General features: G+C 45.0%; 2 protein-coding genes across 2 annotated transcripts; both read left to right on the top strand.

Moving 5' to 3' along the window:
• Nucleotides 1–12,534: 12,534 nt before the first annotated feature.
• On the top strand, nucleotides 12,535–15,927 carry LOC128707891 (uncharacterized). The gene is made up of 5 exons (XM_053802848.1): nucleotides 12,535–13,439; nucleotides 13,512–13,807; nucleotides 13,879–14,707; nucleotides 14,903–15,020; nucleotides 15,658–15,927. Exons 1-5 carry the CDS (start codon nucleotides 12,535–12,537, stop codon nucleotides 15,925–15,927), a joined length of 2,418 nt encoding a protein of 805 aa, XP_053658823.1.
• Nucleotides 15,928–20,876: 4,949 nt separating this feature from the next.
• LOC128708121 (mitochondrial pyruvate carrier 1) lies at nucleotides 20,877–21,312 on the top strand. Its single transcript, XM_053803080.1, has 2 exons — nucleotides 20,877–21,045; nucleotides 21,125–21,312. Exons 1-2 carry the CDS (start codon nucleotides 20,877–20,879, stop codon nucleotides 21,310–21,312), a joined length of 357 nt encoding a protein of 118 aa, XP_053659055.1.
• The last annotated feature ends 39,636 nt before the right edge of the window (nucleotides 21,313–60,948 follow it).

Below are 60,948 nucleotides of genomic sequence, written 5' to 3'. Positions count from 1 at the left end.
TTCTACAAGGCAATCCAGCTTATAGTTTATGCTTATGAAGGAAATAAATAACGATCTCCGTTTATAATGTGAAGCAACATAGACATAAAGTAGTTCAGTCCTCCTTTCTCTAGGTCTAGGCAGGGAGGTGTATCCCTGCCATTTTTTGGACTGATTTTACCTGTAGCTCGATATTCACTTCTGCGTACGGAGGATTATTCCGGATGGGGTTTTGAACCGGTTCTGTTGTGTTAAGACCAGTGCTGCTATCGAAATACACCACCGAACCGTCCCAGAATAGACCGGCGCGGGTTCAGTAGGTGACGGAATACCTCAGACTCGTAAAACATATTTCAATTTGTATTCTCATAATTCCCGCCCTCATAATAAATATCTGTTGTATGATCGCAAGAGAAAAATGTCTGAAAGGATGCTGGATCTGGCACAGTTATTACACATAGCTTAATTTTATAGAGATCTGTATAAGATCAGAACTGTATGCAAGCTTTATTCTCCACCTCGATTTTTTTCCCGAAACAATGACGATAACTACTGCTATCTTGGTTGACATAACCTCCAAAAGCGTTAGATATGAAAGAAGTGAGAGAATGAAACAATGTTTAATAATAGAAAGGAAAGATTGTTTGCATCGTTATATTGTTTTCCATTATTCTTGCAAGCTATTCTTGCTGTAGTTCATGATATTCTTCTTCTGTTGATGTATTTTATAAAAAAGTTCTTACGTACCATATAATTTAAAATTAATATTTGAAAATTTTAAATTAATTAATCACAATTTCTAAGAATTATTTTCCAAAAAAAGCAATCCTTATTGAACATTTGCAACAAAAATATTGAATAACGTGACTTTTCACTATTTGGAGAAGGAAAAGTCTTCAAACGAATGTGAATTGTACCTTAGATTAAGTTAGTTAACTAACTAAATAAGCAATACGGCCTGGCCGTTCTTCTTGAGTATAAAAAAAAAATAATTAATTCCTGAACATCAGTCGACTTTATGAAATTATGCAAAAGGATGTAAAATTTTCCCAAAGTGATGGAAATTAATAAAAACAATTAACCTTGCAAAGCAAACAGCATTCACGGCCCATTAAAATTAAACGCCATCCGCAGAATCTAATACAAGCCCAAAAGCAACACACAAATCAAACAAACAGCAAGCAAATCAAAGAACAAGAACCAGGAAAGTAAGTAGTAAAATGCGCTTTACATCGCCATGCTCGCCACCATTCATTGAAGGCGAATCCTTTCAAAATCGTACCGATTTTCCGTACTTTGCCACAACAGTTGGGGCACAGTGTCGGAGCCTGCGTTGGGCCGTATGTCCAGCCCGTGGGATTCATAACCGCAACGCCAGTGTGCGCTGTAATGTTCGCCCGTTTTTTTGTTGTTGTCGTTGCTTCTATCGCTCCCTTCGTTCGCTTGCCGTATTCGTCGGTGCAAACTGCATCTGCTGTGATTATGCACTTTGTTCGGCGCTGTTACAGGGTTGGGTCGGTTTGATCGTTGAACGTGTGCAGTTGATGGTCGTTGTTGTTTTACCGCGTCTGCCTCCGCGTCCATCCCGCACGGGCGTGTCTTTGTCGTTAGATGCAGTTGTTTTACTTGAGCACTGCTTTTGTTGCTGGCCTGCTCGCAAATTTTGGGGTATTATTTTTCCATGCGTTTTGGTATAATTTTTTTGGCCCTTTGCTGGCACGGTTGAACGCCAACTACTGGGCCGGCGACCTCACCGGTGGGAAAAGAAAGCATTTGTGCAAGATTTTCGTACTCACGGCTTCGGGTGTCCCCTGACCGGCTGTCGACTGTGCGTGGTGGCCGTGTACCTGGGGAGAATGCGCTCCCTGGTTCTGCGTACGCGCAGCGAGGCACACAGGCGAAACGCAATGGGCCCGTCCCGCGAGCGGGCATACTAAGTCTGCTTCCACTTCACCCGAGCCGGCACCGAGTTCGACACCGACCGACTGCATGTGTGCGTATGTATGTGCCCATCGTGCGGTTGCTTTTATTTATGCGTACGTTAAGATATTTCACCCTTCCATCTCGGGAGCTTTGGTTGTGGAGTTGCACAGCACAAACGCAACGCTAGGCAAAAAAAAAAAAAGGAGCGCTTGCAACGGCCAATGCACAGGATGCGCTCCCTGTGGGGAGTGCGTGTGTGTGTGCGTGTGTGTGTGTGTGCCTGGCTGTTATAAAAGGAGGGTGAAAATTAAGGCTTCAACTCCGGCATTCCACCGATCGCCGAACGCCGTTTCAATTGCACTGAATCTTTTCTATCGCATCCCTGCATTTTGCATTCATCCTTTTGCATCCTCCTGCGTTCGCCATTGCCCGGTTGTGTGTGTGTGTGTGTGTGTACTTTTTTTTTGTTGCTTAGCGGACAGCGGACAAAACAGGAAGTCATCAGTCGCGCAAACAGGCCGTCGATTGGTCGCCGGCCGGTAGTTGCAATTGCAATTGCATTTGAATAATAAACATCTTGGCCCTGGGTCGTTGTTTATTGCATCAGGATGTACACGCATTACAATTCGTTGCTGTGCATGTATCTTCGGTGTGTGTTCGAAATGATGGAACCAGGAGGAATCTTGCAGTGGGGAAGGACAAGAACGGATAAATCCAAAACCGGACACTACGACCGTTAAGTTGAGCTTGACAGGATAGCTTGCTAGTGTGGTGTGTCCTGTTTGTGCGTTCTTTCTGTATGGTTTTTTTTTCATCCCTACTGCTCCCTGGCCCGGGATATGTTTCCTGGGACCATTTTCTAACACCTCGCCGATGCAGCTGCACTTTTATGCAAATCATAAACGCAACGCACCACCACCACCATTGTGTAGCTGTGGACAAATAAATTTCCCTTTCTGTCACTGCGAGCGTTCGGAAATGAATCGCGAGCCAAGCACGAGGAGGAGGCAAATAAAAGGCCGGGGCAACGCGAGGTGGGAGGAAGAGGAAGTTCTTTGTTCGATGGGAAAAGAACTTCGCGGATCTCTGGGCAACTCTGGCAACTCGATTGTTGCCAGCCAGCATCCAAACGGGCAATAGTCGTAATCGAGTGCGTTACGCACATTATGTTGATCGGGAGCAATGCACTTTCAAGAGATGTAGCTGCAGTGCCGTCGGTTTCGTAAGTTGTTTCGACGCAGTTGTGTAATAGAATGTGACCATAAGAGGGATGTTAATTTTGCACCCGTGCAACCAACTCTTATATTATAAGAGCTGTTTTGTTGAGTTGAATTCTCCGTCTTAGATCATTTGTTGCTGGATATTTATTAATTGTTTGCTTTATTCATTCAATTTATTGATATAATTTGTTATTTTCCTGTTTTTCCTGCTCGTATTGTCGTTACAATTTCACAGGGTTATATTGATTTTGGTATAATATCGAAACGATACAAGAAATTGCAGTCTTCAATCTGGTTTTATTACGTTAATTCAGGCAAACGCTTATTGCGCAATTTGTCTGTTGATGTTGTTGGGCAGAATTTATCTTTGACTATCATTTTATCTATTTTATATTAGTTTTGTTTGCTATTTATCCATGTGTATTAGTTTGAAGAATAGGTTTATGTCATTTTGTAAGCTTAGTCCTTGAGTCACCTTTATTCAGCCCATAGTATTTGTAATTTAATAAATACAAGGAAATTAATAAAAGATATAATTCTTTATTTATCTTTTATCCAAATACCGTGACAACTGCATTAAGGAAGGTTACAATATCCAACTATTAACCATATTGGACTAGTTTAGCATTAATTTAAGGAACTAACTCTACCGTAGTTGATGCATAACTTTTGTTTATTTATTCCACAGTTCGAACCTCAAAACAAAAGGCGATTTTTTGATAAATTCACCGCTAATGAAATAAACTTTTGACACACTTTTTTTTCGAAGGTTGATGATATTTTTTTCCAAAATATTTTGTTTTATGCTGCTTGTTTGGTTGAATGTAAATAACATCCCGACTACTGCATGATATAGATATATTATCTTTCCAGTAGATTCAATATATTTGTCTCGATTTAATTTAACTTGTATCTGCATAGAACTCCTCAAATTAATTAATATTACACATATAGTATTTGCATCCTTCTATCCCTTTGTTCATACTTATACTATTGTTCATACTATCATTTTGTTTTTTTTTTAATTCATGAAGAACTACCAGTTCAAATTGTTTAAATCTATTGCTCTCTTAATCTAAAGTACAATTTTCATTCGTTTGAAGACATTTTCTTCTCCGATCAGTGAAAGGACACCTTACCCCGGGTGTTCTCAAAAGTTTAACAATAGTTTAAAATGATTAAATTAATAATCAAAGTTAATAAAAAAAGTTAAAATTGTGTAAAGATTTCCTGAAAAAAAAAAGATTAAAGGTAGAAGGAATGTTGGACACTGGTGCGAAAAAGGGTCACTTAAAGAAAAACCCGTCCAAATGTTAAACATATGGTGTGAGCATACTCTTTCGGTTTGTATTGATTTGCAACGTTTGCCAAATACTCTTGGTACGTTGAGGTTAAGGAAAGGGCAAAACCGGCATACGATGTAAAGTGTTGTACCTATTAAAACTTCGACCATTTCGCAACCTTCCCAGCAAAACACAATTAAGCTAACGGTATCGCGTACTGCATCTGTTCCTCGGGTGCATCCGTCCGCGTTTGGCAGCGTAACGCCCCGAACATTGACACATACAGACACGCAAACAATCGATAGAAGTATAATGCATCGGCACCGCCATTTACCTCTAGCCGCGGGTCGTTCCATTGCCGAGGCGTCCTTTTTGCATGGAAATCCATCACTTACGCACTTTTTCCCCAAATGGTGGTTTTTTTTGTTGTTTTTTTCATGTTGACTTCGGAAGAAAGAAACGTGTGAGGAAAAAAAAGCGATTGCCGAAAACAAAAAAAAAACGCACACGCACGCTCACACACAAGCCACACCACACATGCTCCATTCCGCGGCTCAAGAAGGGATTCGCGATCCGTGTGGAAAAGTTCAACGAACTATTCCGCTGGCTTAACGTTTCGCGCTCTTCATGGGATATGTTTTTGTTTCCTTCGCTGGTTTTTGATGTGCGTGTGCCGTGTCCTTGATGTGGTGGTGCGCAAACCGATGTGCCGGGCCAGCTTCGCCCATACTTGCGCCTACTGCGAAGTAATCCATCTTGCCGCCGCTCATTCAATATCGCAAATAATCGAACGGACGCGTCCGATAATAGGGAAGTTAATTAACATTCTGCTCGCATGAGGATCGCGTTACGATCGGCTGACATTGGATGCGTGGATGTAATCGGATGTTGCGAACCGATATAAGGCCGCCGGGATGGAGGTGCAGTACACGCCTAAAACGGGATGCACAAAAATCGTATGGACAAATTTTCACAATGCTAAGGGTAAAACGAAAGGAGTCAGAAAGAGAGAGAGAGAGAGAGAGAGAAAAAAAATAAAATAAAGGGAAGAAAATGGTTAGGTAAAAGCAATGCAACTAAGGGTAACATACCTCAATAACGAAGCAGCAAAATGCGCGCCAAAAGTGAAGCGTCTTCAAAATGTCGTCGATGCACTGCAACGCGATGCAATTGGTCTTCCGTTGCACTTTCGCACGAACGGCATGAAAGTGAACGGTCTAATAACTGGCAATAAGCGGACAGCAAGAAGAAACCAGCACCGGCAGGCACTTGTTTCGGATGCGTGATCTTGATGCAACGCTGCTACCACGTGGCGTGGGTTTGATTAATGCGGCCGTACTGATGGGGAATCATCTTTGATGAAACGAAAAGCATCGTAAAGAGAAGCTTCCATTGCTGAATTCTTAAATGAATATCTTGTCGAAAAGGTTAAGTATTATAAGCAAATATTAAGTTATTAGTTGTTTGATGAATGAATAGGCAATCGAGATTAGACAGCTGGCATCTAATTCTGTAATCTAGGAATCAATCTAGTGAGAACACATGAAAATCATTTAGAGGTTCTAGATAGCTGTTTAGAATGGCACTGGATTTAAACGACCCCAGTCTGTCTAAGACCTTTCTGCTGTGGTCAAGTTAGATCGATGGAAGAATACTGTTCAATGGAACATTTGGAGAATTAAGACAGTTTCTAGTATGGTCTAGACGATCTCACTAAAAAGACTGAATCGAAGCACTTGTAAGGCTATTCACTAGATACTTTACTCCTTGGTTGAGTTGGCGTGTGAGTGTTGCTAAATGCGTGGTCTAGAATCGTTGGAAATTTGACCGAAAAGCTATACAGGCTTTGATCAATTGCTGCTACGTAGCCATTACCTAATTTCAACACAGTTAACACACGATCATCTCACAAATGTCCACTCGCAAATGTCTTGGGAACCGTGTTTGTATAGTTAAACAATCTAGTTAAACATAATCTAGAGTTTATCTTTGCGAAGATAGAGACATTGTAATACAACTTAAAGCACACTGGAGTTACCTGCATTACGTGTTGTAAACTCTTCCTTACGTCCTGTATGTTAGTATCGGATACAAACATACAAAGAACAATGGTGCAAAAAAGCATTTTTTATGTTGTTATTTATAGAAATAATGAACAAAATTGGACATTTTCATCTTACCCTGAGGGATACTAAGCTGGTTTTCTATAAGGCACCTTCTTACCAAACGTTTTCACTGTCTTAGCTGACCTCCTCCTTAGCGGCAAATCAACCTCAAGAGATCTACGCCTACTATATATGGCTTTATTTTACTTAATTTGCCCGTTGCTAGATGGAATTTTGTTTCTCGCCTCGTTACCAAATAAACTGTCGGGCCGCCCCGGTTATTAACTTATCAACGCTTGAATAATACTTTGCCAACTGTACGCAATGTGTTTAGTGATTTGATCAACCATTTCCTCGAAATGAATTTTTAACATTATGGCTAACCATAACTTGCCATAAATTGATAACATTTTCCTTCTTCCTTTGGCTAATGCAGCTCGCAAAACAAGAGCCCCTGAATTACATCACAATAACAGCTGCGTGCTGATTAGAAGTGGCATTCGTTTTTGTTGTTCTTTTTCGTTATCCCCTCGGTACATGAATTACGCTGCTGATAAAATTCACGGACACGGCCATATTATACAATCGCTTCTAATTCCGTCCGAACCTGTGGGTAAAGCAAGCGGGTTGCGAATGCACACAATTCGCTTCTACTGCTGCGTTTGCCGATGTTTTTGTTTGCGCTTGCCCTGCAATACTGCCCACACACACACGCACACACTGCACGCCATGCAACGTCGTGCTGCACCACACCACACAAATGTGCACAAAGTTTAATGACTTCTTTATTGCCAAAATTTCGCAAGCAAAAGCAGAGAACGCGTTTTGTTTTTTTTTTTGTTGCTGCAAGGAGCATTAGGAACCGGTAACCGAACCGACCACCATCGCTCGAACGAAAGGCAAACCAAACCAAACAAATTCCTAACGCTTTTAGAAACCAACACTAACCGGAAAATGGTGACGAGAAGGAGCAGAGGCGGTGGGGGGATGATGATGCGTCGTGTGAGTGATTCTGCCCCCAGTCCATCCCCAGAGGTAGGAGGGAAGAAATACAAGACAAAAAGAACCCCCTCTCCCCCCTCCCCCGCCTTACAACAAGAAACCACCAAGAGTAGGAAAAAGCAAAAAAAAAAAAAACGATGAAATGAAAAGATACCAGCGTGGGGCTGAAGATTTTAAATGCAAACATTGCTCGGGCAGCAGCAGCAGCAGCAACAGCAGCTTGCAAACAGATTCGGCAATGACGAAGATGCATCGCCAAATTTTAGCTTCGGTCTGTTCCACCCCTTGGGTCGGCTTCACTTCACGCCACGGCCACGATCTCCGCCGTCGATCGTCTTCGATCGCCAATTCGTTAAAATGGCAAACGCCCGTAAGGGCGGAGAATGGGTTAGACGCAGGTTGGGGAGGTAGCAGCAGGGCAAGCGAAGTGGTGGCTCCCTTTTTCGCAAAGAACAAAAACACCCCCAAAATGGAAGAGGCAGAAGAAAAAAAAACAACAGCCCAACCGATCGTCGGTCATTGGCACAGGCGGCCGGTGCACTCACCCGGCTGCACACAAACTGCATCGAAACTGCACCACACATTGCCACATATGTGTGTACGGTAAATATTGGTGGGTTGGGCAGGATCCCGAACCGAGCCCGGGTGTGAAGGGAGGAATTGAAGAGTATCGAAATTGCGTCACCAACACACCGGGCCTGTACAGTGTGCGTTGCTGTGGCGCTGTGTGCAGCGTGCAGGGTAGAAATTGATTCAAATTTTAGCTTTTGCGGCACACCGCTTGTGATAATGGTGCTGATCATAGGCTGCACATTTGATAGTTGATAATCTTTCCCAGTTTTTTTTTTTCAATCCCCCCGCCCCCAACCCCTCTCTGCCCCCCCTAGACCACCCCTTTGCATGTTGACCACCTTGCCACCCTGTGTTTGATAAACGTTTGACAGTTGGTAGATAGGAAGCAAAGGGCAAACGGGCGTCAGGCGGTGTAATAAAGGGGGCATGTGGGACAGGAAATGCAACTTTACTCTCCGTAGCTTACACTGTAATAATGCTGCATCAATTCGTAAAGAAACTTACCGAACAAAAAACCTTAATTGTCAGAAGAACTTCGAAAGTCCAAAGACCTCTCTCTCTCCTTCCCTTTCTCTCTCTCTATCTCTCTGTTTTTTGATTGAACGTGCATCTGTGTGCAAGTTGCAAATAAAGTTAACATTGTGTGTGCGGTTGTATTTTTTTTTTTTTTTGTGTGTAGATTGTTATTTCAAATGCTGTTTCGGTGGTTTTTGCGGTTTGTTTTTTTCTGCCTTGCACACCATGGGGAATATTTTTAAAAATTTCCTTTCCTTCAAGACGCAGCTCGGTTCGGCTTTCTCTCTCTTTCTCCGTACGTACTTACGGCCGCACCAAGCGTCCAAGATGCGTTCGCCCATGATGGTGATACCACACGCTATATTTTTACAAGTGCATTTGTGTGTGTGTGTGGTAATGATGTTGCAATTTTAAGCGCTTGGAACAATTCGAGGTTTTTGAGAGCGATAATGAAACCAATTTACAGCTGGTGAAGCACATTTCTAACCTGAAGCGACTAATGTTTTAAACTCACTTACATCTTACGAACGGGAACGGGTGGGAATGGGAAAAGGACCGGGAGGCAGAAGGGATTGAGGAACAGAAAAAAAGAAGGTGCACCAAAGCTGGGTGGTTGGTTTTTGTGGGGCTAAAATTATCACATCAAACTCAACCTAGTCTTGGTTCGGGGTGGGTTGCGCTCAGGCGTGAACAAAATTGCAACTGCGTTCTATTTCAAGTTCGAGTTGTCTGTGGGTATTTGGTGTAGAAATTATGCCCGGTGGACTGGTGTGGATTCACCCCTGGGTTGGGGGCGTTTTGCTGCTGTGAGCACATTTTTAACATTCCATCAACTGCATGAGTATGGATGCGTTTGGCAAGGGGTGCAGGAGGAGAGTCAGTTTATATGCGTGATTAATTATATTGCTGTTTGTGTGATAATATGGTCGCGGCACACATAAACAAGAAAATGACAAGTTAGAAGGAAATATTTAAGTAAATTTCGAAATATACAAAATCAATAATGCACACAGATAAAAATAACAGTAATAATTAAACAATTGTACACGGTTCACTCGCGACTTCATAAATTAAAAACACAAAAAAGCGGAATGAAATATAAAGAGTTAAAGGCAAATACTTAAATAAGTACAGAAAAATAAAACTCTGTTCAAGAAAACATTATAGTAATGATAATACTACAACATGGAAAAGTCATGACAACTAAAAATGTATAAATTAATCAGTGAAATAATGATGAATACAGTACATAAAACAATAATATATCAGTAAAGCCTGGATTACATTACGCATCATCAAAATAAGACTAAAAGTAATTTTAATATAAGGAATAAGACATAAGGAGAGTGACGACCAACAAAACGAATGCATAAACACAACAAAAAATAAGCAAATATATCAGTAAATGGATATCGGAATAAATACACACAAATTAGACATTCATTAGGCAAGAACTAATTGGAGAAAACATAAAAACTAGAGTAGGCAACAGTAATAATTTACAACAGCATAATTAAATTAATAACAAGTGTGACGAAACACGATTAAATGATTATATTTTGCGGTAAGATGCCTTTAAATAGAGCATCAATTAACATATATTAAAATTACACCAATAATTTATTCTTTTTTTGTTATGCTACTAACTGTTCTAATGGCATGTTCATTTCGTGTATGTTTAGTGTTTTCAATTTTACCATAATACCTTTTTTCGTCCTCCCACACAGACGCATAGCAATTGGATGAATTATGTTACGTTTTTATTACATCGATCGTTTAAATTTGCCAACAAATTGCAAAAAAAAACCCCACACTGCGGTACTAGCGGCGAGCGTCAACGGATGCACAAATTTGCATCCGAAACTGTCGAACGATCACTGTCACGGTTTTGTGACACATTCGACGCTTGCAAGATGCATGCCGGCATTTGGCCAGCGCGAACACAACAAAAAAAAAACCCACACACTCGCGAAGGGCATTTGCATAATGTCGAATCCGCCATTCTGCAGCCCCGAAAGCGCGTTGATCTCCAGAGACGCTGCCCGGGGGTAGATCGTGAGCTTTCCACTTTGAAGGTGCATTCACACCGGCCGTAGTCCGGAGTCTGCCAGTGCCAGCGAAACGCGTTCCGTCTGCGTTGTCATGCTTGGGGTTTCGGTTCGATTCGGTTGTTTTATTTCCCCACGGCGAACAACAGTTGCCCACAGATTGAACCGTGGCGTTGTATTTCTTCTTATGCTCCTTGGCAGCGATCTTCTCGCTCTCCGATCGCGGTCGTACCTTCGGTGCCGGGCGGGTGAGTTGCGCCTGTTGCGGCAGCAAGTTGTTTTATTTTCTTTAGCCTTTTTGTTTTAGCGGTTCACATCATCCTGTTGACTCGAGATTGTACCCTGTGCATCCTTCTCGAATGCGGTGCCTATCTGCGCGGACGTGATTGGGCGATGCACGCAAAAAGCAACAGCAACAGCAGCTGTTGCCGAAAATAAAAAGATAAAAAGTGCAATGCACTCTCTGGTCGAATGTTGAATGTTGCGCGCAAGATTTTTCCCCCCTGTGCGGGTTTTAGAGGTTTAGGAACGTTTTCGGAGGATAAGCAAGTTGCGTTGGACGTGGAATGGTTTGTAGTTTTTCTCTTTTTTACTGCTCTTTTGGCTGTATATATTTACAGCACGCCAAACGTGCGACGTGCGCGTGAATCTTTGGCCGCTAGTGATGCGTCTTTTGAACGTTTGAATTGTGCATCCTTCTATTTTTCCTTTTTGTTTGGCTTAGCACTTGAAATACGTTCTGATACTTTTATCGTTTTCAAGGGCATTTATGATCACTTTGTTGCCACGTAACAGACTGCTAAGAATAACATGGATGCAACTGGGTGCTTTTAGTTGGAACGCAAAAATGCTTATGTTCTGGTTTACAAATACAATTGCTCAGCTTCAGCTAATTCACAATAACATTCGGCGATGTTATTCGCATGCATGATCTCATGTGTGCAATCTCAATACTTCATCATCACGTGGGCCAACGTACGCCAAAATCAAACACCAGACCAGCAAATTGATTTATGGTCATCTTTTGCCGTATTTAGCAGCAGGCTGTTGCCGAAACGCGCTCGTCATCCATTCGCTGCGCCAATTCGGTACCGCGAAGTGCATTGACCCGTTTTCTCGCGTCCGTTTTTGCGAATAAACAAACAAGTGAAGTCGACATACCGCACGGACTGCAGTCGACGTAACGATGCGTTCGTTTGATTTGAATCGAATGTAGCAAATTGACAGCATCGTGCTGTCAGCGTGGAGGTGGCTGTGGGTTGGCGTACGATACTTGCGTACCGCGGTTCACGCACAGAGTAGGAGTTGGCGTTCGTTGAAGTTTTTTTTATATCTCAAGAGCAAATGTTGAACCTTTTTCAAGAGGAACTATTCAGAACTAATCTAGAAATTGTGCGGTTTAGACACATGATGTGAAAGGAAATATAAAAAAAATGATACTGAAAGTGTATCAAAGGAAATCGCTATTTGTATTGTTAATAGCTGAAATTCATCTTTGTGTTTATGTATTTTCTTTACATCGCTTGTTTCAGAGCGATGAGAATACCAGAAAAAAAACCCCAAATGCAAGCAAATAGAACATAAAACAAAAGAATGAAAAAACATACTGCTCAGCCACGCATCGAAGCGGTTTGTTGCTGGATCCCAAACGTCACAGTCACCCTTCTTCTTCTTTTTGCTTGGAAACGTCAAAAGGCAACTGGGCGAACCCCCAGCCTACGCTGTCTGCCAAACATCTTGTTGGGTGTGTCAGGTGAAATGAGTTGTTTGCTGTCGATAATCGGTATTTAAACGAATTGTATTAGCTCACCAAAAGTGCCTTACAACGCGGTGTACACGGTAAAAAAGAGCATTCCGAGCGGTAGTAAAACTTCCGCTAAATGAAATGGGTTTATTGTGGCGGAGCTATGGGCTTTTTGCCGTGCTCACCCTGATGGGCGTGTTGGCCCAGTACGAATGGCAACCAAAGGACGCGTTCGACGAGATCAAGGTGCGGTTCGACAAGGTGAACGGAGACAACTGTCCGATTTTACCGCCCCGGGATTTAACACTGCCGGAGGAAAGCGTGTCCCATCTGCCGGACATAAAGGACGTCAACATTAATCCCGTGTTTCCGAATCGGACGGCCCTGCTGCACCTGCACAACATGGCGCTGAGTCGTGCGTTCTTCTGGAGCTACATTCTGCAGAGCCGCTTCATCCGGCCGGCCATAAACGATACGTACGATCCGGGCATGATGTACTACTTCCTGTCGACCGTGGCTGATGTCTCGTCCAATCGGCACATTAACGCGTCCGCCATCTACTTCGCGCCGAACTCATCGTTTTCCTCCTCCTACCGTGGGTTCTTCAACAAGACGTTCCCCCGCTTTGCACCGCGCACCTACCGGGAGGATGATTTTAACGATCCCATTCATCTGGAGAAAATTTCCACCCTCAACACGTTCTACGTTCGCGATCTCGGTGCGTTTCCACCGGATTCGGCCCTGCACGACTATACGATTAAGAACTACCATATCAACGAGTGGTACAATGCGTGGTTGCCGGATAATGTGGAAAAGCGGCACGATACGAAAACGACATATCAGGTGGAAATCCGATACGCAAACAACACGAACGAAACGTTCACGTTCCACGGGCCGCCGGGTGCGGACGAAGATCCGGGACCGGTAAAATTCACCAAACCGTACTTTGACTGTCGTCGATCGAACAAGTGGCTTGTGGCGGCTGTTACACCGATTGCCGATATATACCCGCGCCATACACAGTTCCGGCACATCGAATACCCAACGTAAGTTCCTTCGTAAAGCGACGGCATTGAAGCATAAATGTTTTATCCCTTCCGACAACATTTCACCTCCAGGTACACGGCCGTTTCGGTGCTAGAAATGGATTTCGAACGAATCGATATAAACCAATGCCCGAAAGGTGAAGGTAACAAAGGGCCAAACGTGTTTGCCGATACGGCACGCTGTAAAAAGGAAACAACCGAGTGTGAACCTATAGATGGTTGGGGATTCCGTAGAGGCGGCTACCAGTGTCGCTGTAAACCGGGGTACCGCTTACCGGGCGTTGTCCGGAGGCCCTACTTGGGCGAGATACTCGAGCGTGCCTCGGACGAACAGTTTTACAATGGGTTCGATTGCATGAAGATTGGATGTGAGTATGATAAGTTCTCTGTCTTTTGGGGGACGTTCCGATTTAACTCTCCACATAATGCGTCATTACAGGGGTTCAAAAGGTGCCGATCAAGTGGTTCCGGGCACCGACTTACGTGCGGGAACAGTATCTCAATCGGTACTACGAGTACAAAAACTATACAACCGGCCCAAGCTCGCTGCATTCCCACAAGCTCAACATAAACGAGGTGCTCAAGTTCATACTGGGCGTAAATGGACGTTCGTGCAAAAACTATCATCCGCAGGATCTGGTACTGACCGGGGAGTTTGCGTACGAAGCGCAAAGACAGTTTGATAATGAGGCCAAAATGGCGATCCGGTTGGCGAACTTTATCAGTGCGTTCCTGCAGATATCGGACCCTACCGAGGTGTATTCGGGCAAGCGGGTGGCCGATAAACCGTTGACCGAGGATCAGATGATGGGCGAAACGTTGGCACTGGTGCTCGGCAACACACGCATCTGGTCTGCGGCCACAATGTGGGATCGGCGAAAGTTCCCCAACCGCACCCTGTTTGGGCCGTACGCGTACAAGCGTGAGCTAAACACGCGCAAGTTCAACATGGAAGATTTGGCACGGTACAACAAAACGGGCGACGAGTACATCGATAAACCGTACTTCCGGCTGCTGAAACAGCGATGGGCAACGAATTTCGATTCGCTCGAAAAGTACTACCTGAAGATCCGATTGCGCCACAACGAGACGGGCGAGTATGCGCAACGGTACGAACATTTCCCGAACTTTTATCACGCGGCCACGATGGATCATGGCTATTGGACGACGCCCGAGTTTGATTGTCAGGGATATGTGAAGAAGTGGCTCATAACGTACGCGGTACCATTCTTCGGCTGGGACAGCCTGAAGGTGAAGCTGGAATTCAAGTAAGTCTGGGGTTGTTGTTGAGCCGGAAATGCAGTTTTACCCCTTTTTTTCTCGCTTGAGCGCCGCATGTTGCTGGCTATATCCCCTAGCCGCTTTTCGCATGCGTCAAACTAATCTTTGCCGGTCGTTTGTGTGTGTGTGTGCATTTTTTTTTATTAACGTCTGTTTTCTATTCTTTCACTGTGCTCTCGTAGGGGAGTCGTTGCAGTTTCAATGAACATGCTCCAGCTGGATATCAACCAATGTCCGGATGATTATTACGAACCGAATGCATTCAAAAACACTCACAAATGCGACGAGAAGTCTTCATACGTAAGTATGCTGCGCGGTCATGCGCATTTTTTCCCCTCCTCTATGCGTCTTGCTGTCTCAAATGGTTCTCCGTACATCGCGGATCCGTCCTTTCCCGGTGTGCCCCGGGTAGGTTTTGATTTCATTCCCTGTGCAATGCGCACGCGGATCGCACAGATTGGGAACGATTTCACATTTGCTTTTGGCGGTCGCCCGATCCTGGCAAACCGCATTTCGGTCTCGGACGATAATAATAATTGCAACGGCCATCGTGAAACCTGAACACACATTCCCTTTTGTTCTCGGGAATGAGAATGGGCGTACAGTGGAGGGAAGTACGGTAAATGAACACAAAACGTTCTATTGCTCGCACTGGAGGAAAACGATATTCCCTCGCGCTGCAACTGCAACTGCAAAACAAAAGGGGGCCGAACTGTGCGGCATCACTGCACCAAATGCAAACCGCCATGATGGGCTTTTATCGCGCTGTCCAAAGGACATTGACCTGAATAAAAGTGCACCGCAAAAGGACGACCAGATCAGACCAGAGCAGCAGCAGCAGGGCAAAACCGATATCTCACACCGAACCATAGCATTTGTACATTATACGGTTTCTCTTTCGTCCTTTTCTTTTGTCCGTTTTTTTTTCCATTTCCAGTGCGTTCCGATCCTTGGCCGTGGGTACGAAACGGGCGGCTATAAGTGCGAGTGTCTGCAAGGATTCGAGTACCCGTACGAGGATCTGATCACCTACTATGACGGGCAGCTGGTCGAGGCCGAGTTTGAGAACATCGTGAATGATAAAGAATCGCGCTTCGAAACGTTCAAGTGCCGTCTGGCCGGAGCAGCCGCACTGCAGGTGCAGTTTACCATCCTAGCCTTTGTTACGCTCGTTGGTTGGATTTTGCTGCGCCGGAATCAATGTTAGTAGCGGATGTTTACTCTATCCGGGGAGGATCCCTTTTCCCGGTGTAGGAAAAAAAACTAGCTTATAGACAATTATCGTTAGCAAACCATATCGCACAGGTACAGTCGATAGAGGTGACAATTTCATACATTCTCAGCGCTCAGCGGCGCTCTCGTAAGCACCCCATTCCATCCAATATGCAACGAAAGTGCATCTCGATCCACTAGGGTAAAATTGCTAGATGTAAATTGTAAAGAATCTACACATTCTTACAAGAAGTAAGATTTATTCCATCCAATCTTGAAAGATAGCGAATAATACGCACACAGTAATTGGTGCCGTCCGGACGTGTTTTGTCGCACGCAAAGCATTAGGTATTAGATAGCTACGCACAGTTTGCGCGTGGCAGCCACATTGTGCCCATAGTTTAGTGGAGGTTTTTACTTTACATATACACAGACAGAAGCTCTTTAATGCTTCCCTTTAGATTTATTTTTATTACCTGTGTATCTCGAATCTCCGACTAGGAAGATACCTGTTTTATACCAATTAATTAACAGTGAAGGAATAAATTCGCAACTCCTAACCAAGGCGAGAGTGTGCAGTAATAAGGGTGCACCCAGTCCAAAACCTGTCCAGTAGCGGAGTTTTTTCCCGTTAATGTTGTAGGTCCCTAAATGTAAGGCCCACGAAAAAGCAGACCCTAGGCCACAAAGGTTATAACCTTCCAAGGAAAAACCCGATGGTTAACCATGGAAATAGCTCCAGGGTGCTCGGGGGGTTTTTTTTTTTTGGGTAACGCCTTTGTAGCACGGTGTTAGTGTCCGTTGTTGGTGATGGTTTTTTCTTCTATATGCTCAGCTGCTCAGCTGCTGAGCTGGCATCGTGTGAGACTCCCCCCGTATAGGCTCTATTCCGCATGCCATCGTCCAAAAAAGGGGAGTTGTGTAATCGGTTCCGTCGTTGTGCGCCGGCCTAGCTAGTCTTACGAGCACGATCTTAGAAAAGACAGTCAGCTAGGGTGTCTATAGCCAAACAACGACAACAACAAAAAAAATCCTTCCGTTTACGACATACTTTACTTTTCCTACGAACCACGTCTACGCGCAGCTCCTTGGGCTATAACACATCTTGGTCGTTTCGCGTAACCTAACTGGACGCGGACGCCTATTTAAAGGGATGAATAGGTGAAGCGCAGCAGAAGCGTCCACATTATAATATTTTAATAACAAAAACATTAATATACAGTGCGGCAGCAGCGAACGAACCGAGCGGAGACAAGATAGCGCATTCTCGGCCTGTCGATGATGTGCGCTGCCGGTCTGGTTAATGGTCATAGGCAAGATCACGAAAGTTTGTCCGCGCGATAGGGGGAAAAAGCACGGCTGAAGTGAATAGCAATAGGGGTTGGAATCGGTACAGATACAGCTAGGGGGGGGAAGAACGTTCCGTCCTGCTGACCCTTTCATGCTGCGCCGGACGGACCGGTATGTGTATGAGTGTTTGGATGAGTTGTTGTTTTTTTTTTCTTTCTTAAATCTTCAGTTCTTGTGTGTATTGCTTCCTTGATCTTTGAACAGCGAGACAAGATACGCATAGCAGCGCCTGTGGTCTATACTAGGCGAGGTTGAAGGTGCACACCATAAGATAGGTGAGTTGGGATTTTGGGAGCATCATCATTTTGCTAGCGCGTTTTAATATATTCACTTCTTGCTGGACGCTATGGACCTTTCGTGACGGATTTCGTTGCCTTTGGGTTTTGAGTGTTGGTTCGTGTTTTTTTCTTTTCTTCTTATGGCTCCGTTTCCTCTGGCATCTTATGATCATCGGTGCTCTTCCTCTTGCCACGGCGCAATGGACAGCTTCCTGTCGAAGTGTTACCGCCGAAGCGAAGCGTGAAAATCTGCATCGGTGAAGAATCTGGGCGGAGCAGACCAACTCGCCCGGCACAGACAGCAAGGGAATCGGTCGTGCCTTGCGAGCCGCGTATCCTTGGTGGTGCCGGGTTGCGCCATCATCTCCGGTGACCTGTTTCCGTTTCTTACTTTCCCACAAAGCGCGCCCATGAGCGGGTAGTTTTTTAACCCTCCGGGGTGGCGATGCAAACAAGCCGCTGGCAAAGGGGGGGGGGGGCAGGACGGGGAGCCAGCGGTGTGGTCACATTAAATGCCATTTGGCCGGTGGCGCGCGGTGTGGTGGCGGCCGGGGGAACAGTACAGTAAACCAGCTGAATGTGTACGGCTGGTAAGCAAAAAACAACAACCTTCCCCGACCAGAACCAGTAGAGCGTGCAGTTGTGTCCTCGGAGACTGGTCCGGCCGTTGAATGCGGCTACGGACACCGGTGGGCTTGCAAGACAGCGGGTATATTTGTTTTAGCCGTTTTTCTCACTATCTACCCTTTTTGCACCTTTGGCTTCCATGACCGCGAGCCTGCCGGATGCCTCGGGATGTGCCTTTGACCGTGCAATGCCGTTGGAATCACAATTGGCGTGAGAAGCGCAAAACGGACGAAAGGACACAGTGCGGGTAAAGGGAAAAGAAAGTGTAGCGGGATGTTCGAGTTCGATCTGCAAGTACGGATAATTGAAAGATAATTCGTGCGACCGAATAGCTGAAGCCGTTTGTAATGGTGGTGATGAGGTATTTATAGACGTGTCGTTAACAATTAGGAGACATTTGCTCACTTCTTGCTCGTATGAGCAGATGCGCATTAACGGGAATGGCGCGACTAATTTGATGTTGTCGGTGTTAATGTGTCGATCGTTTTGTTTGCTCGTCGGGTAAAAAAAAAATATCGATCTTGCCTAGATATCCATAACGGAACGGAGGGCTACACAGCCGACGGGTAAAGGTCACCTTTAACCCTTCGACCCTTTGATGCCTTTCAACCGCATCCCATTCGAGGAAAGGACCATTTAAAACCAGTTAACCCAAATTACCCCGAAAGGTCCGCGAGGTCTCGGTGGGTATTATTTTTTTTGTGTCTGATCGCTTTATTTGCGGACATTAGTGACACTGTAACGCACAAGTGCGCACAACGATGCGCGGTACACAGGCGGACCAACAAAAAAGAAAAACCGACCAGAGTTCCCAAAACCAGCCCCAGAGTCTCTGTGCTGTGCCAATTCGGGTGGGTATTTGTAACGCAACCCAGACCCAAACGGCCCTAGGGTTCTCCGTCACCCAGCGAACCGACGATTCCCGACGGTTCACATCCCTCTTGTGCTATGGCGGAAGTACTTCAGGCGTCGTCGTCTTCTGCCTTTGCGAGCCCTTTTGTTTGACCTCCATTTTCCGTGTGACCCGCGTTTGCCGCCGGTGGTCAGCCGTCCAGGGCCGGGTAGGTCCGGACAGTTCTTTTCGCAGTCGCCATAGGGCGGCTTTGCTCGCCGGACTCATCTTTCACCGGTTCGGCTGGTTCGCCCGGCGCTGAAAGGATATCGGGTTATGCATGCATTGTCCGGTCCGTGCGCGGCAAAACACAGCGCGAGCGGTTCATCGCGACATCCCGAAAGGTCGGGAAGAAAAAAAATCCATTTTCTCATGCAACTCAACGAATGCCCGTGGCAGCCGCAAAGGAGCCATAAATCAAAAAATAACCTTAGAAAAAATCCGTTTTTTCGAAAAAGGAAACGGGCACCGAATGGGATGGGAAAGGGAATAGTGGAAGTATGGAACGGGCGCAACAAAAACCCTTGGTAAAAAAGCGAACACACACACACACATCTGTACAACTAAATCTTTGGCACACATGAAGGAAAGAGGTTTCCGAGCTTTGCCCGAAGAAAGAGGCACCGCAAAGAGAGCTGGAGAAGCCTGAACAGCGTGCGAGATGCGCACGGAAAGGACGAAAATTTATTCATTTCCTATTTGTATTTAGTCTTATGCGATTGAACAAAACAAATCCTTCCGCTGCCTGCCCCGCTTGTGGACGCGTGTTTCCCGTTGCTGGTCAGCCGGAAGAAGGCAGGAATTTTTGGGGAAGGTGGGATGCAGTTAAGTGGTACAAAACGGACGTGTAATGCACGATGGGGTCCTCCGGAACTCGGAAGGTTTTAAGAGCGATTTTACCATGGTACCGTCAGTTTGGGTGTTGGTTTCAAACTACATCGATAAAGATCGGTACGATCGCGACGTGGATTATCATGGATGTGATATCTAGTGTGCGATCGCTATGAAAACGTTGCAGGTGGTTATTGTCGTTTTCATAAAAAAATGCTAATAGCTGAGCAAAAAGGCATGCAATTTCAAAACATTTACAAAACATCCATGTGCAGCTACATATTTACAAATTTCCACCATTTTTTTTAGCATTAGTTATACACACGTGCATCAACAATGGATCAAAAATGGATCCGTTCAAACCAATCACGCGTACGAAATATTGCAACGGTATTTCTGTTTGAAACGAAACATTTCACGAGTGTTGCAACATTTCATACCCACCTGTGGAGAAGCGTTGGATCAAGGTGTGGAAGGCACATCGTGTGACACGCGCTCGCTGTATACACCTTGCGGCAGGTGACAGATCTGTTGACAGCAGACTGAAATAAAAAAAAATCACACACGTTCGAGTTTTGTTTTTAATTGCGTTGATGTGTTGTTGATATTTGCTTTCATCGTTCGATTTCCGGCGGGTGTGTAAATACGGTTGGTGCTTATGTAAAAAACTAGAACCGTGGTGTACAGTGCGTGAAGTCGAACACCGTTGCCAGACAGAAACTTTCCCGCTGCCCTTGAATCTTCAACGGGTTCAACACTTTGCTCATTTGCCTTTGGTTTGGCAAGCGGTAAGTTGGAACGATTGTGTCTGTTAATCAAATTCATTGCAGATTTCATGATTACGCAATAGGTGCTATCTTTGTTGTGGTTGTTGGTTTTAAAACGATATCATCAAAATGCGCTTGTTGACAATACGTTATCATCCGTAGGTTCGAGGGTAAAAAGCTTACTTCTTGACTGGTAACGATGGCAGCTATGGGGCGCAAACTGTTCAACAACCTGAAGAGCAAAGAGTTCAGGGACTATTTGATGAGCACCCACTTTTGGGGACCGGTCGCAAACTGGGGCATTCCTATTGCTGCCCTTGGTGATCTGAAGAAAGATCCGAAAATCATATCCGGAACTATGACTGCCGGTAAGTGTGAACATTTTCAACATTTCGGAATGATTTAGTCGGATTAATCGGTGTGTTATATTGTTATTCTGCTTTTTAGCGCTCTGTCTGTACTCGCTCGTTTTCATGCGCTTTGCGTGGAAAGTTCAGCCAAGGAACATGCTGCTGTTTGCGTGTCACATCACTAACTTCACCGCGCAAGGTATGCAAGGTGCTCGGTTTATCGAGTATCACCATATGGGCGGAAAGGAACGGTCGCAGAAAGCACAACTTCAACCAGCGGCATAAGGCGAATGCGGGAGCAGCAAAGTTACTAGCAACATCACAACCATAACGCTCGAATTGACAATGATTTAGTATGTGTACAGAGGGGGGTGCGGGCAGGTGGAATCGCGAAACGAATCGATATTATTATTTTTTCGGGCGAAAGTAAAAAGCGTGTAACATAGTTAACAAGTCCTTTGAACCAACAGCACAAACATAAGAATGAATCTTCGAACAAATAGTTTACGCAACGTGAAACGTGCAGGACGACGAAAGCACGGGTACGCAATGGGTGAACAAACGAATGGGTGCTAGTACAGGCGATCCAACGGTTACGGCACGATCGGGGTAAAATAGTTTTAGAACATAATACGGGAACAATAGTACCTGTCGGGAAACGAGGCAAACCGGTACGATAATATAAATACAGGTGTAGCGATACTCTTTACAACAGTTCTTATGCGATCACACAACTTCAGTGATGGTAGGATGCTTTTTTCACCTTAGAATAGAAACTTTTAGATACATTTTGCAAGGCACTTTTATGCACGCGACATATTTTCATGCGCACGTTTAACTTTTACAATCCAAATGATGTCGTGATTAGAAGCTAAATAGTAACAGTCAACGGTAGTAGAGATACAGAAAGCGTAGTGGCAGTAGTTCCAAATTTGCACCATATTAACAGGAATGAGTAATGTAATCCCGCTGTCTAACACCTTCCCGACTACTTCGTATGAATTGATCCTTCGTTTCCGTTCCCGTTCGAGCAACACAACAACAAAAGACAGGACAAGACTCTCGCTATATATAATACCTCAAAGAAATGTACCATTGTTCTTCCTTTTAAAAAGTTTGTCCAAACGGCGATATTGGCGTTCAACAAATACTGCAAAAACTACACAACAAATGCGCTGTAGTTGAGGTAACATTCTAGTGCAGGGCTTAGGTTTTCTCAAGGATCTTATCAACAAACTGCCACCGGGCCGAGGGTGGTTAGCGATTGTGTTCTATTTTGACTACAAGTTATGTTTACCAGTGGACCTGTGAGGTGTATTTTTATACTGTGTAAAGAGAGATTCTGTTTATTTGTTGACAATAAAGAAGTGAAGTGTAGTCACCGTTCAGGCCTGGTCGGTCAGCCCACGGGCGCTGATGTTTGCAACACTCGAAATTGAACAGAAACGACCCCCTCGACACCTGCTGGGGTGCTAACGTGTGAACATAATCATTGTTCGTTGTTAACCACTTTGGGCAACAGTGGCCTACAACGCGGGACCACCATTCGGCTGGATAACCCTGTTAACTGTTGAGCAAACAAATGGAAACCAAACGTATTTGCAAAGCTTTTTGCAGCTAGCAAAAATCGTGTTATTGAGCGGCAATTCAAAGTCAAACACAACACGTCAAGTGCATGTTTTGCGGGACTGGATGCGGTGTTTTTGTTTGCCATCATTTATTGCATGCATAATTTGGTGTGCCATCCAATGTGTGGTTGTCAAGTGGAGTCAATCAGTGGTACGTCACTATTTTCCGCCATGGTCGAGTATTGACCTAGTTAAACTTCATGCATTTTTCTGTACTATTGGAAATCTGTTTGAAGAAGCGGGTGGAACACTATTTCCTGTTCGACGATGAGTTTAATGCCACTGATACTTTGTGGAGTGATAGGCATAGGGTAAAGCTATTTTACTAACTTAAATCAACATGACCATCAAGCATTGTCTCCTATTCATTTAAAAGATAAAAGGCACTGCGATTTCGACATCTCCTACAAGAAGATGGATATCTTGAGGAACTTTGTGTCTGCTTAGTATAATCTATCTGGCGTTTTTGTTATCGTTCTTCTTTCTTTTGAAGAAAGGGAGGAGAGTTGAATAGAATGCGAGTTCTGGACATTGGAAAGCAGACATGTACATCAATTGTAACATTGGCTAAAGCTCAAGATCGAAGCCAAAGATAGCTCACCGAACTTAAAACATTCATATAGTATCAACCCAAGAACTAAGCATTGTAGGCTTTCGCACCATTTTCTCGAAGATGCTCCTTCTCGGGATGACGTTAAACCTGTCGGAAGTTGTGATAAACAAGGAGGCGGGAAAAAGTATTTGCCAGAAGCAGGAGGAGGAGGATGATTCCGATTTTTGGTTTATATTGGCCTTGGACCAATAGCGTGGACCAATAGGTAACGGACTTCCTTACAGTGTTGATTCGTTAATTGTGATGAACAATGACAACATCCAGACATAAAATGGTTTATTCGGAGGAATGAAATATCTTTGAATAGTTATGGTCTGAAGGAAAAATTCAATTTCAAATAGCCAGTGTCACAGATTGCTCGAAATTTTCTTTTAAAAACCATGGAAAATAATGAGCCTTACGGTACAAGGCGCCTCCATGGATAATAGTTTTAGTTTTTTTGAACATCAGGTACTAGGCGTCTCCATGGGTAATAATTTAACGGGTAAGTAAAACAAATGGGTAGTTGAAATTGGGTAATTGATAATGGGTAATTGAAACAAATATTATCATGGGAGTTTTGCACAAAAATCAAACTTTGGAATTTCTCTCATTACATTGATGAAGGCGTTTTTAGAATATTTGTTACACATTTCTTAAAGAATTGATTTTAAAATACTGTTTTAGTATTCAACTAAGGCCTGACCGTATTGTTTGTTGTAATAATTAAATCTATGATATAATTGGCAATAATTGGGAGACATTTATTTCTACTATAACTGTTCTACAACTTAACTGTCTGCAGCATTTTAATCCTCAACTGTTGTTGTCCTAAATGGAAATGATGCATTCCTGTTTTATTTGACTCATTAAATTTGGTATAAAATGCTGTTTGGTTTATTAATGCATCAAAATCGTCATACGCATCACTCAAATGTGTAACAGATTTTACCGAATAGTTACAGAAGTGATAGACTACGAGAAGTGCGCAATAAATCGCAATGAATAAAGAAGATAGACGAGAGCCTAATAAATTTAGACCTAAATACTTCCTAATACTAATACTAATACTAATACTGGACCTAATACTTCCTAATGCAAGCTTTCTATTCTATTTCACGAATCAAATTAATTTCACGTCGCTCGAAACGTTGAAAATCTTATAAATTTTTTTTTGGCAAAAAAATTGTGAAAAATTAAAATCGTTTTTCATCAAAAAATAATTTTTAATACTAAACATGTTTTGAGATGTCTTGGTGAATCGAGTTTTGCTAATTCTAAGCTGCGCGAACTGTCTCAAGAACAGTGAAATCAGTATCTCAGTTCTGAAAATGATTTAAAAGTTAGTACAAGCCTGAAATTAGTTAGATTAACAATTATAAGCTGTACTTTTGTATATCATATAACCAATAAATTATTTTAAATGCAATAATGAACAAGCATTGAGCAGTTTTTTAAAACTCTTTTGGAACATTTTGAAATGAACCAATAAAACGATTTTGGTTTAAGTGCCAGAAGCCAACAATAACAATACCAATAGCATAAATTAGAATAAATAACAATGAACAATGAACCCCTGTTGTTTTGCGAAGAATTAAATGGTTGACACGCTTGTTTCAACGTACCATCTCACACCATGGCCATAAATTTATTATGCCTTCTTCAGCACATCTGTTCGTAAGTGAGTTTGCCAACAGTGTACAACCTTTGTGCATTGTGCTATAATTTCGTCTCGCCACAATATTAGTACCGCTCCATCTGTTGCACGTACAGCGTCGGACGGCAGCATACTTCACTTCACGCTTCGAAACAAACATAGCATCGTATCGGGAATAAGAGTTGCATATACATATGCCTCCGACACAGTATTACCGTCGGTTGATTAATGTGCCAAACAACCGTTCTTACCAAATGAAATGCGTTTATTGGATTGGTTTAATATATGTGATTCCGGCAATGGAGTCTTGGGGAGCTTTTTCTAATATTCTTTGTTAAAGCTTACCATCTACAAAGCTACACGCGTCCAGTGGGACGTACGTTCGGTAAGCTTTTGCATCCATGTGGAAAGTTCAGAACAAGTTGGGTGAAAAAAAAAATCAGCAACATACACAAACACACATATAAAGTGGCATGTCGAACGGGAGCTTAAGGATGCTGCTGCTCTGCCCGCTGCCCATTGTCCCCACCCTGCCCTGCAAGGGTGTGACAAAGCGTGATCGACCGCGTGCTCGATGGAAAAGCGAGCAAAAAAAAAAATACACTCCATTTGTGGCCGTGCAGCCCGAATCGTCCCAAAACAGGATGGGATGAAGTCTCACTCATAGTTTCACATCGGAAGAATTTGAATGAGTTAAAGGTTGCACATGCGCGCGTACAGTAGAAACTCGTCGGCACTCGTTTGGGAAATCGTTGCTGCTGCTGCTGCTGATGGTACCCATCTTGTTGGTGTGTTGGTGTGATAAGGAGCCGCTCCCAGCGTGTTCCGATATGGGGCGTTCGAGCAACAAACCGAACAGGCGAAAAGCTAACACCACCGAACAGTGGTAGTAATAATAAGAAGATAAGGAAAACCCTCCCTGACCCTTTTTGATATCTCCGCTAATAAGAGAGAGAGAGAGCGAGGACGTGAGATAGGGGAGATATTCACTGAGTGTGTATTTGTGCTTGGAGCGCGTGTCCTCGTGCTCCGAAACGTTTGCATTTTCCCAACGATTAACGGCGCGATTTTCCCGTACAGCATCCTTTTTTTGTCTCTCAGCAGCTTCTTTCACTCTCTCTCTCTCTCTCGCGCTGTCTGTATGTATGTGTGGTGGACCGTTCCTATCCGATTGGGACAGTACAAGAGAGTACAAGCGAACCGCACGACCGTGCCAGAGTCGTCTGAGTGCCGAGTTAGTGTGGTCGAGTGAAGTAGGACTACGCGAGGACATCTGCTGCTCGTAGTATCGGTTAGTTGACCGTGGTTTGGGTAGTGCAAAATCGTGCAACCAACAAAAGAAAAAAAAAAAAGGAGGCCCATTTCCTACCGCACCAAAGAAACAAAGCAAGCGGGGTGGGCGTGTGTGTGCTTGGTATTGTACAAACCATGTAAAAGCGGACCGTCAGGATTACAAATAAACAGGGATAAACCTTTTTTGCCCCGAACTTCGGTGCCACTACTCTAGTGGTTGGTTGGACCAGTTTCGGATGGAAGCAGCCCCACACAAACCAAAATTCCTCAGTGCATTTGCGAGTGTGTGTGTGTGTGTGTACGTGTTCAGTTTTGGGTTAGCGAGTGTGCTGCTTCCAGTTGTGCTTGGTGTAGAAAACAAGGATCACCGACCAAATCCAAGTGACCAGCGACGAGCGACACCGTTCTGTGTCCGAAACGGGCGTGATAATTTGCTAGCGCGAACGCGAAAAATGTGTGTGCAGCTGTATGGGTGCGGGCGCGTGTCTGTGTGTGCGTGTGTGTGTGGGCATAACTGCGCCAGAGATAATCTTCTCCCGAGCAATAGGCAATAAATCAACTTTCCAGCAGAGACATCGGCTCGATCGCGTTGGTAGCTGGCAGCAAAGCGCAGCAAATGGCATTTTTCTTTCGTTTGTTTAAATATGCCACCAAAAACGGGTGGAATTTTTCGAAGCAAAAGTTTTCCGTTTTGCCTTCTGCTTTTGCCGCTGCGGATGAAAAAAAAAAAGCATTGTGAGGAGATTGCTCGCACGGCTGCAAAGGGAGCAATGGGAAGGAATTGGAGCGTGCCGTTGCTGCTCTTTCGCACACGAACGCCTACGGGCGTCTCTGTTGCGCACTCGCCCGTTCCCAGCGTTCCGTCTCCCTCACTCTGGGTGGTGGTTCATTGTCGCAAGCCACACTAAGCTTAAATCCTTCCTTCGCTGATGCTGCCGTGAGCGTGAGTGTGTGCGTGCGTGTATGTTTTTCTTTTATACCACACTAATGCCACACTTCTCGTCGAGCGTTTCGTGATAATATTCACGAGAATATTATAAAAAACAAAAGCTATCTGTGGGTGATGATTGAACGGAACCAAAGGCACATACTGTGGCCCACGGGAAGACAGCACCGCCCCAAGATGATCATCTCGGACGGGCGTGTACGAATGTCGTTTATGCATGCAGAACACGAAGGATGTGATAGTACCAAAGCAAAAAGGAAAAAAAGGACATCGAAAGAGCGAGAGATAAAGCAACTACAGGAGCAAGGGAGAAAGAACTGTTCGAGATCCGGTTGTCGAGCAGGCTGAGAAAAGCTACCAAACGAACGTTTGTTGGGAGGAAAGAGAAGACAGATAAAGCTCCCCTCCATCCAGCTGCCCTCGGTTTCCGTGCCCTTTTACCCCTTCTCTCGACAGCAGAGGAAAAAAAGCACCCTGCACAAGCACACAATGTGGCGAAACGGTGGAACGGCGATCAAGTGTAATCGATGGGGACCCCCTTTTTGCAGGTTTCCGATCGTCATGCAGGGCACGGCAATTGGAGAGTCCTTGTCCAGTGCGCTTCAACTGCGTCACGTTACAAACACTGCAAGCTGAGCGGCCTCGTCCAACACAACAAATAGGGAGAAAGGGGGTGGGGGTTAGTTGCCGAAGCCGAAATGTTGCCGCGTAACATGATCTACTGTGCGTACAGTGACAGTGCGTCTGGGTGTAGCCTTCCTTTCTGTCGTTTTTTTGTTTTGCATATATTTGCTGCTCCTTCGATAGCTCTCATTTTGAAGCGTGTGTTTATGTGTGTGTTGTCGATCTCCACCCCAAAAACGCAAAGCAAGCATAGTGGTGCTTCTCTTTTTCTTGATGCGGCTGTGTTTGGTGGTAGTGTTTTGCTACTGAGCAATCTAGCGCTGGGTTACCCATTTCCAGGCCAATCCAGCATGTTGTGGCAGTTGTGTGATAGTATGGGAGTTGCCTATTGTTTCATCACGGATTAGTTCTGCAGTGTAAAGCGGAAATCTCGTTGTTTGGGGTGTGCTCTCTCTTATTCTCTCCCTATTTCTCGTTTCTCTCTCTCTCGTTGTTTGCACGATAATACTGAAGATGGGGAGATGATTTGAACGATTTGTTCCAGGAGGTCGAGTTGAACCGTTTCCTCAGCTAATAAGATGACAATTGTTTGCCTAACAATTGGTGAGGGGTTGGGGGCGAAATTTCGAGTGTTTTTGTAGACCTAGACCGTTTCAGTGTTTAATGAAGGCATGTGTGGTGCCAACGCTTCTGAAGATATCGAAGGACTCTGTGAGTGGTTGTGACTTTATCAGGAAGCGAAGTATGCGAAAGCACACTGGTAATGCTTTGTTTATTCTTTCACTACCCTTCTGGAATGGAGTAGAATGTCACAGACGCTTAGGGAGTTGACATTACAGACCATTTTACCTTCGAAAACTTCGACCTTTTAAATATTCGAATTAATACTAATCACATCTAAGCATAACAGTATCAACAATTTAAAAAGTCTAAAACTTCTCACCAATATTCCAACCAACCTGTCACCTATAAGGGGTGGCCACACGTGAAGTCACGTCACGGCGTAATCCATTGCTGGCAAGTGCAAGGTTTATGTAATTCTCGGTTCATCTCGGTCGGTCTTATCTCGGTCGTTGGTTAGTTTGTAGGTTAGAGCCGCGATCAGAGCAACCGAAACGCTTGGGAGCAGCAAAGGGGAGGCGGCGATTACCCTCCCTCCTCTTCCACAACCTCCCCGCAACCCTATTTGGCAGTTGCTTTCTCAACAGTCGAACCTAAAACGGTGTGATGCTTGCCGCGAGATAGTGCCTTTCTGTGTGTGTGTGTGAGTGTTTTTCATAAGTGCGTGTATGTGCGCACCCATTGCGAGAGGTGACGATATCAAACTAAAAACGAAAAAAAAAATCCATCCGTATCACAAATACAAAAAAAATGATCTGAAAGCCAGAATAAGATTTAAAAAAAAAAACCATACCAGCCCCAATTGGTAAGCGGGCGCACAACTGCTGACAACTCCCTTTCAACTGTCAAACGGCACCAGCCCGAAGTTCAAAAGGCAGAGCTTTGAGCGCTTTCTCTCTCATTCTCTCGCTCTCTCTCTCTCTTTCTTACACACACACACACTGGCACGCTCTCTTTTTTCCTGCTGGCAAGGATAGCAGAATGCAGGAAAGTGTGGAACGCGTTAGTGTTTAATGTGTGTGTGTGTATTGGGTAGTGTCCTCAGGATACGAAGAGAGAGAGAGAGAGAGAGAGAGTCTGCGCGAGAGAAACGGGGTAGCAAAAGTTTTACAAAAAAAATAAAACACCAGCAACGGGCGTAAAGTAGGCGACTGGTGACAAGTAATGATGCCTACTGTGATGCTGGTTGGAACAGTTTCTACGTGAACCGAAAGGATCTCGACGATGTACGCGCCCCTACTTGCTAAGGGTTGCGTTTTTGTGTGTGTGAGAAAGAGAAGGAGAGAGAGATATATATATTTAGAGAGTGAGAGAGGACGGTGTTGTGTGGTTCATACAAACTTCTGAAGCTGATGATGTGCCGAAAATGTGTCAAAGACGGTTTTTTTTTGTGTACGTGTGCGATTGTGATCCTTCCGATCGAGATCCGTCCTGTGCGGTCTCCCCTTTGCTTGTGGAGAGTGTTCTTACCAATAAGCCAGCAGAAGAGAGCCGAGCGCTCACTGGTGTGCGTGTGTGTTTATGTGCCGTTGAATATGTATGTGTTTGATGTTGTGGGGCGCGGTGGTTTATGTTCGCGACACCGTGGCCACAGTTTCGGATCAACGGTGCCAAAGCTTTTTCTTCCTTCACTTCGGTATTTTGTGGCATTCATGCTTTATGTTATAACGGGGCTAGCAGCAGAACAATTGCGAACACCTAAAATGGTGTATCGACGGACGGTTGTGCACAATCCATTCCGCCGGAGGTAGGTTACCTCGGTGGAGAATTTGAGAAGAGGAAGTTGGAACAGGGTTGGAAAGAAAATGGAGGGGCAGTGCCAAAAAAAAAAACAAAAGATCTACTACCCCTTAAAGGAGTGCCTGGTCGCGAATCTTCACATCTTCGTAAGAAGATTGCATAATTTCCGCCCTGTCCCGCACGCAGGATCCCAGGTAGCAACCACCCCCGAACACATTCAGTTATGTACCGGTGTTGCCTTGCAAAGGGACAAAGGCGATGGCCGTGCTGAACTTTAACTCTATTGTTTTGCTACACGGCGGGGGTTGGTTTTTTATGTGTTTTAATTTAATTTTTTTTTGTTGGTTCGTTGTTGCTTGGGGTATTGTAAAAAACTTTCCAACAACCCTCGAAACTTTCTCCATCGACAGCAGCAACTAAATGGCGTGGTGGTAGAGGTTTTGGTTCGTGTACCAACTTCATCAATCGAAGGTTCGGCGAATTGGTCCGTGGGTGCTTTTTTGTGATGCGTGATTTGTTTGGATGCGGCTGGTGGTGGAAGGATAGGAACTGGGAGGAACCGGGGGGGGGTGGGAAATAGTTTGAAAGTGGGTTTATTCACCCATTTATCCGATACACGCACACCTAGCGTAGCACCCGATATCCATTCTTTTCCGGGTCTTCTTTTGTGTGAGGGTTCACAATGGAGTGAATAGGAAAAAAATACTCTCCCTCAGGATGTAAGATGTAGTAAAGAAGGGAACCATAAAATACTTCAATGCTGTTATAAAAAAAAAAAAACAGGCAGAAAGGACGGTGGCGGTCCGAAATGAACCGTGCGGTTCGACCGTGCGATACTTCCTGCACAGCAGCACGCTATGTAATGATTGACATTTTCAACCCCCATTCACTGTAACCCTACGGCGGGGCCGAAGGTTGATAAATCACAGCTGAAGTGGACAATATTTAGTAGCTTTCCGGTGCGATTGACAACCGGGACAAACGGTAAAAGCAAAAGTCGTCTATCGAGGAGTTGGAGTTTGTATGATCCAGAGGCGTGGAAAGACTACTGAATTCTTCACCCACCGCCATCGTCCAGCACGTTCTGTTGCAGCTGCTCGTTATCGTAAACCACCGGTGGAATTGAAGTTCTACCACGTTCTAGCATATTGGGTCGAAGGATGCAACTACGACTCCAAGAAACCCTCCCCTATGATAAGGAAATCGAAATGTCAGATGTGACAAATTGTCTCCTACAATGGAGACACCACAGCCACAAACACACGCAGCCACACATATGCCCTCTTTCTTAACCTTCAGTCAATCAACGAACGCTTGCCGTGGAAGGTACGTTGGAAAAATTGGATGACAAAAGGCCGGCCTGTGGTCTATTTCGATCAGCGCACCGTGCACTCTGACGTTGCCCGTCGCAGTGTGACAGGCACACGGGTGGGATGATGTGGCTAGAGCGAGACACCACGGAAATAGTACACGGTTGGCTCAAACGGTAGAATGATCGGGTTTGGTGATGCGCTAACATCTTGTTGAAAGTTGTCCTCCACCCTCATGGATGGGCACTGGAATGGGTGTATGTTGGGGAGCTTTTAGCGTTGACAGGATGAGCGAGTTTTTTTTTGTCCTTTACCATGATCCCGCTTCCGTTCCCAGCCGTGTTTCCATCCCTGCCTGCAATGACAAACTGCTTCCGGGCACTTGCGTTTCGGGGATAGGGAGTGGGACTGGCCGATTGCCAGAATCGTATCCCACACCCCGGCGTGATCCATTGGCAGGTAGTTGAGGTGATAAAATCGCTGGTCGCTGATAGTGCAATTGTGTCGCGAAATGGGTGCACGGCGTGAATTGGTTTCTATTTTTAGCCGCTTCGGTTTGCGGAGCGCGATGTACTTTAAATGGTGCTTGAAAACTGACGGACGGCTTACGGGATGAAGGATACAGTGCAATAGCGTGTGATACATTTTTTCAGCGCTAGTTCCGATGGCCTCGAAAAGGGACGTTCAATAAAGTACACCACAGATCGTGGATTGAATCTCATCTGGCATGGTCGAATAGTCGCACACCGAACAATGCCAGTAGCGGTCTTTGCTACGCGGTGAAATTGTTTTCAATACCCATCAATTCAAGCGTATTTATTAACAGCTGTTAAAATAATTGATTGGAATTGACCTGGCTGGAAGCTTAAAAAATTCCGATACATAAAAATATGAAGGCATTCGGTCTATTTTTATAACTCGCCTGGTCCTCCGTTTAGGCCTCAAAACTATCGGAGTATATCCTCAATCGGGGATTTTCCGTAAAAATGCAGCTTTTTTACGAGCGTTGGTGGCCTTGGGTGAAAGCCTTAAATATTTTTTAAGCAATCACAGCTGGGTTGCGTCCTTGGGAGATACTTTCGCATAAAAAATCGATCATGTTTAGGTAATGATGAGGTCATTTTTTCACGATCTTCATCCACTGGTTTTGTTGAACTTTAAGATCACATTTCTTATCGGGAATGAGATCTGTTCGAAACACTTGTTAAGCTGTCATGCATAGTGATGATATGATGCACAACTAAATCGACTGTATACCGATGACTACAAAGTGCCTCACGTTAAATTCTTAGACCAGGGACTTTAATTAACCGGAAAGGTGGCCGAAAACTCGTACAAATATTCACTAAAATCAGTACCAAATACATTGTTTGCAACAACCTATAAGTCATCTAAAAAAGATCGAATCTGACCACAACTGCAGTCCGGGGTGTTTGTCCTGACGGTCACCAAATAAGTTGATCCATTGCTACCATTTTAGTATCTTCTGTTTCATATAAAAAGGAAACCCACTCGCAATATGAAATAGAGCTAGTTTATGATACATTCATACACATTCGCACTCCTTTTTCTCTAGCGTGAACAATAAAGCACACGCTATCGAACAATGATTGATCGTCTGTTGGCGTGTTGGGTTTTTCTACTTTTGGCACAACCAACACCTTCGCTGGTTGCTCAATTTGCCCCAAAAATCAATCGACTGTGCTGATTTGGTGTGTGTGTGTGCGTGTGTTTCTCTAATAAATAATGGAGACATTGCCGCTGCGATCAGGGCACCCGGGCATTAAAACAACACTAGACAGTCCGTCTACCATCTTAAATCTCTTTTATTGTTCGCCTTGCATTGATTCCATGTTCGATGCCGTCTATAAAGCTGTCCCCCCCGTGCCCCTCGTGTGACGGGTGTTACGGTTGCTACGGTGAAACGCTGCGCGTAATCTAGTGTGCCAAACTATGGTTCGCATTTTGTTATGTGGCGTTACTGTTGTTCTGTCCCACCGCTGCATTCTCCCATGGTCAATCATCAATCATCACTAAACGTCCGATCGGAAGCGGTTTTATGGTACCGTTGGGTGGGCTTGGCCCCTTTCCCTGGCCACCCACCGGCTAGAGGTTCTATTTTCTCATTTACTTAACGCACGTATTGGTTTGTTTATGATCGTCTAGGGATGGTACAGGTGATGTGCCACCGGAGCGATACGCTCGAAACCGGAACGGAGGTTGCAAGTAGCGGACTCCGTTGTTCTGCGCTTCTTGCATTGCCTCTTCACGGGTAACGATAATGATGTTTTATCGCCCGTTTGTCTCTCCCGGGCAATGGAACCGGGCCTGGCCAAACGAATCTTCAGTTCATTTGTGCTCCTGTTTAGAGTGTCTCTATCTGTGATCGGGTACGATAAGCACCGGCACTACCTGGGTGAGTGTTCAGTGTTCTCCCCCCCCCCCCCCCCCCATTCACGCATCCTCAAAACAAACCCACCTATCCGTACACGATGCAAAAGCCCTGAAGGGACGAAAAGTCATTCCGTTCGTGTCCGCGCGCGCGTGTGTGTGTTTTTCTTCTTCTACAGCCCTTGAAGTGGGCCCCAGCAATTGAGTGAAGGACGCTGCTCTTGTGGAACCGGTGGAACACAACAAAAATGATGAAATTGTCATTGGCTTCAGCGTGGTTTGGCCGGGGTTGGGTAAAGGGAAATGCCGAGGTGGCAAACGGTACGGAAACACCAACCAACCAGCCCGTTGCCTGATTGAGAGCGCATCGGAGAGCGAATTTGACGGCTGGGATTGGGGTTGGTTGGGAGGGAGCGGTACGCCACTCAAAACCATCAAACAGTCGGCATAAGTAGCTGCCGTAGAATGATGTGCACACTTTGGCCGACGCTCTTACCGATCCGTTTCTCCGGAAGGGTCTGCAAAACGGGTTCGTGTGTGTAAGCGCTCCATTGCCATACCGTAGCGGTATTTGATTGTGATTTGTTTTCCTTTTCCCCACTTTGGGCTAGTTGGAAAGATACGTTGCACGTTACATGATAAGTAGCTACCATCAGTTTTTCGGACGATTTCCGTCAGTACTTCTCCATCTTTTAAAAGGTGCAGCATTGTTGTTGGCTATTTAAAAGCAATTTTTTTTGTGTTGATTCAATCGTCTAACAAAACCCTGTATTTTGATACATTTATACCAAGCCTTCCAGCTTTCCATATCAAAACTACTTAATGCTATGATTTTAAGCCTTTTTTTAACTACTCTAACAGTGATGATAGCTTGCCACCGTCAATACAGTGTACAACATAACTGTAAGGTCAAGATAATTTGTTTTACAAAATAGAAGATTTAAATGAAAGGTTCTGCTTCATTCTAAACATTATTATAAATGCATGCAGTTTTGCATCAAACTAGCAAGAATTGCCTTGGCAGGAACTAGATGTTTGGTAAATTGTTCAAAAAAATAATTTAATTGTTCGAGGTTTGAATTTTAAAATGACGATTTATGTATAAAAAATGTTTTGCTTTAAGTGACCGTATAGATTTGTAGCGTGGAGGATTTTTTGGCTTAGTGAAACATAGTTTAAACACACTGGAACGGCGATTATCCGGTTGTATGATTATTCCTGCAGCTCAGAAATAATATTATCAAAAGAAAATTGGCTTAATTAAAGTAACACCGATGATTGAAGAATAAAAGACCAACTTTTATAAGATAAAAAGAGCTCAAATTCTAAAAAGAAAACAACTACAGTCGTAACAACATATATTATACACTAAAAAAAATCCCTCCTATCATACTTTGTACGCTAATACGTGTCATAAAAAGGCGTTGTGTCTATTATCCGTGTTATTCGATTATCCGGTAGTCATCGAATCTCGCTGAGCACGGATAATCGGTGCTCCACTGTAAAGATAAAAGTAGTCAAAAGTCATTGAAAGACTTAATTTTGTACTATTGGTGACTGCATACATCATCATTTTGATCTGTCTCTTCAATTGTGGTCCCTTACAATGGCTTCAATAACCTCATATTTATGGCACAACCTGTAATATATTAAACTAAACTTGATCACTAGCAAAAAGAGAGCTTGATACAGCGCTTCCTTTACAAAAAATAATGTATATTGAAACATTTTAAAAATACAACAGTAAATCCCAACGCAAAACCACCCCAACCGAGCAGGTGACACTCCCATCGAAGCTTGCACACCTTTCACCTTATCTGCACCATTGGAAGATCAATCATCCGACCACAGTCAACCGATGGAACCCGCAATGGGTTAGGTTCGCACCCGTACAGCGCACCAAAGCCCATTTGTAACGTGTGCGTATTACGTAATGTGCTGATTGAAAGCGTTCAGTTTGTTTTCGTTCATTCGTCCCGCTAGCGTTTGCGTCTGTAGGCGTACGATAAGCGAGCCCGAGTGGCTGCCTGCGTGTGTGTGTGTGTGTTTGCGCCGTGAAGCGTGGCAGTAAACTAGTGGCAGAAGTGTATGCGGCAGCTGCGAAGGCAGATATCGTTTGTGCAAGAAGCCAAAATTTACAGAATCATCGCTTAGTGTCAACGGTTTGTGTTTATCATTGGCTGGTAAAAAGGGGAATGGCCGCGCCACAGGGCAGCGGTGGTGATGGCGGTTGTCTATCATCTATTAGGCGAGAGAAGGCGATCCAGTGTGTGCGCGGCGCTGGGGCATTCGAGTGTAACAAAGCAAGACAATAAGTCATTCCCGGTAGGTTAGAGGGGGGTTGAAGAAGATTCCTTTCGCGCTGGTGGGACGGGACGGTTACCCAGCCGATGGAGGCGCCTGGTTAATTATTCCGTCAAACGAGATTGAAGTGAATCCGTGCGAAGCGAGGCCAAGCCTCTCCGTGGCCTGATGGATGTATGATCGCCGCCACCGCCCCGTGCCTACCGTGTCGGGGTTGGAGCCTGGCCTGAGCTTGATAAATGACGTTCCCACTGAACTGTGGCTGGGCGCGGGGTCGGACGGGATGGGTGGGATGGAAAAGCGGCAAAGGGTGTTATACGGTTTGAATGTGCGTTTTTCTTCTTGCCAGAGATGAATACGATGGAGCGTTTTTTTTTTTGGTTTTGGTTTTCATCTCTATACCAAGAAAATAGTGCTACACGGTACGGATGCGCAGATGGGTAGTGGTGCTTTTTTTTACCATCAGACATAACCACACACAATCTAATGGGAGATATCCACCGCAGTGCACAGAACAGGTCAATTCCAAGAGCGTTTCGAAAATCCATGGTGACAAATTACAAAGGTTTTTCCTTGAAGTGTGTTGAGTACACCACATTTTTCTCTCAAGGTTTACTTTAATATCATCCGCTCGTGTGTGCGCTCCGGTACGGGGAGTTGGTTGGTAGAATTTAAAATTAATGTTACGTGGCACGGGTAAAAAGGTTATACCGATACTGACACGGTAACAGATCCTTCGAAAAACGGAACACCACGGGCAATTAATCATGTCACAACGGACCATCAGCAATATCCAGGGGTTCCGTTTGGTCCAGAAACTTCTGGCCAAGTCGTGTAACCCACCTCAAGACTACTGTCGACTGGTGACGCGTGTTTCTGCACCATGTGGGGCAGCAGGGAAAGATTTCAACGATGAAACACGTAAATAGATCGGCCATCACTAGCAAACCGTAAACACAATGAGACAGGCGTGGTGTACCCCAACCGCGGGACTGAGTGGTGATCGAGCGCACGAAAGCACATTACTTGCCCGTGTGTAACGATCGAAAGGAAGCGCGAGGTTCGGAAAGATATCGCCCCGTAAATGAAGGGGAACACCTTAAGGGCGTGTAAGCCAGGCGCGTGTGTGCCCTTTTTTGTTGTTGCTGCTGTGTGCATGACATTAACAGACACACAGACCTCGATAACATCGTTGCATCTTTGTCGGTTTGTTGGGTTGGGTTGGCAGAGGTGGTCGAACGGTGCGAAATATTGTCCGTGGAAGGACATATGCAGGCGCTACATTCTGCCTGTGCGACACAGCGTAACGAACCGCTGCCGTCCTGTCAGTGCGGTTGTGAGGTGGGCCAAACATGGGAGGTTTTTATTTTTCCTCACTATCAAACCGTTTCGATGTGTGCATAACGTCTCACAGGATCGGGTTGCTGTGATGTTGTGAGATGTGGAAGAGAAACCCACCCTTAACGGTGTGTGTGCGTGTGTGTGTGTTTGTTAGGTAGAAGAGAGTTCAGTCGCTCTCTTGCGCTTTGCTCTTCTCGGTACAAAAAAAGCGCTCTCCTACAACGACGGTGCCTAACAGTGGCAGTAGCAAGCAGCAGTGGTAGCAGTAATAATAGTAATAGCCAAAAGTAGGGAACGCATTAGCACAATTGATGGCACGAACAATAGGAGCACCGGGAGGAGAGGGAACGCGGTCGGCGTGCGGTCAACGGTGGCAGTAATGCCACCGATGTTAAGATCCGAAACGGAACGGAATGGCACAACCGTACGCGTCGTAGCGTTGGGCACGCTGTTGTACGCGTCAGCCCTATCTCTGCGCTTGCTGAGATGACACCATTCGTGTGGTCGCTTGTTTCACCCGTGCTGTAGACGGTGATCCTTGCAGTTAGTGTTCACAAAACGCGTTTCTTCGCTTTTTTATTTTTTTGGTGCTTCAAACTCTCAAAACTCAAGGATGTTGGTTGTTTGTTTGCAAGGGGTTTTTTTTCGGCCATTCGTTGGTGTAGTGAAAGCACGACAGTGAGGTCCATAGTGATGCGGGATTTATGTGAGTTATCGAATGTTTATTAAGGGACAAATAAACAGCAAAATGACGAGTATTCTGAGGAGACATTTTGTGTATTACATTCTCACCCTAGAATAGAACAAAAACGCTTGTTGTTGAGGTAGGCAGATAAGGTGGGTATGCCGCCGAAAAAGTGTTCCAGGCTGTCTGCAAGGAATGCCATTTGAAGTGGAAGAAAATTAACCAAGATAGCGAATGAAGTGCTGCAAATTGATCATCGTTGCGCTGCGTACGAAGGATTCCTTGTTGTGTGGTGTGGTGTTACCGTTACCGAACCCATACGTCTGCATGGTGACGCCCTGCTTTAACACAGTTACACCAGCAGCAGCAGGCTGGCGAGCTGATGATGTTGTTTTGTATCGTCTTTATATTGCATTACCGTGTTTACTCGATGTGTTCTCGCGCTCTTGCTCTCTCCTAACGGGTGGGTTTTTATGTGTGTGTGCGTGTCTTACGCTCGCCATTTCGCGTTATACTACGCCTGTACTCTCTAGGACGGTTTGCTCCTGAAACGCTGATAGTGTTGGAGTGTCTTTTCGTAACTGCTGTAGAGAGTAATATTGTGCGCGTGTGTGCATGTTTTGGGTAGGCCTATCAAACACATGCTGACAGTAATTCACTTGATCCACTCTAATGTTCACCGTTCGGCTTCACTCTCTCTCTCTCTCCCTTCATGTTGCGCCTATAGCAGTGCGTGTTTTCTGCTGTGACGGATCCTTGATCGGTTCGGGATGCTGCGGAGTGTGGGAATTTTGTGGCAACCGATAAACACACCAGCTATTCTCTCGCTCCTTCGCCTTGGCGCTCATTGATCGCAACGCACCGATATACGGGCACCGAGCATCCAGTCCCACGTTCTATCAGACAGAACGATTATTTAGTAACGCGGAGGATGTGTTGGTGCGCTACCGAAAAAAAAAAAAATGGTAGCTTGCTTGTGTGAGTGCCTGTTATCAGTGACGATGCTCTTTTTTTTTCTTAAAAGAAAAACGTTATCAGCGCACAAAATCTTCACTCCACGCATACTGACGTGTGCTGTTTTACTGTGCTAGTACCATTTACTCTGCCCGTTTGCGCTCTTTATTCTCTTGCACCTTCCACTGGTAGAACAACGGTTTAAGGGTATAATGCTAACATTGTTGAATTATTGCTTTATTCGACGTTTCGTTACGATGAATTCTGTTAATGAAAATTTGTCTTGATAAGAAAGTAAATGTATATCATTGAAAACCCAAGGTTGAGACAGTGTGGTTGCGTTGAATGTATGAGGACCATAGCCTAACTTAGTTGCAAAATGTCATTGTAAAATCGAACTTGATATGAGGTAAATTGTTTGTATGCTTGAGAGTGGTGTGTGAGAGAGTGAGAGAAAGTGAGCGTATAATCGAATCGCATGTGAAGAAGCAAAAAAAAAAAAAACAACTAACGCATTGGCTAATTTGCAGCAGTATGAATTGAGGCGGAGGCACAAACAATAGCGGCACCAGCGGCAACACGCACGAGGACTCCGTAGAAAGGTTCCGGCAACGGGGCCAACCATTAAGTCAGTTACCAGAACTGTGAGCGGAGTGACGACGCCCGCCATACGATCTCGCTGGTGAATACAGAGTGAGAAGCAAGGAAGCAGCGAAGCAAACAGTGCTAGTGAAGTCACGCTTACGACAAGTGCAAAGTGAAAACGATCGCTGTCTGTGTGCGTGTGTGTGTGTGTTTAGGCTGAATGTGTGTGACCTGGGGCGAATACCGTGTGCGTCGATAAGTGAGGTGCTTCACGCGGAGTTTAATCATTCGCCGGTGTAACGGTTCGTGTTTTGTGCGTGATGTGAAATGATGGCCACTCGTACACGATCGTCGTATGACTCTTGACGGCGGTGATCTATACGTACCCGCGATACGTACCGTTTGCAACTCGGGTGTGTGGCGTGTGGGTCGGAGCTAGACGGGCCACATTAACCCCCTCCTTCCCCCTCCCCTCCCCACACCAGCTGTGTCCTTTTCGACAGGGGGGACGAGGGTTGCGATGCGTGGTTGGGGTGAGACCGATCGTCGGTACCACAGCGAGCGTGTGCGGTGCTCGGTCCATCGAGCCGGCAACGGCAAAGCGGCGGCAGTGTGTACGTGCGCGTGTGTACGTGCGATTGCGTAGCAATGTACGATCGACGGTTAAGAAGCTCGTGCGATGCTAGTTAGTGAACCCTTGCGCGACGTTTGACATTCGGTTCCCCTCCCCGCCCGATACGGTGTTGTTCGGCGTTGGCTTTGGGGTTCCTGCACAGAACCGGATTGTATAGCATCGTAAGGGTTCGCGCGCGTACAAACCGCACAGTGAAAGTGGCAAGGCAAGCAAAGGGCAACACACACATATAGTGACACGTAGTGTTGGGTGCGAATGGATCGAGCCTGTGCGGGCTTTTGATCGGCGAAAAAAAACGGGTTAACGGCGTTAACATCCGTAAAAAGGAATAGTAATTGAATGTTTGCATCGTGTACGTTTAGTGAGTTTGGTTTGAAGGTTAGTGCGTGAATACTGCTGCTCCAGCTGGCTTGATCTGGAAGGAATTATAGTGCCCCGGAAGCGAAGGCGATCTACCATCGGATTTACAGCGCTGACCGAAATGACGGATAGTGCCCATACGTTAGCAATGGGGTAAGTTGAATGTGCAACCGTGGCACCTCGGATAGGATATGAATTATTTATGAACGTTCGCCTTCAACTGTCAAACCTAATCCCGATCTCCGTAGCCTACAAATATCCGCATCCTGAGGTACAGAGGCTGACGAAGATTTGTTATAAATGAATACGTTTTCGTGGGGCACACCGAACAAACCCGACGAAGGACGGTGAGAAGGGCAGTCGTACTACTAATTGGTTTTGTTCACATCTTGGTCAAAGTTTTGCAGTCTTTCGGTTTGAGGATTTATTCAATTTATTCAGGAATTTGTATATTGAGCTTGGATTCTGCTTGTTGTTATGCATGGTTTGCACGTTGGGCAAAGGTTTATATGAAATTATATTTTCTGACGTGCTTTTTTTAAAGGTTTGATAAGTTGAAAAAGTTTTATTTTGCTAATTTATATAAAAAAAGTAAAATGAAGAATTTTGGAATACCATTTGTGAGTTTTTGGGAAGACATTTTGTTTTGACCTCTTTGTTTCGTTTTTACGTTATTTTAACATTTCTTGTTTTATGTTTTGTTCTTCCTACGATTTCCACTTTTTTATCTACTTCTTCTCCTGCTTACAATATCTACTTCCTATTTTCTCCTTCTTCTATATTTGTTTGTTATTGTTTCTCCATTTTAGTACTGTGTTCTTGATGATTTGATCAATGAAAACGCATTTCTTCTCACTCTATTTTTGTCTAAGGATAGGTACAGGGTTTAAACTAGATTTAAGTTGAAATTTTGCAGTTTTCGAGGCAAACCATGAAATTTAACTGTAATAAATAACAAAGTTCACCCAAAACAATGATTTTTTTTTATAATATACCTATGCTGGACATTCTTTCGTTTGCAATATAGCAACAACTATTTTCGGTTCCCACAAACGATCGCCTTAAAAAGGTTGAACGAGCAACGAGCGTTTTACCTTCGCGCACGGCTAGAAGCATGGCCCACCAGCAGCGTGTGTTCTTAATCAGTTTCACCATCAAATTCAATAACTAGCTAGGACGCAGCAAACGGAGCTCCGATTCCGGCACTGGTTCGGGGCCACTGGCTCCTGCCGTTGCTGCTGCCGGCAGTGTGATAACACTTATCCGCCGGTTGTCCATCATCATTTCGTTGATGGATTTGTTTTCCTCGTACCCCGTTCCTTGTCGGCTCGTTTGCGTGACCAAAGACGTCATACGACCTCTTCCCGGCCAGCACCGGTACCGCTGGGGACGGGAACCGAGAGTGGTGCGGGGTATGTATCGGGTGAGCGGCAGAAGTGTCCGGTTGGGTGGCGATCCAATGATCCAACCATACACACGATATCCAATTCGTTGATGAACAATTTGATGCAATTTGACAGTATACACATCAGCAAACGGTAGAAGGCCTGGTGTAAGGCCATCACCGGCCATCTCAGCAACTGCGCTGCGAATGTCTTTTGAAACGCTCAATTGAGATGAATAGTATGTGGGCATGGCGATGGGGATACGCGGACGATACAGAAAGAATTCAGCTAATCTACCCAATCCCAAGCACATTGTAATGTAGCGGTATTTGATGTTTATTAAATCATGTTTGCCACGAGTGAGACGCGGAATGGGACGAAATGGCGTCTGTGACGAAGACAAGAAGGATTGTTAATGGCGCTGATTGTATTATGCTGTATGCTGGTGCTTTTCACGCTGGTAGATGCGTGTCATGTGGTGTAACAAATGTTGTGTATTGTATAACTCTTGTATAGCACTGGGAACTGTTAGTTTGTTTCGTTGGTTTTTGTGTAATATAATCATAATCACAGTTTGTAGTATGTTAAGGATTGTCTCGAGACAAATTGGTCATAGTTAACTAATGAATGAGAATATAAGCGAAAATAGAATACCGTAATTTAGCGTTCATAATGACTCCCTCATGTCTTGTTGGCAATATTTGAGAAAAAAATGCTTCAAAAATAGAAAAAAACCAAATCCATTATTTTGACTTGGCCCATTTTCAAACGAAAGGTGGTTTGTTACACATTACGGTACAATAGTACATAAATTGACTGCGGTATTAAGAAACAAAACAATTTATAAGCAATCGGATAGTCTCTTTATTTACCATTGCATAGCTTAAAATTTGTTCTTTCCCTCCAAATCGATAAGCGCGATCGACTTGCCAATGGCAAGCAGTTCTGCCAGCGCCACCTTTCTCGGGCAGAGATTGTATTATGAATGCGTGGCGCTGGCAAAAGTATGAGAAAAATTACCATAGTAATAGAGTGGAATTTTAATGGCGATTCGGGATTCATTTCGTCACCCGTCCGGGATCGACGGAGTGCAAAACTTCTTCGCGTCGGTGTTGGCTGGTTGGACGAGAGAGGTCAAGTGGCGCACACATTATACGACAGCATTCGCATTTGCCAAGCATCTTGATTGATCGCATTGGTAATCGGGTTTCGGTTTTGGAATTAATTAAAACGAGCCTGAACGGATCCACCCACCGGGAGGAATGGTACAATTTCACTAATGAAAGTTTTTCGCTCGACGGTGGAAGAAAGTACTGCGGGATTCGTTGTCATTGCCGCGCTGGAATCAATCCTTAGCTATTGCGGTGCAAATTATGCAGAAAATGTCTAAATCATGATCGAATGCGAGTGAAAAAATATGCTTTTAGCCATACTGGAGGGTAAGAGAATTATATAGAAAACATATTTGTTTATATTGAACCGAGCGGTCTAATGAACAGCTACATGGCACAGGGAATGTATCAAAGCAAAGAAACAAAAACCAAACCAGAGCACAAACCATTATTGAAAACGAGCAAATAATGCCGTCGTTTCGCTCTTTCCCCCTTGGTGGAGCTCGGATAAATAGCATATTGAGCGAAGGTTGCGGCTTTGATATGGTTTTGATTCGCTGTCGGGATTTGATGATGGTATCGTTTGTGGAATGAATAAAATATGCAAATTATAGTCGATTATTTTAATTCATTTCATTTTGTCTATCATCGTTCGGCCGTCGTTGGGTAAGACGACCCGAAATCAGGCGACAATGTGGTCGAACGTTGATGATGATGATGATGATGATGCTGATAGTCATCACGTTGTTAGATCAATCCGGAATGGATTATTTATGGAATTTTCGATACTTTATTATGTACTATATTATCTAACCAACGAGCCTATGCTAATACCGATTGATGTGGAAAATGTGCTCGAGAGTTTCTGTTGGGTTAGGTGTAATCATCATAATAACACTTTGTTTGATGCATTGTGTTAACTATGCAATTTTTTATGTAGTGATCTGCATCATTTTTACAATGTCTTTGCAGACAAGGCAAAGCGGCATGAGTTATACAAATAACCTGGCGTCTCCATGAACCTTCTTCAGTCCTATAAACAACCAGGCGTCTCCATGAACAATCGTTCCTCGTACAAACAACCAGGCGCCTCCATCGATGCGTTGGAAAATTAATAAAAATACACGGCTTTTTTTTTGCTACAATTGCCACAAAGCGCACTATGCAATTGGTATGAACAAAAAGTGTCAGGAGCGTGGACATTGATTGATAAAATTGGTTCCCCTAGCCAAAAAAGCGCGACGACGCGTACAACTTCTAGCGTACAATTTGTGCACACGCTGCATCACCCATCCCGTGCACATTAGGTTGGTTGACGTGTTCGATTGAGCGAAAATTGATTGGATGTGTCAGATCAACTGTAATAGACTGGCCCATTTAGCGCGCAGCAATTGATGATTAAAAGCGATAAAATCTCGACTGTCGGATGTGTGTCGCACTGTATGTCGCGCCTTCCATTGCATGCACCAGCTAATGATGTTCCTACTTTCTGCGTCTCTCGTTCCAGGTTTCTAGACACGATCATTTTCTAGGCGTTGCTGTATCAACGATTTGAAACGGACGATATGGTAAGTGTAAATACTGGAAATGAATAAGATTGGGCAGTGATACTGATAATAGCAATTGCCTGGAACGATGCGTTCGCACCGGAAGCTAGAAGGAGGAAAAGATATACTATGGCCATGGTATGACCGTTTGCATCATAATGGGTAGGCTTTATAGCTTCGTTCGGTTTTGGGAAGCGATTCGGGGCAGAAGGTGATTGCGGGGTGTTTTTATTTTTTTCGTCAACATGCTGATTTCCCATCCGTTCGGGATGATTTTGATAGTACGAAGATGACGGAAGATGAGAAGAAAGGAAAGAAAAAAAAACCAAACACATTCCACCATTCCCAAAACGGGTATCTTGCACAATCAGCACAAACGAATAAGAATGGGGCCGATGTGGCTAAACGGCAACCGCAAACGTGCAGCCAGCGGAAGGCCGGTGCAGAAGGGAACCAACCTAAATAAAAATAAAATCAGCACAGACCATTAGACGGCACGGGGTCGATACCTTTAATGTCATTTTAATGTATCGAGATAAAACCGTGGGCAATGGCACCGGGCTTGGGGATCCGTTACGAGCCGACTGTGCGGCGGATGTGCGGTACGTTCGGGAAGCGGCTTTGAAAGTGAGGGTCAGGTCATGGGCACCGGTATGGCACGAGGGCAGCATCGAAACTTTGGGTTATGTTGAATGATTTGCTGTCATTAGCAAGAAATTACAATTTTGCGAGCAAATCGACTCGCTCTAATCCGTTGGCATCCATGCTGTAAGCGCGTAAGAAATGAGGAAAAAGGCTTACGATGCGTTGACATGTTTCACGGTATCGAAGGAATATTGATGAGGCTAGACGGTATAATTCTCTTGTAGAGATTGATTGGAAGAATGGTTACGTCATACTGCAGTTCACGGGTTTCCTGCGGAGCGTGGTAAAGAATTTTGTAATGTTATCTGGTTTTTACATTGGTAAAGATGTTGGTAAAATATTGTGCATGGAGTTTTGGGGGAAGTGGCAGTAATAAGTAAGACGAAAGGCAAATCGTAAGGTTAGGTGAATTGCGATTCGGGGTGACTATTGTGGTTGGATGCTTTTTTCTTGCAGTAGCATTTTCGTTTTGCCTGGCTCCACTTTTGGCAGCTGCATGGTGTACGGCCGCTAAGCTCGATAAGCTCGACCAGAGTTTCCCGATTTTCCGCGTAATCTCCCCTTGACATGGGCCGTTGATCTGAATAACCCTTGACAAATTCGGCTGCCAGCACTGTCGCCGGCAAGGGGTTTGACCTGCGGTGGGAATTTCAACTCGATGAACCCTTCAGCAAGCCCGTACCGTGCGATAATGTAAGTGTTTTACGATAAACAACCATGACGGCAATGCCAACGTGTCTATCCATCCGGCCCGTACGATGGGGCATCCTTTTGGAGCATCTTTGCCGGATCAACTGCTCATCGTTTACCTCATCAAATCATCATTCAACTGAACCGGAAATAGGTAAAACGATACAGGATAAGATACGGATGCTCAGCCTTTCGGTGGAGATGGTTGCCTTCTTCCCTGGTTACCCGAGCTGGCCTCTCAGCCACTTAGCCCTCTTAAGCTGCCAGCCTACAAGATGCAGGAGGCTGCGGCGTAGGCATGGAATGGGGCGTGTGTATGAGTGTGGAAAGAGAACCAATACGGTAATGATGATGGGTTGGGCGTGAAAAAGCAAACCGTCTCGGACCGAGCAAAATCAAGGAAAATCCCTCATAAAGTTTGTTTACACACTTTACTCCATTATTATGATTATGTAAGTGTACTTCTATTTTGTCACAACTGGGCGAGTCGGTTTACCGAGAGATTACACCACTTATGTGTGCGAGAGTGAGAGAGGCAGGGTGAGAGAGCTGCGAGCAGGAGCGAGCGAGTGGATTTTCTGTGTCGTGTTTGTTTGTTACATCGACCGTGAGAAGCTTCTCTTCAGTATTGTTTGTGTGTGCGTTTGTGAGAGCGCCTTTACAGGAGAGTGTTTATACGCTCGAAGTGAAGAGATGAGAAAGAATGGACCCTTTCAGATGAGATGAGAAACTTTGAAGAGTATAGTGAGCTAAACTACAGTATAACAGTTTGGTGTATGACAACATTGCAGTTCGCCCTAAGGGTGTAGCGGGCTGTAAAAAGCTTTCCCAAACTTGCAAAACGATTCGAGCAGTCGTGCTGCTCGACTAAGCGCGTTAGCTTCCATTCTTGTGCGAGCTTTCGGAACATGGATGAAAGTTGGGATGAGCTTGCCGCTGCTCGTACGATTCATTTCGAAAGCACCAAGCGGTTGGTTCAGTGTTGTTATGTAACAAGCTAACGCCCTTTATTGCAAACTGGATGGGCCAGATAATGAAGGGATATTTAAACCAAACTATGAAGCTTAAGATAGGAAGCATGGATTAAAAGAGTTTTTTTCTGTTATGATTCGAATGGAATAACGTACAAGAAAATCTTGAAAAATCATTAGAAATAGACGTTTATACAAGATTAGTTTATAAGACGTTTATAAGTTTAAGACGTTTATACAAGAAGGACAGCAAAAAGGCAGGAGTTTGTGGTATCTATTTGACATTTGTCCAAAATCATGGCAAATTCAAAAATATAAATATTTTGCTAAAGATACTTCTCTAAAGTTGTACTTACAAAGTCGTGTTTTGACAATTTCTGTTAATGACAAGATGGCGGACACTTTAAGTAAAAAGTTTTATTATTGATTGAAAACTTGTGTGCATACGGATGACCAAACTAAAACAAAACTAATTTAAAAATAATAGCTAAAATTGCATATCCTTCAATGTTATATAAGTAATATAAAGCTATTTTTACACGTTCAGTGTCCCAGTGCGTTCATCACCCAAACTGGAGGGATTTCCTGTGCGAAACGCCTTTCACACTTTTTAAACGGCGTTGAATGTGTCAAACAATATAATACGTTTTTAAAAAAGAACGAGGACCACACGGGTTGTACTGTTAATATACTGTTAATAGTAAATGATTGTTTGTTCATTAGCATCATGGTGGGATGATTAAAATTAGAACTTCCCTTAGAGTGTGGAGAATCAATATGTTTCTTTATTTACAAATGCAATACGAGTGACCATGTGTTGCAGTTTTAAGAAATTGCAATTTTAGGAATACATACACTACGGATTCGAGCCAGAATTAGTTAGAACTTGTTGAGGGTTTGAGAATTGTAATTGTTTGTATTGTTTGTATTTGCAACGTTCACAAATGTTGTGAGTAGAGGTGGGTTGATTCTGTCGACTGCAGTTTTGTTATTTGCTGATGTATTGATTAGAAATTTGCTCCAGATATTTTAGAGCCTTTAAGCTTTGAATTCAGCATCTCAAATTCTTTAACTATTCTTAAAAACTTTTGCATTTGATTGTTAATAAATCATTCAGTCATTTAGTAATATAGCATAAAGCAAAAATTGACGGATTATTGGTTTTCTTCTTGGTACCCACAGGGCACAGCATGGCCTCAGCAGTATCATTCATCGAGAGGACATGCCCGTTCCAACACGCTAGCACACAGCCCGCGCCCCGCGACTTCCGCTGCCGCAGCACGCTCAATCGCAGCCGCTCCAAGCTGGACCGTATCGCCAGGGGAGAGTTTAACGAGCGACGAAAAGCGACGAGAGCAACGATCCTGGCCCGGCGACCATGGTGCCCCCGGATACGGCAGCTGGGCGGTGCGTCCGTCACGCTGCGGCACCGCTGGAAACGAAGCGCCCGGTTCGTTCCCGCCGGTAGAGGAGCCGCCCTCGGTTACCGCCGCCGGTTGCCTTTCCCTGCCACCCGTCTATCGAAGCCGTCTTTTTCGAGCCACTTTTTTATCGATGCAGCTGCAGCTGCAGCTGCACCTGGAACTGCTGCTGCTGCTGCTGCTCCACCACCACACGCAGTTAACACAGGCGGCCCCGTTCGGCCCCTCCGATGCGATACCGCCCGTACAGAGCCGTTCCGGGCAGCGCGGCCGGGCAGCGCTTGTTACGGGACTGCCAGTCCCGCATCCCCGGGGGCGGCAGCCACCACCTCACCTTCCCCTTTCGCCGGCGCCCGGTCAACGAGCCGGTGCCCCACTAAGTGTAAACAATTTAACCATGAATGCTTCCAATCAAAGAACACTGAAAACCTACGTACGTTTGATAAGAGTAATAATTTTGATAACGAATACCATAATCATAAGACTAGCGAATCGGGCAGTGGCGTGGCGCGTCGGACCGCCACGGAGCGCACGGAGCTGCCCCTGTTTGTACGAATTTTGCTGGCCAGCCTTCTGTCGCTGGCGTCACCCTGGACGTGGATTGGGCCGGTACAGCGCGAAGCACCACCCGCGACCCAGCGCAATCTTGCGTCCGGCACCAGCGCCCCCGGTGTCGCCCCGTTCCATACGTCCGCGGGCGAAACGCGCGAACGCGATGGTGAACGGTCGCCAGCCACCACCGGCCAGTGGGCGTCCTGTACCGGGAGCCCGCCCACACCGTACCGCCGGGCCGGTCGGAGAAAAGCACGGCGACGGTGCTGTCCGCTCGGGCCAGCAACGACCGGCGCTACCAAGCTCGATGGCAACCGCATGCTCGACGATGGTACACCGGCCGACGGTAGTGGGCATTGCAGCCGCACTGGCAACACTTGCCGTGGAAGCGTTTACCACGGCGGTAATAGCGTTAGCGTCATTACTGACGAGCAACATTACAACGAACAGCGGCGGCAACACCAGCCACGGCAGCTGCTACCGGAACAGCAAAACCACACCCGCCCAACGGGTGGCAGCGCCTGCAAGCGGAAGTGTTACGGCGTGCGGAAAACGCTGCGTATGGTTTTACCAGCTTTGCTCATTGTTAACATGTTCACGTTTCTTCATGGAGGTAGGTGAAAGACTATTTATTACACATGGGAATATTATTGCTTTGGGGGTGCTCTTGGGAGTACGCGACGTGCGTGGATGGGCTGGTTGGTGGTGCAGCATCTTTTATGCGTTGGTTCGCTCGATGTGAATATTAAATTGTTCATTGAAGAGTGTTATAGTGTTATGGTTTTTTTTCCTTTAGTTTTGTTTTAGCTTCAAGGGGCTCACATTGTGTTAGTTTTATTTACTATTATATTGATTCTTTTTCTATATGTATTTAATATGTATTTACTATCTTTATATTTATTTTTCACTTATTCTATTTTCCAATGAGGTTTTATTTATGATTTATAATTAATTATTAATTTAATTTTTAAGTATTTACTAATTAAACTAGTAATCAGAGGACTATGCCTGACAATATTCCAGCCTTTATTATTTACCTTTTTATGACTTTATTTACTCATAGTCGGATAGTCTGTCCTACGTACGGGGGTTTGGTACGGGAAGGATTTTGGACCGGTCCTAAAGTGTGAAAATCGGCGCCGCTACCAAAACACCTATTGGCTTAAATTAAAACCTAAATTTAATCCTTGTTCTTTGGCGAGTTTTGATGTTGTTCTCAAGAGATGGCAACGGAATATGGAAGACCATGTTAAGGAAATTTTCATTGAAAGTTGCATACAACCATGCTAGAGGGTGCATACATCCGTAGCCAGTTTGACCGCGGGAAGTCTCCAGGGTATACATAGTTGTGGAAGCGTGTAGATGAAGTCGTTGTATTAAGGTCCGGGAGCCAATACTACCATTGAGTAGGCCTGAGGAGCCATTAGATATGCGTGATTGCAATGATTACTCATGTCCTCCACCTGCAGGTTTGCAGTTTTGGGTCAAGGCCAATGCCAAGATCTTTGATCTTTGATGTTTCACCGGGAGTCCATTAATGGTGTAATGCTGTTGAATGGTTTTCTCGAGCCCGATTGACTCGAGGTGAGCGCTAATGCGACAATTTTCTATACACCGTTTTAGGTAGTTGCGATTATATCAATTATAAAAGCCATTGAGGAGAGTTAAAAGTATTCCATGTTGATGCACATGTAATTTTACGCTGTTGGAAAAAAAACTAAGATACCTTTCAGCTGGGAACACGTGAGCCAAATAGTTGTGCTGAGCTGCACCAGAAAATCGAACAAAAGGTCGCAAAAATACTTAAAAATATGCCAAAATCATTTCTTCCACATTTTTCTATTCATTACAAAAAAACTAACAAACTTGTACTGTGCGAGACTACTTTTTCGCGCGTGAGGTTTGTCAGAGTAACACCACAGTTTTACATACAACATTGAAGACCTTCAGTACTAAACTATCACATGATGCTGACACTTCCCGTACTTGCGCAAGGTGCCTTGGAATGGAAACTTTTCATTCTTGGAATCGTTGTTTTATGACGTTCGTGAATATGCTTCGCCACCACCACTGGCGCATGGAGCAAGTTGGGGCGTAAATTATCTTCGAACGGGAATTTCCCGGAAACGAAACCCAACCGGCTTACAAAACATGTGCTGTGTTCAAAGTTCTGCCCATGAGATACACGCTTGCTGCAAACGACAATACCCATCACTGATAGTGGCAAATGGCGTTGGCGCAATGGCACATCTCGTACTCCATCTGGAGGCAGTGAGCGAGCTGTGAAAGTAACAGACCGTGGCAGTGGCAGAGAGATAAATTAAATACATGACTTGTCAACTTCACGCCAACCGTTTAGACCCGCAAGTGAGCGCTGTCCGGTGTAACACTCGGCTCGAGCTAGCTTGCCAATCAACTGCCCCCTTGCAAGTATTCGCCCCCCCCCCCCCCCCTTCTTTTGGTGGATGGATGTAGCATAAGTGTTAATGGTGGCCTTTGTGACTGGGAGCCGGGGGGCGTAGAACGGGTTGGACGGCTTGGTTCTGCCGTCACCACTGACACATGACTGATAAATACACGGCCACGGCCGACCATCCCGCAGTGGAGTGCAGTGCGGGGGCACAACACACACACACACACACACACATGGTTTTGGAAATTGTACTCACATTGCCTACGATGAGCAGTGAGGTTTGGGAAGCGTTAAACGAACGCTGGCTGACCGATATAAAACGCAAAACCAACAAACTGACAACCCGTCAAAAGCTGCGTGGTGGTGCAGTTGTCCTGTAAATGTGGGCGTTTGTTTTTCTTTTTAATATTTACTTTGGCCAATGTTGCGCCCTCCACGTTCGGCAGTGGAGTGCGATTGCACGTGTCTTTATTACTGCAAAATGCACCGAAAAATAGTGGGCAATTTTGCGTCAGTCACAGTTTATTGATTTTGGGAGCGCCGTTGTAAATATGGCCCGGTTGTCGGTACAAACAGAAGCCCCGGGAATGGTGTAGTAAAATAAATAAATTTCAATGCAAACCATACCGATGGAAAAGTGTTTGCAGATCCAGCTTTAAACGTTATTTAAGAAATGTTGTTACACTGGACAAATTTTCCTGAGCTGCTCAGCTTAGGGATCACCTTCCTTTCTGATGCACTATGGGGATAACATTTAAGTTTATTTAAATTTCTCTTCAACACGCTCCGCGCAACTTTTTCTTCTGCAATGTAATGCTTGCTTGCTTGAAAAGAGGAATTATTTCGATCATAAATTATTCACCCTGTGGATACTTTTTATTTGTAGAACTTTCATTCATTAAAAATGGACGCTTTTAAGTGAGTGCGGTAGGATGAGGTGAGTGCAACGGGAAAAAATGAATCTCACTCATCGGTAAGAACGTACCAAGGCGCTCCATGCTCATGTTAATAGCTCTCCTTTTTATGACCACCTTCTGGGAGCGTGTGTGTGTGTGTGTGCTTTGCTCAAGTAAAGCCGATTTCCTGCTCCGTCAGTTGAACCTTTACGTTCCATTTTTTTTTTTGCTTCTATTTACCGGGTTTGAGCTCTGTAAGTTATTACTTTTGCCGAGGTGTGCATCTGACGGGTGTAGCAGCGATGGTGTGGTTAAATATGTACAAGCACGGGCAAAGATTTTTGTGTAACCCTGTCGTTCCTGTTGCCAGGCGGAACCGGTTCCGCGCCATCCCGGGCTTCGTGGAAGTGACAATGATTTCAATGTGTCCAGAGCTTCGGGGCAGGAAGGTAAATAAACAACTTGAGGCCCTTTCCGAGCACAATTACGCAATCCTTTTACGCCTGAAACGGTACCAAGCGCCTGATGCTGTGCAGGGTTGCAAAATGGCGGATGAACATTGGTTTTGGGGGCGAAAGTTTTCTGAAGCCCGGCATCATACGCTCGAGCGTCTAGTGGAAGCGGTGCGAGCCCGGTTACGTTGGTGACGACCGAGCCGATTGCCACCGGTGCCCTTCGGGGTGTTAACAAAGCGGTGGGTATGTTTCAATGGTAATGGTGCAAAAACGCGTGGCAAAAATTATGGAAAATGGCAACGGGGAAAGCTCATGCTAGCGAATGCTATAGACGTGAGAATGGACCGGGCGGGTTGAAATAAAGCAAGCGAAAGCTGCACAAATGGTTGAATACAAAATTGTTCAAAAGGTGAACAAACGGGAAGACCTTTTCGGGGGAGAGATTTAATATTCGCAACATTAAACAATAGAAATATTGGTATCCAAGTGAGAAGATCAAGAGTAGTAAAATAAAATAATATTTAAAATTAAAAAAAATGTAGAACTCGATTAATTTATTAATGTCTTATTGTATTGTATTGTATTGTAATGTATAATTGTAGTTTTGTTAGTTGTCAGACGCTTCGTGGACTTTTCCTGGTGCAGGAGTCCTCTAAACCACTACGGTCCGTCGTCGTCTGCCAATCCATTATCTCGGTCTTTCTGGCGGACGCATCAACGCCATCAGCCCATTTCAATTTAGGCCTACCACGCCTGTTGCTTACGAGACGAATTAAAAAGACGAACTCGCTCGTAGCTAGTTGACTAGTTGAAGTTTATGTTGACAAAATGACCACGAACTCAAAAGAAGCCTTTGTGCCTTCTTGCTTGCGGTCCGAACAAAAATCAAATTTTCGAAAGAAAATTTTTCAACGCAACTTCTGTCCTTATGGACGACCTAAAAAGACTTTACGGGCTGGGTTGTCCGGTGTCATTCTCATGACATGACCAGCTCACCGGAGCCTGGCGAGTCTAATCCACTGTACGACAGTAAGTTCGTCGTAAAACTCATACAGCTCGTCATTGTAGCGGCTCCTCGATTGCCCTTCCACACATACGAGGCCAAACATCCTTTTATATATAGAATATAAGTCCCAGGTTCGTTCTTCGGGACAGGTGTATTGAGTGGAGAAGCTTTCTAAGCGGCAGTCCCCTAGCGTTATCAATGTTATTGGTGTTGCTGAGTTTTAACCAAAGATGGGTGTAATTTTCAACGACTTCGAAGGTATCTTCGAAGGTATGTCATACCTTCCTGTTCGATCGTCTAATAAGCATCCGCTATCGGGGCCGTAAACCAATGATATGTCAACAGCGTATTCCAGGATCTGGAATGACTTATAGAAGATAGTCCCCGAAGTTTCCACCTCTGAGTTGCTGATGCCCATCTCCTTGTCTTGGTTGCAGTCATTGGTTCTGATAGTCTTAAATATCTCTTTGCTAAAATAGTTCCTATTTCACGAGAATGCTTTATGTCCTCTGTTCGCTGCACTAGTTCCTATTTCAAAAACCATAAAATCCTTTGGGTATACGTACCTTATATTTGTGTTATCCACCCAGAGTTTACAGCACTGTTAAAATGGCGTCGAAATGTGCATTTTATGCACAGAAAACAACCATAATAAATGTGACAGATGCTTAAAAATTATTAGCTTGTCGCTATCAGATGCACACATTTGAACCATCTTATGCAAATCGTCTGAAATTTGCGATAAGAAACAATCCGCCGAAAGTTGGGAAACAACCGGAAGTTGTCAAATATTTACCTAAAAACAACAAGAAAAAAGACAATATAAAACCAGCATTGTTTTATTTTTCTTTCGCTGTAGGCAAAGCTCGGATTGAAAGCGCAACCAAATGGATCTGTTGTTTCTTGTTCTGTGTGTTTACGCGCGGGACTGGTCCCAGATGAAACAAACAAGCACCACAGCACCACACCCACACTGGGGAAAGATTCGCGGTGGTCGCGGTGGTCGCGGTGGGTGCTAAAAATTTGACATTCATATTTAAGCAGATTTTAAAGTGCCCATTTTACGACGCTGCCACGAACAGTTAGCGAAACAGGGACATCGGGGTAAAGGTACAGGCAGAAGTCCTTCCCTAGACGGTGTTCGTTGGGCTGAATTTACGTCCCGGAGGTTTAGAACTTGACTTTTCAACTGACGCCCATTGTATATGGTTTTCATGGTGTAGTTGATTTTTTGGGACCGTGTTGTGTCGTTCCGTTCTTTTTCCGTTCCCGTTTGATGGTAGGCCTTGTTCGTGTGTCTTCGATGGCGCGCAACTGCCAGCGTAACGTCAACGTTGTAGCGGTGTAGCGGCCAGGGCTGTAAATTTTAATAACATGCCACGCGGCACACAAGGTGCCAGAGTTTTGTTGCTAGCTAATGCCCCGGGTCGTAAAACTGTCAGCACCTTTGATTCGTTGTGCCCGTAGCCAGGGCGTGTTTGGTGTGTGTCCCGTGGCACGGGTGTTGCAGAAATTAAGTTGATCCTTGCAAGTGGAATTCGCCTTCCCGTGTTTCCTTGCAGCGAAGCGCATTAAAACCTTCCCGGCACCGGGGAGACCGACGATTTCTTGGGGAAGTTGAAATCTTTAGCAATGTAAATGTGATTAGCGCGTCCCGATGGTATGATCGCTTGGGGCTGCGGTAATCACGCACAGTGCACCATCCGGGCAGTGAAGTTTTCTGCTGCCGAGTGCCCGCGGACACATTTGGCTGGCTAGATCGCTGATTTCCGGCGCGTTAAATCACGTTCTCGAGTTAATTTTTAAATCCTAATTTTGATGATCCAATCACTTTTAATCATTGCGCCGCGAACACTGCTTGGCCATTGCTGCAAGGGGCCCATAAATTGCCGCGCCGGAGAGGACCCAGTGGAGGGAGGAATAGAAGAATAATTAATGAGAATTGATTGGCTTTCGGGGGGATTTGCTGCGCAGGGGAAGTGTGGCAGCTGGTAATCGCCGGTAGCTCATTATTAGTCACTTCCACTTAGTGCATGGTCTATCTGCGGATGGGAAGCAATCTTATAATATCTGCCACTATCCGCCAAGGGCGCAGGAACACATTCACTGGCAGCTCCGAACTCACTTAACGCTTGGCAACGGTGAGATGTTAATTAAAACATTCACTCCGATCTCGCGAAGGTCGCAGGGTTTGTCGGGCATCCGGGGCATCCGTGCCTGTGATGGGTTTCGATAGATTGAAATGGATAAAATTTGTTGGCAATTTCGGTCCAACCGGGGTTGGTATCAGGTAACCGTAATAAATACACCTTTCTAGCTTTCAACCAAAGGGCAAAGCTCGTCCCGATCGGTGCAGCTTAAAAATGGCACCCTTGCTGGTTTCCCCAACTCCCCCGGTTCCGGCCGGGGGGTCAGCGATGGGATGAAAGGTTTTCGGTCGTTTGAGGGAAAAGTTACAACCACCGCATTGGGCAAATTCCGCAGTGGGTATAACAATTTATGAAAATCCCAAAACTCCGATATGGAATGTCCACTCTACCAGGTCAAACCGGGCGGGCATGTTAGCCCTATTTTATCCAGTTAGTGCTACTGCAGTGGGAGGGTTGCGGTGCGGTGTGAATGAAATGTGAGTGAGTGGGTGAGTAAATGGGACACTTACTTACGGAGCACGACCCACCCATCTTCCCGGATGGTCGTTCGCATACGGCGTCAGCATCTTGCGTCTGTTTGCGCGGCTCGGCGCTTCGCCGACGATTGAGCGGCAATTGATGATGCTGCCGGGCTAATGCGGTAAAAAATTGATTTACGCTTCGCTAGCGTTGCTGATGGGGAAAAATCTAATCAATTATCTACCGTCTCTCCCGGTTCGGTTGAAAACATTACCCAGCATCGTTCGGAAGCTTGAACGTTTTGTCAAATTTGGTGGAACGCACTAGTTCTGATAAGAATCGTGTTTATTATCTTGTTTCCATTTTTTTATGTTTTTCCAATTTTTGTTTGAGTTTATTTTTTATATTTTCAATTGCTTATTTTCCAGTAGGAATTATTTTTACTGTTCTTCAAATATTTTCATGGTACATGAAATTCACTTTTTTTTTTCTTCGTTAGAACGGCCTGGCCGTATCAACTTATTTTACCACGTAGCCGGATAGTCAGTCCTTGCTACGGGGCATTGGCTCGGATGGGATTTTGGTCCAGTCCGTTCGTGTGAAGACCGGCGCCGCTACCATCATGCCACCGGGCCGCCCCACATGAAATTCACTTAAAACAATAAAAAATGCTTTATTCAAAGAACGTTATTGTATGCTTTAATGCAACAAAAATGAGTTTTTACTGTTACTAATGGTTATTTTAATCTAATTTCTCATCCATTTTTCTCTTACATAGGTAAGTACACCGACACCCACCAGGGGCAGTTGAACGCAGGAGCGGAACTTGCAAAATTTAGAGCGCACGCCTTGCGGTAAGTCTTTTGGCGGGCCATTCAATTAATGGGCCGGTGCGCGATTCAACATAGAAATTCAATTATGCAATCAACTAGGTGCTGCCGTGTTTGCAAAAAGGTTTCTACTCGTTTGTGGTCAACCTTTGGGGTTGATGGTTTTTTTTTCGCTTGTGTATTGTTGTCCATTCGGACGCTTAGTACGGGTAAAGCGAAATGGTGTGAGCGGGTTGTCATGCGATGTTGTGTTTCACATTTCTGACGCTTTTCAGGGGATGATGTTTTGTATGTTGCTGTTCGACCACTACAGGGGCGTTTGCATGCTGGAAACAGCACACCGAACATTGCAATTGATCTATTCGCATCCATCGGTCTGGAAGAATGGGCTTTGTATTGAATAACCTGCCCCGGTGTCGCTTTTGGTCGTGTGCTACAATACAGACTTCCATTAAACGCGGTTCGATTGAATCTTTCACAAACCCAAAGGTACAACGCACTTGGCGAGAGTTGCTGGGAGAAAAAAAATAAACCTGCACTCTACACTATAGCGAGATTAATCTGCAAGTGTTCGTTACATCAAGTCCTTACTAACCGGTACATTGCGAAAGGACTCAATACTACGACGGGTGCCCAAAGATTGTAGGCCTTATAGCCTGGTGGGCGAATGTTTATCGTGACCTATTAATCAGCAAACACGAACACTCTTGTGAGTGGCGCTATTTAGGTCATTTAAAGTTTGGCGTTACCATGCTCAAAGCCAATCATGTTTGCCCTAAGTGAGGCTGGGAATTGGGAAGAACTAGTAGGAATGAGGAGTAGTTTACGTTTTGCCTTCCACGCGTCATCAATGGCAAATAATTATTCATTGTATGAAGTTTAAATGCTTGAATCTTCTATCTGTTCTACTTTTGTTACTTATATTAACGAATCCTTTATTATTTAACACAACACTTTATTTAACCATTCCATTTGTATTTTGTATTAGTTATCGTATTAGACTAAATTGAGTATAATAAATATTAAAGTATTCTTTGTTTTCGGCATAACAACCTCAAGAGGTCCTGCCATTTCTGTAGCTTTAATTACCCGTAGCTGGATAGTCAGTCCTGCGTACGAGTGTTCCCGTATAGTTCTTCAATATTCTAATATTCGTCACGCAACATACCTTTCTGTTAGGTTTCAGTTTACTTGACAGTGCCCTAAGTAATGTCACTATTGACTATTTGCGACGTTAAATCGTCGGTTAATGTTTCTAATGAAATTAATTATACCGTTCAAATCGAAACGAATTATCGCGTAAGTATTGTTGTTTGTGTATCCCCTTGGTTCACAAACAAATATAACACACCGGAATGAATTCGCTATTGGCAGGAAGATGACAAATGCGACCCATTTCCCCTAATTGCCCAATGTTTGTCTCGATCCAAGGGTACGAAAGAAGCTGTTTTACCTCCGATGGAAAAGAAAGAATAGCTAAACGATATTATTGTAGGCAGGGCTGTTCGAGCGACTAATATCACCTATCGCATTGATTGCGAACGATTGTTGCGGGTGCTCTGGGCATTGATTTTATTACCATTTCCCGCCCCATTGCCAGCGCCTATAGTTTTACACTCGATTGGGCACACGTTTTGTAGTGTGACGGGCGGTTTGTGAGGCACAGTCCGTGGGGCAAGCCATGTTAATGGGTAAGAAAAACGAGATCCAATCAAATAGATGTATCTCAATTGCAAAAAAAAAAAAAACCCTTTCCGGCAGCGGACCGGTTTGCGTCGGAAGTTTGGGTGGGAAAAGCACCGACACGTACGCGGGCGTCTGGGGTGGGATGAAAATTTCCCTGCAATTGGCTCAACATTCGTGCCGTGCGCCCATGGGCTTCCCGGTATCGTTTTGCACGAGGTCGCATTTGTTGTCCTTGGAACACGTATCGCCACTAAACATTCACGACACTTGACCCACCAACTTTGGCCGAAGGACATCCGGAGTTCGCTCACGAGCACTATAGTGTGCTGTTCGGTTGGGTTTGCCGTGTAGGTGGAGAGTTGTTGCGGAGGGACAGAGCAGCAAAGGGTTCCGCTGGGATGGCCCAATGCTAGTTGTTCACCTGACACCGGCAAAAAAGCGTTCCGAGCTAGCGAGTGGAGCTCTTGAACCGTGTGTGCTCGTGTGCAATGGGTAACGTATCGTTTTACACAAAAAAAAAACCCATCCACCCATACATGAACTTACGTACGGTTTACTGTTCACGTACGAAACACACATTCACAGGCAGTGGAAACTTTTACAGCAATAAACAAACGCACACACACACACGTGAGCGCCCCAACGGTGAAAATCCGAGAGATAACGACGTGGGATGGCACAAACCACGATGATAATGATGATGTCGAATGGCATTGGAATGGATTCGGTGCTGTTGCATGCCGTGTGGGATAGAATGGGTGGGAACCCGGTGGGCAAGCGATGGAGCGTGAAAGGTATGTTTCTCCCCTCAAGGGCCGGAGCTGGTTGCCCGTGGCAACGAGCGTTCGGGTTTTTCGTGTTCGGGCTTCGGGCTTTTCCACGCTGGAAGCTGAATTGTAGCGCTCCCGATCAATAAGCATCTTCTGGGCTAATGCCGGTGAGTGGCATCTTTGAGCCTAGCACTCAGGTCGACCGTACTACCCAACGGCCGGGACTTTCGAAATGTCCTCGGAAATGATAAGACCGTCGGGTTGCAGAGCGCGAGCGAGAGAGAGAGAGAGAGAGAGCAACAACGGTGGTGGGCTCTTGAAAATGAGATGATCGGTACGGTTTGGGTCCGGCAGTGAAACGGGAGCAAGGACTCGGACAGCTTCAACCGAGCATTTCATCCGTTCTTCACCGGCCTCAATCCGACTTCCCCTCTCCCCATATGCTTCCGGTTGTTGAAGAGGGTGAAAATTAAGTCCGTCGATGGAGCGTATCGTATAGCAGCGGGAAAGCGGAACCAAACCGGTAGCGCTCCACCGGGCCAATCTGTGGAAGGATGAAGGACCGGGATATTACAGCAGGCATGCTTGGCAACAACAACAAAAAAAAAACAAGCACACGTACCATAATACACACACACACATATACATGCATAACTATAAAGACAAAGGAGGCGAAGAAAAGGCAAATGGCAATTGTTTCAGTAAAGTTGTGTGCCCGGCGCTGAGGCTGAGCGCTGGGACGACCGCGTACGGTTCCCCTTCTATTTGGATGTCCTTTTGCGTCTTCTGCCGTAGTTTGGGTAGGCTGCCGGGGGTTAAAGTTTTCGGTACGGGGAAGGTTGATGCTGGTGAAGCTGCCAGATGACGCACAGAATCCAACGACGGTTGGACGGTGTCTGTTTTCTGGTAGCAACGCTGCCGACGTTCGCAAACCCCGGTGCCACCGTTTTCGGACACCCCGTTTGCGTGCCGCAAAGGAAGTTTTTCTTGTGCTTATTTGATTTTTCTTTTCTTTTTCTTATGATTGTGGCTCTGGTTGTTTTTTTGCTTACTTCCTTTCATTCACCTCAAGTGCCACGCGTTGAAGTAGCGTCCTAGTTGGTTGGTGTGGTGTGACGTTACGCTGGTGACGCTGGACGTCCGCCATCTTCCCCGTTCTCCTATCTCGCCACTCGCTGTTTGGCCGGATAACGTTTTTTGCCCTTGCACGTTTCGCTAGCAGTGCTGGGTCTCTGGTTAAAAGTTAGTTGCCAAAGCCACCATGGTCC

Source organism: Anopheles marshallii, chromosome 2, assembly GCF_943734725.1.
Source record: "Anopheles marshallii chromosome 2, idAnoMarsDA_429_01, whole genome shotgun sequence".
In the NCBI taxonomy this organism is placed as follows: domain Eukaryota; kingdom Metazoa; phylum Arthropoda; class Insecta; order Diptera; family Culicidae; genus Anopheles; species Anopheles marshallii.
Note: the sequence above shows the minus strand (reverse complement) of the source record. Positions and strands in the feature narration are given on the sequence as shown.

Excerpts from the sequence above, each read along its gene's own strand:
- LOC128707891 (XM_053802848.1), top strand. The coding sequence starts at position 12,535 with ATGGGTTTATTGTGGCGGAGCTATGGGCTTTTTGCCGTGCTCACCCTG. Across the intron at positions 13,440-13,511 it reads CGGCACATCGAATACCCAAC|GTACACGGCCGTTTCGGTGC; the intron begins GTAAGTTCCTTC and ends TTTCACCTCCAG. Across the intron at positions 13,808-13,878 it reads CGATTGCATGAAGATTGGAT|GGGTTCAAAAGGTGCCGATC; the intron begins GTGAGTATGATA and ends GCGTCATTACAG.
- LOC128708121 (XM_053803080.1), top strand. The coding sequence starts at position 20,877 with ATGGCAGCTATGGGGCGCAAACTGTTCAACAACCTGAAGAGCAAAGAG. Across the intron at positions 21,046-21,124 it reads ATCCGGAACTATGACTGCCG|CGCTCTGTCTGTACTCGCTC; the intron begins GTAAGTGTGAAC and ends TCTGCTTTTTAG.